Raw genomic sequence first — 68633 nt, forward strand, 5'->3', positions numbered from 1 at the left:
CCAATAGTTAGGCAGGAGAGGATAAGTGGGACTTAAGAGAGAGAGAGGGAGAGGTGAAGGAATCTAGGCTTGTGCACTGAGATCACACCAACGAGACTTGGAGCATGTCAGACATATGGTACAGAGAAGAGGTATCTGGGCCACGTGGCAAAACGTAGATTAATAAACGCTGGTTAATTAAGTTGTAATTAGGATAAAAGCCTAAGCTAAAGGCAAAGCTTTCATAATTAATATCAAGACTCTGTGTTGTTATTTGTGAGTTGTCGCTCCAAAGACAAGTCTGACTACATGAAGGGCTCCAAACACAGGAGCAGTGATGCTTGTAACTGTAATGCATAGTATAATTAATTATAGTATAGTTAATTAGAGTATAGTTAATTGTATTTGGTCTTACTCTCCTGTTATTGCTATTTTGTTTTTTTGTTTTTGTTTTTTTCCCCCTAAATTACACGTGTGTATCTGTGTGTGTGTATGGACAAATGAGTGTGGGTATCCTCCTTCTGGGGCCACGAGGTTGTGAGGCATCCAGTGTGTATGATGGGACTTGAACGCAGGTCGTTCAAAAGCAGTGTACGATCATAACTACTGAACCATCTCTCCAGTCCCTTGCTTACTTAGTTAAAAAGAAACATATACGTTACCATAGCATTTATCCCACAAAACAACATTTTATACAGGTGGAGGGGTTACTACGCTACAGATTTCAGGCATCCGCTCAGGTCTGGGAATGGCAAAGCATAGCTCCAGAGACTGCACTGCTCTAGAGAGCAAAACCTGCCAGTCCGCTTCAACAGCAGCACGTGAAACTGGAGTCTATCAGAAGAAATTTGTCAGAATGTTCTGTCAATTCTGAGCTCTGAAGCACTGAACTACCTCAGGACTTCCTGTGTGACAAGGAAGTACTCTGCCCTTGAACTAGGTCCCCTTCCCTAGGTTGTCTGAGACAGGGTTATACTAGCCGCTCCTGCTAGCCTGGAACTAGAAACCGAATTCTGACTCTGAACTCACCAACCTCTCCCTTGGTTCCTACTCCTGGTGGGTCTATCATTTTTTAAAGGTCACCTTATCCTGGCTACACTAAAGACGTAATGGTTATGACGGTAATCAACCGGAGTCTTCTAATTATCTGATAGCGACACTGATGTCTGTCCGGGTAGCACCCAAGGGTAAGGAACACACTTGGAAGCAGAAGTCGGAGACCATCAATGTAAGTTGGAGGACAGTCTGGTGTACAAAATGAATTTCAGGTCAAGGCAGCTACTTAATGAGGCAGTGTTTCAAAGAGCCAGAAATAGGTCAGGAGAGATAGTTGGTGGATAAAAGCACTTGCCATCAATCCTGATGGTCCTAAGAGCCACAGTTTGGAGGGAAAGAACTGATGTCCTCTGACCTCCACATACATCCAAGTGGTGTTCACACACACACACACACACACACACACACACGCACTTCAAGCAATAAAATGAGATGAATAAAATATGATCATTTTTAAATTTTGATTTACTTCTTCATAGTTAAAGTTCCAGATTCACTCCTGGCTGATGCTATCAATATAAATTCCATATCTAACTACCAGGAAGTTTCAAAGTTCCACTGGTCAAAGCATAAAACAGACATCATTTGAAACTTAAAAAAAAAAAAAGTTTGTTCCATGTGCCTGTATGTTTCTCTCCCACAAAAATGGGTGGAGATGACATTTTCATAATTAAACGCTTAACTGTTAAATATTTCTGATTCTCTAAGTGTCCTTAAAGTCCTCTGCCGCAATACCACTATTTAAAAAAATATTGCCCGCCGGGCGGTGGTGGTTCACGCGTTTAATCCCAGCACTCGGGAGGCAGAGGCAGGCGGATCTCTGTGAGTTCTAGGCCAGCCTGGTCTACAAGAGCTAGTTCCAGGCCAGGCTCCAAAACCACAGAGAAACCTTGTCTCTAAAAAAAAAAAAAAAACCAAAAAAAAAATATTGCCTTAGTACGTGCCCTAATCGTTCCATTTCTTGTCACACTGGTAGTGATTATATATTTAAGTGACCACCTTTCCCACCACATTCAAGAAGGTGCTGGGTCTGGGTACTCCCGAGCAAGAACGCGGGGACTTCCAGTGAATGACTCATTACAAGACGCACGTTTCCCTTGGTGTCCTTCACCTCAAACTGACCACGAGCCCCCTCGGCGGTGGCTGGATGATATCTAGCAACCTTGGGTAGTCATTTTGCAGCCTCCACGTTGCTCCCTTGCAAAATGAGAATAATTCGTACCTGCCTCCAAGGGCTGCAAGGAGGAGCCAGACGTTGAGTGGGAAAGTATCGCAGCAGACATTAGTTAATCCACTCAAAATGTAACGGTCCATTAAGCTACTGGGCCCGCTATCACAGTGCCACAAGTGTTTCTCCCGCAAGTCGTAGCCTAGGACGTGTGCCCAGGGCAGGATCTCGCCCCTGGGCTGGTCTTCGACGGAACGCCGGGTAGTGGCCTTATTAAAAATGGCGCAGGAGGCTTCAGTGGCGAGTGCGGCGGCGCGGACTCGGCGTGCCCTCTGACCTGCTGGCAGCGGGCGGGGAGGGGTACCGGGTGCCGCCATATTGGCTGTTGTCCTGTGAGGGGAGCGGCGGCGGTGAAGGCGGCGGCGGCGCGAGGGGAGCCAGCGAGCGGCGGAGCGGCGCGGAAGGCGGCATGACGCGGAGGCGGAGCAGGCCGAGCGGCGGCGCGGGCCGGCGGGAGCGGGCGCGGGCCGCGGGGCTGCAGAAGCCCCAGGCGCCCGAGCCGCAGCCGCCGCCGAGCCTGGAAGCGGGAGCGGGTGCAGGGCCCCCGGAGGCGCCTGCCGAGCGGGATCGCGACAGCCCCAGGGAGGAGGACGAGCCCAAGCTGGCTCCAGGCCCTCAGGTAGGAACGAGCAAGAGGACTCCGACTGCTCGGTTGCTTTCACCTCCCCGGAGCGGGAGCGGGGAGTGGGGCGGGATTGGGCATGGACACACTATCGGGCTGGGGCCAGATCCCAAGTCCGGAGCAGACGCTTTCAGTCCCCTTGCCGGGAATGGAGGCTGGACCCCTCTCCAGAATCAAAGCTCAGCCAACCCTCTTGTGACCCGTGTTCAGCCCCTACTCCGGAGCTAAACGTTCTGGCCATCCGGGCCGCTGGGACTGGCGTAGGTCCTGAGACCACAGCCCGATTGTCTGCCCCCCACTTCCCTTCGGACCCATCCGATTCCCCCGGCCCCTAAGAGATCACCTCAGGGCGCTGGAACCTCGGGGCTGCAGCCTGGGTGCGCCCCCACTCCCGCCCCCGCCCCCAGCAGCTTCGTTCCTCTCCCAGCACTGTCTGCAGCCACTACCCTCAACAGCTGTACCTCGGCATCTGCCTTCTGGGACCTCCCCCCTTTCCCCACCCAGCAGAACAGTTGGAGCAGACAGGCAGGCTGCCCCAAAGACTGTTAGAACAACTCCGCCAAGGAGAAAACCCTTGTTCTCCTCCCTACCTCCTGTCCCGTAGGGTGTCCCCCCACTGTCCGCCCCCGCCCCTCGCCAGGCCCCTAGTTTGGTGAATCCTGTGAGAGTTAAGAGTACACCGGAGGATTCTCAAGCTTCCAGCTTGCACCTGGAAGGTCACTTTCTTCTGAGCGAAAGAGAGAACAGGAGAGGCGGGGGTTGCGTGGGCCACAGTTGCTCAGGGAGGGTTGTGGCACCCGGGGCTGGGTGGCTTGCCCTAAGCTTGCTCTGACAAAAGAGTTTTGAGTTGGTTTTTTGGCTGAGCCTGCCGAGGAAGGCAGGCCCCTGCAGGAGTCTTGGAGGGTCGGATGCAGCGCCCGGATGAGGATGAGGCGTGGCGGAAGATGCGTTTGGCTCTGCAGACACTGCATCGGGCAGCAGGGGACTCTGGGAGGCTGGTGCAGCCTGAAGGCATGGCTCTTGACAGCCTTCTAGTAGAATCTCTGGAATTGTGCATGTGAGTGGGGATGCCATTTGGGGTACCATTCCTGGAAAGCTTTCCCTGACCTCCCCAGTTACACCAAGTGCCCTCTGTGTCCACAGCCCTCTTTGCTCCCCTCTGGTGGCACCACTCCTTCTGGGATGAAACTTGTTGGTGTGTCTGTCCCACGCACTGAAATGTAAACACAAGGGCCTCGAGGATGCCATGTTTGTGATCCTCGGTCCCTATCCCAGGCTTTGCCTTTACGCAGTAGCACTCAGTAGATGACTAGAAGGAGAATCAGCCCAGAGTCTGTGCCTAGTGCAACCCAGTTTTGGTGCTGGCCTCCTTTGTGTCTCGTATCACGGTGAGAAGATTTTTAATTAATGAAAATGCCACAGCTTCTTGAATGTCAGAGCCTCCCCATCATCCTGCCTTGTAGCCTAGTCAAATAAGACTAAGAAGATAGACTCTGCCTCTGCTGGGTCTAGCTTTCAGCCAAAGGTTACTTCCCCTTCTAACCTATTGTGACCACCCCTACCAAAAGTGCTGTTAGCTAGAAGAGAGGGCTGTGAAGCTGTCTGTTGTCCTCTTTCGTTCCCAACAGATAGAGAATACTTCAGGCTACTGCCCCATAGAGAGACCAGAAAGTTGGGATAGTGTCTTAACATTCAGTTTTATTGAAATACAGCTTTCCCTAAAATTACAGCCTTTATTAATTCTTCGGATCCAGGTTTTTATAGATTCTTATCTACTCATTCCTTTATTCCTGCCAGGCTGTTGACCCACCTTCCTTCTAACCTTCCCAGCTCTCTTGTTTCTCCTCAGCATCTAGCACTAATACGATGTGATAACCTCTAATACAGTTCTTTGTCTGCTTCCCTTTGTAACTTGTAGAATGCAAGAGCCTTGTCAATCACTATCAGATCCCTGTTCCTAGTGATTAACAAACATTAGTAAACAAACTAGAGGTATGACTACAGTTACTGTGTTTTTCAGACGGAGAAACAGAAACCCACAGCAATTAAATATTTACATAAATGATTCCCACTTAGAGATAGAAGGCAAAAATCCAACAAAAAATTCAATCTTACAGTTTCAAGGGAACTGGAGCATCAGCAGATTGCTTTGATTTTGCCCCACTTTTTCCTGGAGTAGAGATGAGATTCAAGAAACAGTCTTTTGTGCCCTCTTCAAAAGTATCTGGTGTCAGGGTAGGGGGTTGGTCATTGCTTCTTTGTTCGCTGACATGACTTTCTTAAGGATCTTGGCTCCTGACCCCACTCAGCTCTGTCTGGATGTAGTGGATAAGGAGTGAAATTCAGTGTTAATATTACCTGCTGAACCAAATCCATGGGTGACAAATGAGACCACTTCCAGTCCATAGACTTATTCGAAGTCCCAAACTCATACACTGTTTTATTTTTGTTTGTAATCTTAATGTGAGCTGATATTCTGAAGCAAATGTGTGGCAAGGTGTGGTGATTTGTACCTGGAATTCTAGCACTTGGGAGGCCGAGATAGGAGGATAGCTTTGACTCAAAGCTAGCCTGAGCTACACAGGAAGTTGCAGGCCAGCCTAGGCTACATCTCCTGTGTCAGTAGCAATAAGGAAAAGATTTTTCATACTTGCACTTGTTCCTCTTCAAACCCTAGAGTCTTAGTGAGCTGAACCCACGTCTCTCCAAGCAGTCATCTGTAGTGTCTAAGTGATACATGCTTCCCTCAGATAGCCTGTGCTCCAGCCTCTAGGCTCTTCCCATGCCTCTTTATTCATTTTCATAACCTGTACACTTTTCGATACAAGCCCTTAAGTTATTTGGGATCCCAAAAGTCCTTTCAGTTGTTCTAGCTCACTAAATCTGGCCTGTTCACCCAAATTCCCCGACCCTTTTACTTCAAGATATAAAGCTTAAACAGGGAAAAAAAAAAAAGCTTAAACAGGTGCTGCCTTACCGGCAAAGCATGGTAGTAAGGTAGAGGCGGGTCACCTCTGAAAATCTAGAAGCAGTCCAAGGTGGCAGTGAGAGCTAGTTTACTGACTTGAGTTCAACCCCACTTTTGCCCCTGCTTCGTGTCTTATAGCTGGTTTCTTCCCTGTTTGAGCCTCATCAACAACAGAATGTGAAGCACCTCTTGTGCAGTCTCTTCTGGGTGACAGGAGCTGCACCGAGTAGCCAAAGCCAGCTTTAGCATTCCTTCTACCTGCTGATTGTAGTCTCACGCCATTCATCTGGTAGCCTGTTTGTGTGTTAGCACCCAGGAGGCTTGCTCAGGAGATGGGGTGGGCGGTAGTGAGCTCATTCTATCTATCCTCTCCCCCTTGGCTCTCTGCAGCACCCTGGGACAGTCAGTTTAGTGGAAAGGGCCTCCAGAGACCTGGTTCTTCCACTGCTCAGAGTAAATCTGTTCCCTTGAGAAACTGGCCGGGTGATCAGTCAGTATCTTTATTGAAACCATTTCTTTGTGTTTAATTCACTCAGCAAGCTTCAAAATGATCTCTGTACCAGGGCCTTTGTTTGAGGCTCACAGAAGGCCAAGGTAGTTCCTATCCTCAGAACCTTCCCCTGGTGGCTCAGGTCTATACCACGTCCGTAGCCAGTGGGAGGAAGTGATATGAGGGCTAACCCTGCTATCTAGGTCTTTGTAAGCCAGAAGAGACTCTCAGTGCAAAAATGTCAATGACCTTTGAAGATAAAGGCTTGCCCATTCAGTTTTTTAAAAAAGTAATTTCCTTAAACTGTCTCAGAGTCATTAGTTTAGTGTCTGCTAATAGATGGATGATTAAGGTCATAACACCTTCACTTCTTGTTTCTAAAGTTCTTTACAGCAGGGACCATTTTAATTAAATCATGTTAGGGTATGTGTTATATCAGTGTGATCTTTATTGCTCAAAATGTGATTGTTACAACCTTACCATGCCATTTAGTCTGCCAACACTGAGTGACCCCACAATGCCAGACTCTGGACTAATTGCAAAATCAGAAGTGAGTGAAACCTGGTTCCTGTCTTCAAGGAGCTTATATTGTATAGTAACTGCTGTGGTACCAGAGAAGGCTTTGAATAAAGGCTCAAGTCCTACATCCCCTTAAGTGGCCTTTGGAAGCATTTCAGCCCTCGTGGTTTGTTTATCCCTTCATAAAAATGACAGTAGCCGGGCGATGGTGGCGCACGCCTTTAATCCCAGCACTCGGGAGGCAGAGGCAGGCGGATGTCTGTGAGTTCGAGACCAGCCTGGTCTACAGAGCTAGTTCCAGGCTCCAAAACCACAGAGAAACCCTGTCTCGAAAAACCAAATAAATAAATAAATAAATAAAAATGACAGTAAATCCAGGTTTACTGGGTTAATGTTAGGAACCAACAATTCCTTATCTGTCAAGCACTTAGCACAATTGTAGCTATAATTGTAGGTGCTTGCTATCTGGGATCCCAAAACATGGTAACCCAGGGAAAGCTGAAGCAGAGAAGCTCTTCAGAGCCTGTCTTCATGGTCGAATATTTCCAGAAAGTAAGGTGGGGAAACGAGGTTGCGTCTACAACAGTGGTTCTCAACCTTCCTAATACTGCAGCCCTTTAATACAGGTCCTCATGTTGAAGTGACTCCCAACCATAAAAATATTTTTGTTGCTATTTTATAACTAATTTTGCTAGTTACGAATCATAATGTAAATATCTGCTATGCAGGATATCTGATATTCACACCCTATGAAAGGGGTTCTCCCCAAAGGAGTCACAATCCATGGGTTGAGAATCACATTTGGAGAGCAGGAAGAGTCAGGCTGATGCTCCCTCCACTCAAGTGGTTTGGGCATCGAGGAGTCAATGAAGTGTATTAAGCAGGAGGGCAGACTTGATGTGGTAAACCCTCTGTGATACTGCGTGACAAAGTGATTCTCTAGTCCATGTCTCCCTCAGGCTAGCCCTAACTAATGTCCAGATCCTGTGTTCTTTGTTCATCCCCATCCCAGACCTCCCCAGCTAGGGCTGGAGCCCACCCAGGATCCATTTTTGGATTATTCTAGGAAATGCTGAGTATGGCTGGATCTGGGAGGTGCTAACTTGAGGAAGCCTAGCATTGTGGGGTTTTTTGTTTTATTTTTTAAAGGGCTGGAGGCTTGAGGATATAGCTTAATAGTAGAAAACTTGCCTAAGTTTAAGGCCTTGTGTTTGGTCCTTAACATCACTTAAAAAAACTAAAACAGGGACTGGAGACTTGGCTTGGGGGTTAAAAACAAACACTGCTCTTCCAGAGAACCTGGATTCAATTCTCAGCATTCACATGGTGGCTCACAACCATCTGTAACACCAGTTCCAGGGATCCAGCACTTTCTTTTGGCTTCCGTGGTCACCGGACACACATCTAGGCAAAACATATGTTGCAAGGAGAGCGGGGGTCCCTTTGTTTGTCCCGGCTGCCCGTCTAGCTCTGTCGGTAGAGCATAAGACTCTTAATCTCAGGGTCGTGGGTTCGAGCCTCACGTTGGGCACCAGGTGTGCTGGGAGTTATGGCGGTCAGATGCTTAAAAGAAATCCCACACTAGCTCAGAAATAAGAAATAGGCATTTATTAAGGGGTAAACTCACAAATCAGAATTCTCCGCTTGACTGGTTGAATCATGCGACCCAAAGGAGCAGCCGACCGGCACGGCACGGAGCAAGGGGAATGAGTGAGAAGGGGTGTGAGAAGTGGTTCACATGCTCGGCTTCCCTGTGAATAGTAAGAGAGGCCATGCCCCAGTAGGCGGGCTAATACAAGCTATAATGTTTCCTGCAACATTCATATGCTCATATATACACAGAAAGAAACTGCCTTCCTCCAATTCTTCAGTTGTTGACTTATTAATAATATTCAGCTGCTAGTTTCCTATTGTGTATTAGCCTACTGTGTGCCTCTGCTGAATAATTGGAATACAATGATTCTTGAAACACTTTGTCTGTCCTTGGAAATCCCGTGGTGTTGTAGAGATGACAGGTATTGTGAGCTACAGCCATGCATGGTGGTTCATGCCTGTAATCCCAGCACTTGAGGCAGAGGCAGGTGGATTTCTGTGAGCTTGAGGCCAGCCAGGGCTACATAATAAGACCCCGATTTTTTGTTTTGTTTGTTTGTTTAAGATAAGAGATCACCTCTGTTTTAAAGAAATACGAAAGAGCATAGGGCAGTCCAGAACAGAGCCCCGTTCATTCTGACCATGTACTTGGAGGATTTGAGGGAAAAAGAGACGGTGCATTGTGTAACTGGGGAGGGGAGTATTTAATGGTCCTTCACAGGCAGGTAAGAACTAAGGAAAGGCAAGCTTGTGTACTAGGAAGGGTTGAAGTTGTCACTTCTATATCATTCTTATCGTTTACAGTAGGTGGCTGTTAGCTGAGTAGCAAGAGGGACATGCTGCAGTTTCATAAGCCGTCTATCTCCCTTTCCTCCAGCCAAAGCTCTTGGCTCCCTTTTTGACCACCTTAGAATGAAAGTAGGTATTTCTATTCTGAAAAGGGGTGTGGGGAAACTAAGGCAGGAAAAAGGGCCAGAGGAACTGCAAACACTAAAGGTCTTTATTAGGAAATGAGGGCCATGTTGTATAACATGGGGGTTCAAAATGCCTTGAAGGTAACTGTTTAGTCCTCTGTCCTGTGCTTCAAGTAATCCATTTGGTTTGGGCAAGTCTCACTTAGTAAGTTTCCCTGTCATTTCTTCCAGGGCAGAAGAGGAAAGAAACTAACGGGTATTGAGCACCTACTGTGTGCCAGACCCAGGCCAGGTACTTTACATAATTTATTTCCTTCTGTCCTCACAACTCTGTGAAGTGTGGTGTTATTCCCATTTCATAAATCGAGAAACCTGAGACTCAGAGAATTTGAATTGTGCTCCGAAATACTGAAAATGGCGAAACAGCGATTTGAACTTAGAACCATGTCTCCAAAGTTCATGCTCTTCCCTGTGAGAGACCTGTCCTGGAGTTAAGGGTAGTAAAGTAGCATTGACCCAAGGATTCAGTTGGGCCTTCTCTTGGCTACTTGTTTTGAAGCAGCTCTAGTAGATTGGATAGGCTTCTAGGGTCGCTAGGGTCGCAGACGCAGCCCCACTGCTGTCCTTACTCAGCTTGTACAACCAAGGAAGGTTTTCTACCAGTTGACCGCACAGCATGAAGCTGTTTTCTGTCTCCTGGAAGGGCCACACCTGAGTAAGAATTGCAGTAAAAGTTCCAGACCACTGAGGTGGGGGTTGCTCAGCCTCCAGAGCATGAACTGCAGCTCTGATTTCTAGAATTCTGAGTCTTAGCTCTGGCTGCCATCTTATCAGAGCCATGCCTTCAGTATAACATTTCAGCAAAGGAACTAGGTTGCCGTTTTAAATTCCATTCTTGATCTTAAGTAGTTGAGACATTGAGCTGAAAGGGCATTAAAATTCCATTTATTTAATACCTGCTATGTACCAGGCAGCAAGTCATATGTGGTTTCTGAACATATGTAAATGGTCAATAGCAGTCCGTACCGCAGGAATATGGCACATTGTGACAGGTACCATCCTAGAATTCCCTTAACTTAGCTTAGTACACAGTTCCCTTGACCTTTGACTTGGGTCTTACAGGATGCTAGGAATTTACCAAGGGCTTTTCCAGTGTGTAGCACAGTGGTTGACATAGAAATTTCAGCTGCTATTGTCATCTACTTTGCCTGGGTGTCAGGGAAGCTCTTAGAGTTTGGTATCTTGAGAGGAGAGTACTCTCATGGGCTATTTCAGAATAGAATTTGGAAGCTGTTGCAGAGCAGCTGGATAGATACAGCTGTATCTTGGGAAATCTGGTGCAAACATATATGAACTCTTGGGACTGGGAGGAACTCTTAGGAGAGTGAGACTAGGCTAATGTTGAAAATCAGTCTAGCTTCATAACAGATTATGGCACCTGCTGGTCTGTTGATCAGGGTTATTTTCTGACACTTGCCAAACTGTGGACAGAAAGGCCAACGTGAAAAACTGAGTCATGCCCCAAAAGCTGTCCGGATACACCACAAGCCATATAATTGTTGACAAGGATTATTACCTAGTACATAGTAGGTCCTGGGTTTGATCTCCAGTACTGGAAAAAATAATAATAATTTAAGTTACCACATTAAAATGAATTGCAGTTTTTATTAAAAATAATTATTTGGGGCACAGTGAGATGGCCCAGCAAGTAAAGGCATTTACTGCTAAGCCTGAGGACCTGAGCTCAATTCCTGGGACCTATATGGTAGAAGGAGAGGGGAGACGTGGAAGTTATCCTCTGATGTCCACAGACATGGTACAGTGTATGTGCCCCTGTGCATGTATACTCATATATACAATAATAAGTGTGCTATTTTTAAAAATAATATATATTTAGTTTTTTGAGACAGGGTTTCTCTGTAGCTTTGGAGCCTATCCTGACACTAGCTCTTGTAGACCAGGCTGGCCTAGAACTCACAGAGATCTGCCTGCCTTTGCCTCCCGAGTGCTGGGATTAAAGGCGTGAGCCACCACCGCCCGTTATATATTTATTTTTATACATTGAATAGAAAATGTTCCTGTTCTAATTTTTGCAAACTTTATTTTAATAAAGTAAACTTGAGGAAGGAGGCTTGCTGTGTAAGTGTGAGAATCAGAATTTGAATCCTCAGCACTTGAATGAAAAGCTACTATAGTCATATGTACTTGTAACCCCAACCAGAGCTGGAGGTGGCAATATGTGAAGACAAGAGGATTGCCGAAGCTTCCTGGCCCACCAGCCAGTTTAGCCAAAAATGACTAGCTTCAGGTTCAGTAAGAGAACCAAGTTCAAGGATATAGGCAGAGAGTGGTAGTGGGTAGTGGTTACAAACATCCACACTCTCCCCCCCACCACACACAGAGAATAAAGCTGGATTCTCAGGTTGGAGATGTAGTTCAGATGGGAGAGTGCTTGCTTAGCCTGCACAAAGCCGTGAGTTGGTTTTTGTATTCATTTTACAGTAAAAATTTTATTGTCTGGGGCTGGAGAGATGGCTCAAAGGTTAAGAGCACTGACTGTTCTTCCAGAGGTCCTGAGTTCAATTCCCAGCAACTACATGCTGGCTCACACCTGTTTGTAATGAGATCTGGTGTTCTCTTCTGGCAGGCATGCATGCAGAACACTGTATACATAATAAATAAATCTTTAAAAAAAAAAATCCATGGGGGCTGGAGAAATGGCTCAGCGGTTAAGAGCATTGCCTGCTCTTCCAAAGGTTCTGAGTTCAATTCCCAGCAACCACATGGTGGCTCACAACCATCTGTAATGAGATCTGGTGCCCTCTTCTGGCCTGCAGACATACACACAGACAGAATATTGTATACATAATAAATAAATATTTTTAAAAAAAATCCATGGTTGTACATAACTTTAATTGAAGAGGGAGGTGAATCTTTGATTTTGAGGACAGCTTGGTCTACATAGTGAGTCCCAGACCAGCCGAAGCTGCATGGTAAAACCCTGTCTCCAAACAAAAGTAAAAAAATAATATGAGCTGGGTGATGATGGTGTATACCTTTAGTTCCAGCAGTCAGGAAGCAGAGGCAGATGGATCTCTGTGAGTTCTAGGTCAGCCTGGTCTACAGAGTGAGTTCCAGGACAGCCAGGGTTGTTACACAGAGAAACCTTACCTTGTCTCAGAAAAAAGAAAAAGAATAAAATAATATCTGTTGTGCATCTACATTTCAGATAGATCCTTTCCAGTAATAATTCAGTGAAATCATGCCTTAGTCATTTGGAAAGTGAATTTCATTTATCGTGCCAAAAAAGTAACATTTATTAATGACACACTGATTTCCTCAGACAAGTATTGAAACACTCAAACTCATGGTAAGTGATACAAGTTTTCCAGAATTCCAAGTTGTTTTGTTTCTTGTTCTTGAGATAGATTCTCACTCTGTAGCCCAGGCTGGCCACAAATTCATGGTGATCCTCCTGCCTCACCTTTCTGAAGTGCTGGAACTAGATGTATGAGCCACCATGCCTAACTTTCAAACTTGAATTTTCGCTTGAAAGCTTGAATTTTTATTATTGGCCACAAATACTTGACTGTATTTATTGAAGTAATAGACTTGTTTTGTTTATATATTTATTTTTTGAGAACAATATTTGCTAATACTCATGTCTGAATAACAAGGACATTCTTTCAAGTTAAAACTGGTATTACATGAAGAAAAACAACTTTCCCTTTGATCTGCTTATCCAGGAAATGCTGGTTGCCTTAGCTTACTGCTTCTTGAACGAAGCTGGTAAGGGAGCAGAGACACTGGTTCCAGTGGTTCCACATCCCAGCTTCCTCTGCTGTGCTCTGGGGATGTGCGCACTATAGCAGGATTCCCTGTGAGCAGCCCCACTCTACGGAGACTCTGGCTTCACTTGAAGAGTGAGACCATTACCCTGAAGTCTTTTGACAAGACATAAAACCAACAGAACCACTAGAATTTTTCCTTCTTCATGTTTTGCTTAAGACTAAACAAACCTATACCCCAGAGACTCTGAAATTTAATCTAAGGTGAGTGGGAACAATTAGTTTCTGCTCGGGGATTCTGGGTCTAAGACTTAGTTCCATAAGCCTTTGTGAAGAAAAAAATGCTGAGTGTTTTCGTCCACTTGATGACCATGTTTTGTTCAGGGATAACAATAGAAGCTTTAAGAATAGCAAGTTGAAAGCCTAGGTTCACTGATTCAAGGCATAAGGGGCCATGTTTGCTAAAATTTAAAAAAAATAACAGATTGCTGTCAGAAGAACCCCTAACCAAAAGCTTTTCTCAGCCATAGCATTGATTAGAAGGACCTGTAGCATTTCTAGGTCTTGGGATTCTTAGAGCAGAGTTGTGGGGCCAGCAAGAGGGCTTAGCGGAAAAGATTTGTGGATTCCTGGACCCACATAGTAGAAAGAGAGTCTGACCCTGAAAGTTGGTCTCCAGCCTTCAGCCATGTGCACACACACACACACACACACACACACTCTGAATGTAATTTAAAATTTAAAGTTGGAAAGATGGCATGGTGGTTAAGAGTGTGTACTGTTCTTGCAGAGGACCTGTGTTTGATTTCCAGCTCCCACATTAGGGTGACTCACAACTGCCTATAATTATCTCCAGTACCTCTGGCTTCCAAAAGCACTTGTAAACATACATATAATTAAAGATAGTAAAATAAATATTTAAAAAATAAATAAAAATTAAAGCAGAGATGAAAATATCAGAGACAGTCAGGTATGGTGGCTCACACCTGTAGTTGTAGCACTCAGGAAGCTGAGACAAGAAGATTGTGAATTCCATGGCAGCCTGGACTATATAATGAGACACCCACCTTGGGTTTTTCTAGACAAGAATTTCTCTGTGTAGCCCTGGCTGTCTTGAAACTTGCTTTGTAGACCATCCAGGCCTCAAATTCAGAGATCTAGCTACCTTGGCCTCCCAAGTGCTGGGATTAAAGGTGTGTGCCACCACACCAGGCTGAGATCTTTTCTTAAAACAAGAAAAGAAACATAAAATCTCCTCACCCCATAGCACATTGGGGCTTTGGGGGCAGCCACTCCAAACTGCATGGTCCTGAAAAGTATACTAAACTTAAGAGAGCACCGTGGATAGCCAGTCCCTAGTGTAGACTCGTTAGGAACAAAACATCCAAAGAGCCTAGTTTATAAATTAAGTACTTACTGTCTTGATCCCTTTAGCTGAATGTTTTTTTCTATTGTCGCTTAGCCCTCTGGGCAACTCTGGGCAATGCAGATGGTGTCCCTGCTTCAGTTAAAGCTTAATTAGCTTTCCATGTCCGCTTCTTCCTTTACTAGGAAAGACAGCCTGCCCTATAGAGTGACTTTCATTAATGGCTAGTTCATTTATTTTGTGGCTTAATTTAGCGCTACAAGGAGTCATACTGTTTCCTTTGCTGGGAGCACACTGTAATCATTGAAGACTGCAGGCTCCCATTTTTTTCCCTGTTTGAAATTGGAACCACAGGTAGAAGGGGTGGGATAGAGAGGTGAGGACCTACCTGCTCTGTAGCAAGCAGTTCTCAGGGATGGTCTCACCAAGGCAAGCTATGATGCCATGAGGATACTTCACAGATCTGCCGTACTCTGCTGTGCTGTCTGCACCCAAAATGAAGCTGGGCATGGTGGCACAAGCTTTTAATCCCAGCACTTGGGAAGGCAGGAGGATCTGTGACTTTGAGGGCAGCCTGGTCTGCATAGTGAGCTACATAGAGAGACCCTGTCTCCAAATGGGAAAAAAAAAAAAAAAAAAAGACAGGAAAATAAATGAAATAAATAGCACAGTGTCCTGGATGGGCATAGGGCAGAGAGGTGGTTATAAGAGAACTCTCTTAGATTGTCTAGAGTGTGTGGATTTGTGTGGGGCCTTTAAGGAAAATGGGTATAAAAGGCTCTTAAGTAGAAGACTCTTTAGCAAAGGGAGAGGTAGGTAAGTGCAGAGTATTTCGGGGACTTAAGCATTTGATATTGTGGAGTTAAAAGCAGAAGTTAAGATGTTTAACAGACACCAGGCATAGAAGTTTATGACTAATCCTAGCACTTAGACAGCTGAAGCAGGAGGTTTGTTACAAGGGCAGCCTTGACTACAGTGTCAGTCATATCTGTCGGTCCCCAACCCTCCTCCCACACACAAAAGCAATACCAAACAAGTCATCTTGCATTCATTGTATATGACAAGTTCTTATTCGTGTAAAATTGAGTGACTACATACTGTTTCCACATAGGAAATATCCCTAACAGTCCCTGTCATGGAGCTCGTGCTACCTGTTCAGCACTGGTGGCGGCTCTTTATCACATTCCGTTCTCAAAACTGACCCTGTAAGTTAGGACTTAATCCCAAGTTAGATGAGCAGAGGAGTAGGTAGGACCGGCCAGTATCATCCAGCTTTAAGTGATGGAGTGATGGTAGCTCAGGATGACTAGCAAAGCCAGTGTCCCCTGCACCACAGCACACTCACAGTTACTCTGGCAACAGTCACATTTGTCACATGCTCAGATTAAAGAATTCCATGTTTGGTTTTGAAAGAATATAGAAAACATTTTTTAAAAATGTATGTGTATGAATGTTTTACCTGCATGTATGACTGTGCACCATGTGCATGCCTGGTGAGAGCAGAGGCCAGAAGAGGACATTGGGCACCCTGGAAATGGAATTAAGAGATGATTGTGAGCGTCCATGTTGGTGCTGGGAATCAATCCCAAGTGCCCCGGAAGAGCAGCCAGTGCTCTTAGCCGTTGCCATCTGTCCAGCCCTGAGAGATCTCTGAGAAGGCAGTCTTTGTACTGTGGGGTATTCATTATGCAATTCAATTATTGTTCAAAACCATTAATTAGCCAGCATGATAACACATGCGTTCAGTCTCAGCATTTGGAAAGAAGAGGCATGTGGATCTCTGAGTTCAAGACCAGTCTGACCTACATAGTGACTTCCAGACCACGCTTGGGCTACATAGACCCTATCTCCAAAAAAGAAAAAGAAAAGAAAGCCTCACAAAAACCCAACATTTTTAAAAACCCTGTTTGTTCTACTTTATAGACTGTAAAGAGATTTAAATACATAGGACCTGGTTTTGATCTCTAGCACTAAGAGAGAAAAGATTTATTTAAAGAAGATTTTCATTCTTTTCAAAGTATTTCTCATGGCCAGACATGCTGGCTCATGCCCATAATCCCAGCACTTAGGAATAGATGCAGGAAGATGAAGACTTCAAAATCACCCTTTGATACATGATGAGTTCAAAGCCAGCCTGAGCTTCATGAGACCCTGTCTCTAAAACTAAAACAAAGAAGAAAACCCAGCAACAACAACCCATGTAATGATTTTAGGATGCTCATGCCCAGGTGAGACAAGAGCTGTTGTGAAGCTCCCCCATCCTGCTGCTGCCTGTGACACTCTTGCTGTTCACTGGGAACAAAGTCCCGCTTCTACCTGCACAGACTACAACTCACCTGACAGCTTTGAGAAATGCCCTAGGTACTGTTCTCAGAAAGTGCCCCTTTGGGGCCTGTGAGACGGCTTAACAACTACAGGAGCCTACTGCCAAGCTTGACAGCCAACCCCCAGGATTCACATGGTGGAAGGAGAGCAACTTCAGCAACTTGTTCTCTGAACTCTACACAGGTGCCCAAATGTGCACACACATACACACCACATATAAATATTTGCATTAAAAGTCCTCCTTTGCCTTAATTTCTCAAATCATTTTCCTCCATCATCTTTCCATGCTTGTGGGATGGCAGATGAGTTAACATTAAGAAGCTGCCTTGTACACCAAGACAGCCTCTTGGCAAAGTGTTTCGGCTTTGTCTTTTATAGATTCTACTGTAAAATGTCTTCTCTGGCACTCTTTTCCATATCCCTTGCACTTCCCTAGTGTTTCATTATGCTCCTGGTGTCACTTCTGGTTCCTTTCTTTTTTGAGAAACCAGGGACTCAGGTTAGTGTGATGGCAGCATGGCAGACTTAAGGATCTTCTGATGCCAACTCCTTGTGATGTCATATGAAACAGCAGTGGCACCCCTTACAAATGCATTACCTAGTGGAGGGTAAATCTGAAAGTTATGCAGAGTTGTGGAGCAAACCACCATGCAACCTAGTGGCTTAAAACAGTACCATTTACTATCCTGAGTCTACTGCTTGGTGGGTATTGCTGCTGCTCTTAGCAGACCTGTTTGCAGCTGGGCTCACTCACAGATCTCATCAGCTGACTTTTTCCAAGTCCTTCCTATGGGACAGGAGTCTGGCCATTCCCTCATGGTATGACAGAGGCACAAACAAGATCATGGCAGGCCTTCCATGCAAAGATACAAGTACATAGACTATTCAGATTGGTGCTGTCAGTATAGCTGCAGGAAGTGACGGGGTCATGTGCAGTATCAGTGGAAGGAGACTAGAGTTGGAAAATGGAGGAAAACCATTAATTGGGGCTATAAATATAGTTAGGTTCCCAGTTAGGACCCCAATATGAAAAGAAACTTTCAAACTTAGATGACTGAATCACATTTGTGTAGGGGAAGAAATAGACCAAGTAATGATCTGAGCTATGGCCTGTAGCATTCTACATAGCTCTGCAAGGTGGGTAGGAAGCAGAGCTCAGAGAAGTTAAATAACTTGCTCAAGGTCATCGGCTAATCCAGGGTGAGGCTGAGATGTGCGTGTGTCTGGCCTGGAGTCTCGGTTCTTCTCAGCACCCTTACTAAGAAGAGAAGAGCACCAGGGTCTGTCTTCCTGCTCGTTTACTATGTCTACAAGCCCATCTCTAAAATTCCACTGCAGTCCAGAAACCACGTCTGTTGTCCTTCCCGGTGAGGACTAGTCTATAGCCTGCATAGACCTGTGGCCCTTCCTAGGTAATTCAGAGAAGGAGAAGCCACTTCTCTTTATTCTTTGATATTGAGGACATCTGAGCATGAGTTTTGGAGTCAGATTTACTGGGATTCAACCATGCACCAGCTCTGTAACCTTGGGCAACTCATTTAACTTCTTGAAATCTGTTTCTTCATCTTAAAAAAATGGGAATAAGAACACCTTGTTTGCAGAGCTGTTACAAGGACTAAAGCTAAATTATGTTTATAAAGTGCCTATCCCAGTGCCTGGCACGTAATAAGTGGTGTTATGAATAATGTTAGCATCATTTCTAAGGACAGCCTTTCCCCCTCCTGGGAACCCCTGTGTCTGTGTGTTGGACAGGTTCCCCCCACCTCCAGTCAGTCTGTGCAGACTTGTTGCCTGCTGTGTCACCGCGAGCGCAAAGGCTGGGAAGAAGGCCCTTCACAAAATGGACTGGTGTTGCAGGGTGAGAAGCTGCCCCCTGACTTCATGCCAAAGCTCGTGAAGAACCTCCTAGGCGAGATGCCTCTATGGGTCTGCCAGAGTTGCCGAAAAAGCATGGAGGAAGATGAAAGGCAGACAGGTCGAGAACATGCAGTGGCGGTAGGTAACAGCTGACAGGTGACCCCTGAATGCAGGGCTGCTTCCTTTCAGGAAGTCAGGCTGTTTCCCCTGACCTCAGGAAGCTCTGACCAAGCTGCTGTGAGAAACCATCCGGCTGCACTTAGCATTTGCAAGTTGGTTTAGACCTGAGGAAGAAGACTTGTGCCTGTTAGTGATGTAGGTAGATCTTGATCCCATGCTGTCACCTGATGCTGATACCATCAGCCCTGAGGCTGTTTGGAAGGCCACCACTATGCAAAGATGAGTCAGAGGGTCTGAGACGTGCCTCAGTCCGAAGCCATCAGTAATAGCTAGGAGCTGTAGAAGACTGGCGTTTGTGAGCCATGTCAGCCAGACTTCTTGCTTTCCTTCCCTGTAGACTTTCATTTACTCTGAATCAATTCATTTTCAAGGCTCCTTGCTTGTGGCTGGAAATGTAGCTCAGTGGTAGAATGTTTGTCTTGTGTATGCAAAGCTCTGGACTCACTCCTTAGTGCTGGGAATAAAAAAGAAAGGAGGGTCAGGAGGATGTCGATGGAGCAGGGCCAGGGAGATGTCAGTGCTAATGCATCAAACACCTGCCACACAAGCTTGAGGACCTGAGTGTGAGTCCTCAGAACCCAGAGAAGGTCACATGTGGTAGTGCATGTCTTTAATCCCCATGCTCCTGCAGTAAAGTCGGAAGTGGAGACAGAATACTCTTTGGAAGTTGTTTGCCCAGCTTCTTGCTTATACAATGACAAACCAACAAGGAGACCCTGTTTGAAACAAGGTGGAAGGTGAGGACCTGCATCCAAGGTTGCCCTCTAACCTCTACTTGTTCACTGTGCCACATGTGCACGTGCACTTACACCTGTATGAACACACATCATACACATACACAGGTATTCATCATAAACAGAAGAAAGGGCTGGGTGTGGTGGCACTCACCTTTAGTTCTTGCCCTTGGAAGGCAGGGGCAGGCAGATCCCTACATAGTGGGTTCCAGGACAACCAGGGCTACCTAGAGACTAGAAATAGAAATAAAAAATAAATGAAAGACTCAGGCTAAAGATTGTTAAGTGCTCTGGGGTTTTGATTTTCAGCACCCAGATGGTGGCTCATAAACTGCTATAATTCCAGTCCTAGGGGATCAGATGCCTTCTGGCCTCTGTCTACATATGGTGCACAGACATAACATTCAGGCAAACACATAAAATAAAAATAAAGTCTCAAAACTTTTAAAAATAAATGGAAGGAAGGAGAAGGTGCTAAACCACACTTGTGATTCATGACCTTTCGTCTTGTTGGCAGCCCTCATACTCACAAGCGGCCCATGTTCATAGACAGGCTTTGCCCCACGAGAAGCTCTTTACCCGCTATCCACACAGCCATGGAACTGAGAACACGGTAGTCCCTTCCAAGTACTTGCTTGGCCCTTGATTATAACCCAGTGTGACTTGTGCTTATTGGTTCAGTCATAACCTGAGGGCCTTAAGGAGCAGGTCAGTTCCACGGTTTGACCATGAGCCTTTTTCTTTCTCCTTTCCAGATTTCCTTGTCACATACACCCTGCAAATCACAGTCTTGTGGGGGTGACTCTCATTCATCCTCGTCCTCTTCTTCATCATCCTCATCTTCCTCCTCTTCCTGCCATGGCAACTCAGGGGACTGGGATCCCAGCTCGTTCCTGTCAGCACATAAGCTCTCAGGCCTCTGGAATTCCCCACACTCCAGCGGGGCTGTGCCAGGTGGCTCACTTGGTAGCCCTCCTGCCATCCCTGGTGAGTCTTTAAGCTTCGGAAAGTACTGGGCCCCCTCTGTAAATAGCCATTTGCCTCTCTACTTTGACCCAGTCAGTAAGTAAACATGGACCTGTTCTAATGGCAGCAGGGACAACCTAGACCTTGACTATCTCTGGAAGATCTGCAAGACTGTGGAGTTATAAAATGCTGCGCACAGGGGGAAAAATGCCCTCATTGCTGTCATTGGCTTAACATTGGGTCCAGGAGAAGTCCTCATACTGTCTGAGGAGCAAGTGGTCTAGGAAAGCCCTAGGAAGTAAGATTTAGATCATCTACACCTGCCCTCTATACCATTGACAACCTGAGCCACCCTTGCTTCCTTGGCTTTCCACACCTTGTCTACCTTAGGAATAGCTGTAGAGCACTGTATTTAACCACAGGAGACTGGCAGGTGGCATGCAGGCTACAGGAGTCTTATAAACTGAAATCTAATGCTCAGAGACCCAGAGGGAAAATTTGGATTGTTACTGTCATAATTCTTAATGGAGGATGGAGTTCCTCAAAATGGTGCTGTTCTAAAGTTATGTAACTTGAATGCATAACTCCAGTTATCTTGGTCCATGATGGAGTCACCAGAGCTTTTTCCTACATCAGTCAGAGATCTGTAGCCTCCCATACCTTGTCTGCTCTGGTCCATGTGGCCCAGAGGCAGATCCCAAGGTTGCTGTAGCTTTCTTTCTTAGGCCTAAAGAATGCCTAAGAGGAGGTAGCTCCTAGAGGAACCCAGAGAAACAGCAGAGATATCCTCTGTTCACTCCACAGCTGAGCCACAGCCTCCTTGGCTTCGGATTCTCAAACTTGTCCAACAGACCTGCTATCCATGTCCTCTTCAGGGGCCTTATGCTGAGAGACTATGACCTCTGGTCATAGTAAGCAGGATGATGTGGCAGTGAGCCTATTGGCTTTCCTTCCCAGGTCTGACCCCTTTTTCTCCCCTCCACCTACAGGTGAGGCTTTCCCTGTCTCGGAGCACCACCAGCACTCAGACCTCACTGCTCCCCCTAACAGCCCTACCGGCCATCCCCCACATCCAGCATCTCTGATTCCTTCTAACCCCGGCTCCTTCAGCTCACCGTCCCACCCACATGTGTTGCCCTCCACCCCGGAAGCACCTTTCCCTGCCCAGGCTTCAGAGTGCCCTGTGGCTACTGCCACTGCCACCCACCCCCCAGGGCCTTGTCAGAGCCCCCATCTGCCCTCCACCAGCATGCCACTCCTGAAGATGCCTCCACCATTCTCTGGGTGCAACCACCCCTGCAGCGGGCACTGCGGTGGGCACTGCGGTGGGTCTCTCCTCCCACCACCGAGCTCGCAGCCACTCCCTAGCACTCACAGGTAAGTGAGTGTCGTGAAAGGCACCACTCTGTACTCACTGGAGCCAGGAGCTGTGCAACTTGCTAAGAACACTGTTAGGATGGAAATCCGAGTACAGATTGGGCTGGAAGAAGTAGCTCAGCACTAGAGCACACTCTTAGTGTGCATGATGTCCTGTGCTCAACCTTGGCGCCAAATTCCATAAATTCTAAATTAAGGGTTTTTTCATTATAATTTAAGTTTTGAACAATTCAGGTGTGAAAAAGAGAAGGGTCTTCACAACCTAAAGAGAAACTTCTATAACTGGCCTGTTTTCTTGAAAATACTTTGGTATATAAATGACATAATTAGTTCTATATTTGATAAATACTTTAGCAATTTTTTATTTTCTTCATTTTGAGACAGGTTCTTTCTCCCCCCCCCCCCCCCACACCCGACAGGTTTCTCTGTCCTAGTTGTCCTGGAACTTGATTTGTAGACCAAGCTGGCCTCAAACTAGAGATCTGCCTGCTTCTGCCTCCAGAGTGTTGGGATTAAAGGTGTGTGCCACCACCACCTGGCCGTGAGACAGTTACTTGCTGTGCAGCCCAAGATAGCCTCTAACTTGTGATTCTCCTGCCCTAGCCTTCTGCTGCTGGGATTACAGGTGTTTCTTACCACCGCTGGCCTGCATAGCAACACTTCTTAAATATCATGGTTATTTCCCTAAGACTTAAGTATCTATGGTTTTGGGGTTTTGTTTGTGGGTTTTTTGTTTATTTCTTTGTTGTTTTGGGGGATGTTTTGTTTTGGTTTTGGGGGTTTTCTTGTTATATTTTTTTAGTGTTTTAAGACAGGGTTTCTCTATAAACCTGGCTATCCAGGAATTACTCCATAGATCAGACTGGCCTTGAACTCAGAGCTCCACCTGCCTCTGCCTCCTGAGTGCTGGGATTAAAGGTGTGTGCCGCCACCACCTGGCTTTCATTTCCAAATTTTTTTTTTTTTTTTGATTTTTCGAGACAGGGTTTCTCTGTAGCTTTTGGTTCCTGTCCTAGAACTAGCTCTTGTAGACCAGGCTGGCCTCGAACTCACAGAGATCCGCCTGCCTCTGCCTCCCGAGTGCTGGGATTAAAGGCGTGCGCCACCACCGCCCGGCTCATTTCCAAATTTTTAACCAAGAAAAATACTGTTGTGATAAGCGTCCTAAGCCTGTGTTTGAATAGTTTTGGGCCCTGTAGAGCCCTTGGAGCTCTGTGATTCTGTTGTCTGTATCTGGATGTGAATATACTGAAGGCAGATGATTTTTAGGTTGACACTGTCTATTATATATCTGTATTCCCAGTCTGGGGTTTCGCTGCCCCACTGCCACCACTCTTGGCTTTGTCATCTCACATGTCTGTCTCATGCTGTTGATGATGTCAGTATTGACTTGGATCTTGTAGTTTTCACTTAGTACTTCTGGGTTCCTGTGTTTTGTTCTTAATGCTCAGTATTTGGGGCTGGAGAATATTAACTGTAGTTAATTTTGCTGGTCTCCAGTTGCAGAACATTTAGGTAATTCTATCATTTTAACATAACCAACATCTAAAGATATCCTGGCCTAAAGCTTTTTCCTCTTTTAAACTTTTTCGTTGCTGTTTCTTGGGAGGGGTCTTAACACACATTGGCAAACTGCTTTCTGCCATGCACACCTATAAGCCTAGCAACTGGAAAGCAGAGGCAGGAGGATCTAGAGTTCGAGGCCAGCCTCAATTGTATATAGAGACCTAGAGTGAAGTGGGAGGGAGGAGAGAGCACACAGGAGCCTGTGAGTGCTGAGGGTAGGTGCACCAGGCCCTGAGTTTAATCCCTAGCAGAAAAGAGAATAGGTAGGGGAACTGCTTTTTATAGGATTCTCTGAATCCATGTAACCACCAATAAAGAGTAGTGGTCTGTCTGTATCTTCAGAAACACTGGATATTTTAATTTTCCTAAACGGCATTTTGCTTACTGTAATAGAATTGTGAACTTGGAATAAACTATAGGCACCATTGGCAACAACTTCTGCTGCCTTTTTCTAACCTCTACCGTGTGTTTGCTGACCTTTCTGACAGCAGACTTGGGCTACACTGGCCTGTCCTAGACTGTCACCTAATTCTTATTTCCTCTGAAACATGGGACCAGCTTCTGCAGTGCTCCAGCTGCTGCTGACCCATCATAGGGCTCTGTTTCTTCCCAGCTCTGATTCTGGGACCTCTCAGCCTGTCTCATCTTTACCCTAGGAAAATGTTGTTTGTAAGTTGCCCCAACTTATTGCCAGAGTCCAGAGACAGAATGTAAGTGGCGAAAGCATGGACTCTGTACACAGGGAAATATAGGTTTGTGTTTTACTACCTGTTGGGCTGTGCTCTGAGCCTCAGTCTCCACAGCTGTTAAATGGGGAGTGGCACTGATTTTTGCAGGTCTTCAAGGATGGCTAGATGACGTGCTGAGTACGTTTCTGGGTCCAGGCAGTGGTTCTTGTAGTCTGTAGTCCCCAGGAGGCACATCTGCTCTTTCTCATCGCAGAGCTCTTGGTTCAGGAGACTCTCTAACGGCTGACGCATATGCCAGATGCAAATGTGTTGTGAGGACCCTGGGAAAGTAGGAGTAAAACTGTTTTCATTGATCATTTGGGGCTGTACCAGAGCCGTCTGCCCATGAGTCTGTTCAGATTCCTGTTCCCTAAGCCCTTGGGATGTAGATTGCCCTGCTGTGTGATGGAACTCCTTCAGAATTTTAAGTAGCATACTGTCTATCTACCTATTTGAAAGAAATGATGAATAGCCTATTATCACAAGGCTTGATAAAACAGCAAGCTAGAGGTATCCACACAGTGCTCTCAAAGAGGTGTCTGCAGGAAGCTTACACAGAGTCAGTCTTTGTACTGTGATGGCTCTGTAGAGACTCTTCTCAGGCTCTGTTCTTTGCAAGAGGCCCTGATATGGCTAGTGAAGGGCAGTGGAATGGTGGCTGGGGATTGGGACACTTTTCTAGGCTCCTGCTGTATTCTGTGCCTGCACCACTTACTCTCACCTCTGGGCCCTTCTCCATTGCAGCAGGGACCCTGGGTGCAAGGGGCACAAATTTGCACACAGTGGCCTGGCCTGTGAGGCAGATGAGGGTCTGGGCGAGGAAGAGGATAGCAGCTCTGAGCGCAGCTCTTGCACCTCGTCCTCCACCCACCCACGCGATGGGAAGTTCTGTGACTGCTGCTACTGTGAGTTCTTCGGCCACAATGCGGTGAGTGAGCCTGCCTGGGCAGAGAGGGCTGGGCAGCCAGGGGCAGCGGAGAGACCCCTTGCTCATGGTAGTGACTACTGCACTGGGACTGAGAGTCCTTGCACCTACAGCTGCTTGCTTCCGCCTCGAGGCACACTTGTGAGGTCGGGTTTGCTTAACGTTTTGTTGGCTGTGTTCTTCTCGTGGTTTCTCTTAAGATTGACTTTTTTTCTTTAGGCAAAAGGAAAGGAAGTGGCAGAGAGAAAGCTATGATTCTGATGAGTATGTATACGTGTATAATCCCAGAGAAGTGAACGCTTGTACATGATGAAGGCAGAGTGGAAGCAAAAAGTTCCCCAAGTGTGACAGCCAGTCGAGGTATAGGCCGTGAGCATAGATGGCGCCAAGAAAGAGGCTCAGATCAGGGTACATGCTGTCTCTAGACAGGGGAGCGATTCAGAAGTCTCAGAAGATGAAAAGGCTGCTGGCTAGGGAAGAGCAGTCGAGGATAAGAGAGGTGGAAATAATTCAAAATTACTAGTCACCTTTGAGCTAGGCATTGTTATCTTCATTTTAGAGGTGACAAAATTGAGGTTCACAAAAACTCAGTGATTTACCCAAGGTCATACAGCTTCCTAGTGATAAAGCCTGGGCTCAAACCTGCTTCCCTGGCTCCCCAGTCCTTGGTCACCGAGCTCTGCCCTCGTCTTCCTACATACCACTGCTTCAGCTCAGAGCCTATTGAGGATGAAGTCATTTGGTGGCTGATGCTAGAGAGAATAACGGTCTGGCTTCTCACCACATACTTGGTGCCAGCGGGTGGGAGTGCTATGGGCCTCCCAGGCCTAGGGTGTAATGTCAGCAACTCCCCTCCCCCAGCCACCCGCTGCCCCGACGAGTCGGAATTATACTGAGATCCGGGAGAAACTCCGCTCGAGGCTGACCAGGCGGAAAGAGGAGCTGCCCATGAAGGGGGGCGCCCTGGGCGGGATCCCTGGGGAGCCTGCGGTGGACCACCGAGATGTGGATGAGCTGCTGGAATTCATCAACAGCACGGAGCCCAAAGTCCCCAACAGCGCCAGGGCTGCCAAGCGGGCCCGGCACAAGCTGAAAAAGAAGGTGGGTGTGGGGGGGAGCTCAACTCTACTGCTTCTCCTCCCCAAGGAATCTCTCACCCAAGCCCTAAGACCTCTAGGGCATGATTGGTGCTGGCTGCCAAAAAAAAAAAAAAAAAGTTGGTATGATTCAATTGCTATGGGAAGGTCTGGATGAATCCGGGAGGCATCAGGGTCAAAACTTGGGACAAGTAATTAGAGAAGGAAATGTCTCATATACAAGCTGCTTTCTCGAGTCCTCCAAGCTGAGGACTTGCTACAGTTGGTCATTTATTCATTCATCAAGTACGTCCACAAATACTGGGAGCCAAAATGTAACACTTAAGTTCTTACCTGAGAGCTTAGTCCAGTGAGGAGACAAAACGGGACAAGCACAATAGAGTGTGACAAGTACCAAGAGTGAGGGACATACCCTCTCTTGCCCATAAGTGGCTGTACAAGAGGTTGACTGACCCTCTGAGTCCCAGGAAGTAAGGACAGATATATCAGGAGGGCCTTTCTCCTGGCAGCAGGCACAGCACATCTCACAGGCAGGGTGGTAAAGCCGAAGCTGAAATAGCAGAGAAGTGGGGCAGGTAGTGGAAGTAGAAGATAGCCTCAGTGGCCCTATTGAAGAGCAGCTTTGACTTTAGCCTCCAGATGAGCGGCTGTCACCTGACGGTTGACATCAAATAGAGCACTTGTCAGGTCTGTATTTTGGTTTCAGTGTGGTAGTACAGAAGGCATGTGGGAAGATGAGGGCAAGAAAACTAGGTTTGATACCCCAGGTGAGGAAACACAAGACCAAGGGGGATATGACTGAGAGTAGGACTGCAGAGAGATGTGAGGACAGCAGGAGCTACAGGCTTGGGTATTCTAATGACAGCACGATGGCACAGTTGGGTGTCTCAGCCAGTATGCTGATGGTACCTGTGATGGAGCCAACATGGCAGTTGCGGAAGACTGGATGCAGTAGGGGCACTTTGACTCAGAGGTTCCTGTGAGCCATTCAAGTGCAAGTGGGGCCATAACACTAGGCGTTGCGAGCGCAGGGATGTAATTGAAGCCATGGGAATGAAGCAGTCCTCTGTGGAGGATTAAACCCAGGGAGCAATTCCTGGACAGCCCTGCTGCTAGATGAGCCCTGGGGTTGATGGCTTGTCACCTGCGGCTTCATTACTTCTTCGCCTGCCTATTCCCAGCTGTGTCTGCACAGTGCCTCATGCAGGAGCCACCATCTGAAGAGATTTGGTTTGACAGCCAGCTAGTTTTATTTCTTGGGTGGTCAAACAACCCTAGAGCTCTGGAAGGCAGAAGTGATACTCCGTTTTTCCAGCCCAAGGACAACCAAGATCCTTCTGCAGCCTGAAGTAGTGAACCTGTTGTTACTGTCATAGAATGTTCAACCTTCCATTGCTCCCGCCCACTTGCTCTGCAGAGGTGTTCAGTAGGTTACAGTGGTCTTTGGCCTCATTAAACATGTCCCCAGAGGGCATGCTCAGTAGTTCCCAGGTCTGGTGCCTTTTATAAACCTATACACCTTTCCTGAATGATGTCTCTCCAGGGCTCAGTTCAGATGTTCCCCGCTTTGCAACCACCCTGGGGGAGTCTGCTGTTCTACTTCTCCTGCAACTTATATATCTCTCTAGGCTGCGGTTCATCACACCCTTCTGATCTTAAGCTCCCTGCACAGTCACTGTCTACTAGACCTAGCCTGTAGGTAAGGACAAACATACATAGGTGGTCTCAGTGCCAGATTAGCTTCCCCTGCTGGTTTTAACTAGTTTGGCTGCCATCAAAAAAATCCAACTTCCCCATAGGTATTTAGTGATGACTGCTTGCTCTACCACCTCGGGAGATGGGTCAAAGCATCTGTTCACTTTCAGACATTACTTTCTTTCCTTGCCTTTAGGGACTAGTCCCTGATCTTCTGAAGCTGCACTCTTTTCTGTGCCATCTGCAACCTCACAGCCATTCTTCTTTATCCACTTAATGTCATCTGACGCTTTCGTTTCTTCCGAGGCCAATCTAGCACTCTCTCGCCTGAGCTGAGTATTGGTAAAGAGAAAGTGATCTGACCCATCACTCAGTCGCTCTCTTTCTTACCAGTTCTCGTTACTTCCTTGCCTGTTGCCCATCTGTCGCATCTGCTCAGAAAAACTGCATCCCATCCTATCTATCCTCTCTCCCCTTCTACACCCAGAGGTAGCATGTGACAGTGTTGATGTGACACTCAGCTGACCTGTAGTCCCCAGTCCTGTTCCTTGTCATGCACATTCATTCACATGGCCCTTTGTCAGACTGTTTCTCCAGCTCTAGGCTCTCAACTGCCTTCCCTTGTTTTTTTTTTTTTTTTTTTAGTAAGTACGTTCACATCTGTTTTCATCAAGAAAAAGACCATTGGACACACCTCCTCATCGAAAGGAAGTGTTGTCCTTCTCCCACCCCAAGCCCAATAGGCTTTTTTGGTTTTTGTTTGTTTTTTTGGTTTTTTGTTTTTGTTTTTTGCCCACCTTAGGCTGCTGCTCTATTTTCAAAGCTTTTGATTGGTAAATGTCCGGCTCCATCCAACCCAGACTCTACCAAAGAGATCTGTAGTCTCTCCTCTGGTCTGGCTCCCATCCCATGTCTTTGTGCCCATTGTTGCGTATCAAAGGCAGACAGTTCCTGAAATTTGGAGCCTTTCCTGCTCTCTCCCTGTTTGCTTCCTTCATCATAGTGGTAATTTTTGAAAGCCGTACATCCATGTTCATTGTTCTCACTCCCCACTTGTCACCTAACCAAAGACTGTTATCCACACCCTTGCCAAGTCCAAGTTATGTCTTGGTTATGTGCCTGTCATAGTTGTTCACTAAGTGACCTTTGCCCTTTTGTTCGTGCGCCCCTTTAAACCTTGTCTTTGACTCCTTGGCTTTCAGGCAAGCAGGGCCTAGAAAGGAGCAGTGGGGTCACCATCTTCTCCATATTTCTCACCTACCTCTCCGACCTCTTTCTCATTTGTGAGTTCTTGTCCCTTGCCTAGACTTTGCAGAGCACATTTCTCTGGGAAAGAGAAGCCATCTAATTAGTATTATTACCCTGTACTTGACATTGGCATCTCTGCTAACTAGTGGTCCTCTTTGGGAACATCCTGCAGGTACCTCAAACTCAGTATGTCACAAAAGAGGCCTGCCTTTTCTTCTCCATTATCTGTTCAGTAAAGGGGGCCACTTCACCCTGTAGCCTGACCTTGAACACTGGCCACTGTCATGGGAAAGTGCATTGTGACTAAAAGCAGTGAGCCTTGGAATTGAACTTCAGTTTGTAGCTCAGCTTGATCGCACTTGCTGTATGACCTTGGGCAAATCACTTAATCTCTAAGCCTCAGTTTTTCCATCTATAAAATGAGAATGACAAGAACCTAGGTCATAGATGGCTGTGAGGATGTAATGAAATGATGCACGGAAAGTTGGGCAGAAGCCTGGCACGTGGGTGCTTGGTTTATGGGGGCCTCTGTAGCAACTGTAGCAGTGGGTAATGTTTTCTGGACATGTGTCATTTTACCCTCCTGCCTAACCACAAAAATCCTTCTCCATGATAATTGCTCACCCCCAGCTCAAACCAGTCCACTTTTCTCCACCCACAGCGTCTGCTTTTAGAGCCTTTAGTTGGTAAGCACCGACTGCCTCAGACTCAGACCCAGACTTCTGTACAACCTGCAGAGCTCCTTAGGATCCAGCTGCTGCTTAGCGTACCAGCTTCATCTTCCAGCCTTACTTTCTAACCTACCTTCCTTTCTCCTAAGGTCTCTAGGCACCACACTTCCTCTGGTAAAAACAAAACTGTACCTCTGCATAGTTTTTGCTTCCTGTTGATGTGCTTTTCCATTTTCCCTGATTTTACTAGTTCCTTCCACCTAGAACGCATTTATCGCATTTTTTTCCAGGATAATTGCACACACCCTTCAGTAGCGATCCAGGAACTCTCGGATGACCCGGGCTGAGTTAACAGCACCTTGTACTCTCTGCCCTGTAGCATCTGACACTGTCACTCTGAATTAAACAGTCCATTTATGATTCTTTTCCTTGGCTGACTGAAGCTGGGAAGCAGAGACCATGTATGTGTCTTGTATCCAGCTGCACCCGCAGAACTTAGCCCACTGACGTACAGTCAATGAGCAAATGAAACTAAAAAGTCTGGAACTTCTCAGTCATCCCTGTTGCCCTATCCTGATTTTGCCTCTTACTAGCCACCTAACCTTGAACTAATTTTGTATTCTTGCCCAAGGTTAGGTTCACATCTGTAAATTTGGCAATATGATGCAACAAGGGCAATGGTGGGGGTTAAAAACAACTTGCTGCACAGAGCCAGGGTTGTGCATTTCCGTGCTTTCTCCTTTCGATGCCAGTGTTTGTAATGAGGAGGCGCTGCTCACACCAGTACTTTCCAGACTTTCTGGACATAATAGCAAACATTCTGGAGTGAGTAAAATCTTCCATATCCATAACAACCAGAAGCCAGGCTGTGCTGACTCAGGAGACAGGGAGAGCCCATCCCTACAGTCTCCAGTACACTGCTCCAGGCCATGTCTGCTCACCTGAGTAGGCAGAGTTCTGGCACATGGGAAGGAGACTTGGCACCAACCCTTATAGCCATCCTCAGAGCAACTTTTTCTCCTAAATTACAAACTTGGAAGGTAGGGTTCAGAGAGAGGAAGTGATTAGTCCAAGGAACACTAAGGAAAGCTGAGTTTAGGTATTTAGTCAGAGTTCAGAAGAGTTAAGAATATACGCTTGCCCGCTGGGCCGAGGATCACAATGTTTACCTTGATTCTGAGATGATGGGAAGTTTTCTCTCCAGTTCATTTCCCTCTGTCTCCCCCTCAGTTTGCAAGGCAGTTGGAAATACGTGAGGTGGTGCCCTGCCACAGCCCTCCCATCCGACTCCTAGCTCCCTGTAGAGGCCTTCTTAGCCTCTGGTTTCTTGGGTTTAGGCAGACAAATTTGGATAACTAAGCCCACAGACCGATTTCCGTTCTGATTCAAGTCTGCCAAAGATGATTTACAGGACCCAACTTCTTGGGACTGAGGCCTCCCAGTCTTCACCCAAGCTCTTTAATCTTGTGAGGGCCCTGTCACTGATCATGGTATGCTCTAAGACTCTTTAGATGTGAACTTGGACATATGGAACTGACTGAGCAGTGAGAGACTTTTTTTAAGACTTATTTATTTTATGTATATGAGTGCTCTATCTGCATATACACCTTTATGACAGAAGAGGACATCAGACTCTACTACAGATGGTTGTGAGCCACCATGTGGTTGTTGGGAATTGAACTTAGGACCTCTGGAAGAATAGCCAGTGTTCTTATCCACTGAGCCATCTCTCAAGCCCAGTGAGAGACCTTTTTAAGAGATGTCCCTCTTCATTAATACAGCACTAGTCAACCACTCAGAGCCTTTCAGTTCCTACATCTTATTTCCTTTAAGACTGCATAATAATATTTCCCCTGCTACCTACAGAATTGAAGAGACTGCCTGTCCATAGTCATGTATCCTCACTTTGTTCTTTTTTCCAGAATTATTGTCTCATGTAACACAAATGGGGCCTACTTGTTGGGGTTTCTGACCCTCCCGGTACCCCACAGCCGGCAAGCCCCAAAGAAAATCACACAGAGAACTCTATAAGTTATAAAGCTGATTGGCCCATTAGCTCAGGCTACTTATTAGCTCTTGTAGCTTATATTAACCAATTATTCTGATCTAGTTTTGCCATATGGCTCGGTACCTTTTTCAGCTGGCAGGTCACATGCTGCTTCTTCGGTGGTCTGTGCAGGACTGGTAGGAATCAACTTCCTCCTTTCTAGAATTCTCCTGTTCTCGTATCATTTCTACTTCCTGTCTGGTTTTTCCGCCTATACTTCCTGCCTGGCCAATCAGCGTTTATTTAAAACACGATTGACAGGTTACAGATAATTCTCCCGCACCAGTCTCAACTTTGCAGATGAGTCCACTGGGCCTAACTGGGGAGTGAGTGAATTACTCCAGCTCATGCTCACTCTTGCCTAGGTAGCAGATCCTATCCTTTTCAGGCCCAGAACTGACACAGGCTCATGATGAATAAACTGTCAAAACCCTATCCTCGGGAGCTTATTTGTACTTCACCCTCAAACTTGATATTGTCTGGTTTCATTGCCCCTCATTCCTGCAGGGTTGGGGACCATGTGGAGATCACAAGTCTCTGCCTTCAGCAAGTGATTGGCAAAGCTAGGTTCCAGGCTGATGTGTCAGGTGTCACATTGTACCTGATCACCTGCAGACCTCTGTTGAAACTGCCTCTTCTATTGGCAGGAAAAAGAGAAGGCCCGGTTGGCAACAGAAGCTCTGAAGCAGGTGAATCGTGTTTCTGGAAGCCAGGAGCTAAGACCTGCCAGGGAGAGGCTCCTAGAGTGGCCTGACCAGGAACTGGACCGGGTCAATAACTTCTTGAGTAGCCGCTTACAGGAGATCAAGAGCACCGTCAAAGACTCCCTCTGTGCCAGTTTCAGCATGTGTGAGCTCAACCTGGATAGCGGTGGCTTTAAGGAGGGGACTGTGGAACCTCAGTCCCAGACTCTACCCCCCTCAGACCTCAATGGCTCCTCTGAGCAACAGCCTGATATCAACCTTGACCTGTCCCCTTTGACTTTAGGCTCCCTTCAGAGCCACACATTACAAGCTCCAAGTGAGCCAGTCATACCATGGGCAGAAAGAAGAGCCCCTCACCCAGCATGGACAGAGGTACGGGGTCCCCCTCCTGGTACCCCTGAGAATGGGCTCGTGAGACGACTCAACACTGTGCCCAACTTGTCCCGGGTGATCTGGGTCAAGACACCCAAGCCAGGCAACCTAAGCTCTGAGGAAAGTTCGAAGGAAGTTCCCAGTTGCAAGCAGGAACTGGCTGAGCCTGTGACCACAGTTGGGAAGCAAAGAAAGAGCAAGAAACAGGGAAATCAAGCAAAGAAGAGTGAGGCTGGTCCGGCCCCAGGCAACCTAGAGTCGCCCAGTGCCAAGAGCCAGACATCTAACTCCAAGCAGCCAGGCAAGGGCCCAGAGCCTGCCAAAGTGGGTAATTGCGCAGAACCTGGAGAGGGCAGCCAGGGGAGCCGGCCAGGACCAAGTTGGGCTGACAACCCCAAAATTGAGAAGAAGGGTAGTTCCTGGCAGAACTGGCCAGGTGAGGCCAAGGCACGGACTCTGGAGCAGGAATCTGTGCAGACCCCAGGCCCAGCAAGGCCACAGAGCTTGTCCCAGGGCAAAGGTCGCAGCCGCCGGAGCCGCAAACAGGAGAAGTCAGCCTCCTCCTTGGGTGAGTGCACCAGGAACCAAGTGGCTGAACCCCCACCCCAACCAAGCCACGGGGTGGAGGGCAGTCCCCGTGTATGGGCAGCACTGCCCCCAGCATGACCCCAGAGGCCTGGCCATGGGCACTGAGCCCTCCTGGCTGTGTCTTCCTAGACGATGTGTTCCTGCCCAAGGACATGGATGGGGTGGAGATGGATGAGACAGACCGCGAGGTGGAGTACTTCAAGAGGTAGGTATATGCTGCCTGCTTCTCCTCATGTCCATTCCTGAGCCCCATGTTGTGTCTCAGGCCTGAGAAAGTCCATGGGGATCCTCACTGCCCTTCCAGGCCTTCCATGTAGCCTGAACCCAGGTAGCCACTTGGCAAGATCTAGCATCTGAGAAGGTGCAAGGCATAAGGAGAAGGAGCCATGTTGGGATGGGAAACTAGGACTTTTTCCAACTTTATATATTTTTATTTCTTGCTCATTTCAGACAGGGTTTTAGTGTAGCCCTAGCTGCCCTAGAACTCATTATGTAAACTAGGCAGGCTTCAAACTCCCAGAGATTCCATTCTCTGATTCCCAAGTGCTGGGGTTTTATTTGTACTTCTCTTCTAGTGGGTCAGAATCTAGGAACAGTCTAGACAAGGAGAGATTCAGAAATACAAAGCTCACTGATTGGTACTGGTGGAGGCATAAAGGCATGATGGGAACACTGTTGTGGGGGGTGCAGTACCTTCACACCAACCTGGAAATTGAGGAGGCCTTTCTGGGAAAGGTGAATAAGACTGAGCTGAGCTCACCAAGTAAAATGACAGCCACAGGGCAATGTGTACAAAAGTCTGAGGGTAAGTCTCAGTCCAGCAAGGGTAAGGTAGAGATGATGGACAGTTTGTGTCTCACAGCAGCTCAGTCCAGTGAGGGTAAGGTAGAGATGATGGACAGTTTGTGTCTCACAGCAGCTCAGTCCAGCGAGGGTAAGGTAGAGATGATGGACAAGTTGTGTCTCACAGCAGTTGTCATGCATTGTCCTCTTGCCTTGTGCGCAGTTCTCAAGCCAATGAGGTTCTCGTGCCTGTCAAACCCAAACACCTGGAAACAGCTGTGCCTGTTTAGAGCTAGGCCTCAAATTCATGGCAGTCCCGAGTGCTGGGATTATAGTATACATTAACATTCTGGACTTGCAGCTGGTTTCTTAGTGAATGGGACATATTTTGTGTAGTGGCAGGATCCAGTGAGAACAGGAGAGAACTTCTTACTATGTTTTATCCATATTTCCTAAACCCAATAGGTTCTGTTTGGATTCTGCAAAGCAAACTCGTCAGAAAGTTGCTGTGAACTGGACCAACTTCAGCCTCAAGAAAACCACTCCTAGCACAGCTCAGTGAGGCAGAGACTTCAGCTGGTACTTGCACCCTGTTTTTCCCATGACCCGCCACTTTCTGTGCCCCTCTAAGTCATTCTTTTTTTTTTTTTTTTTTTTTTTTTTTGGTTTTTCGAGACAGGGTTTCTCTGTGGTTTTGGAGCTTGTCCTGGAACTAGCTCTTGTAGACCAGGCTGGTCTCGAACTCACAGAGATCCGCCTGCCTCTGCCTCCCGAGTGCTGGGATTAAAGGCGTGCGCTACCACCGCCCGGCCCTCTAAGTCATTCTTATTTCTGTGTCTGGGGAGGAAGATTTGAGGCTTGCTGTCCCACTTTCTTCACCCCTGTAGCAACCATATATCCAAGCTCAGTGACTGATGATCTGCACCCTGTCTTTTTCTGTGTGTCTACGCACCCAAGGCCTCTGTTCTCCATCACACCTCCCTGGTCAGGCCCTCCCTGAATCTTGCTGCTGCTTCTCCTGAAGGTCTGCTTCTTAGGATGGCATCACTGGGGCTCAGCCTCCCTCCCAGTAGACTTAACAGAGTTGCACTGTGCTTGGGCATTGCGCTTCAGTCCCATTTGCTTCCTCAGTGCAGTAAGCAGTAGAAGAGACCATCCCCAAGGGAACAGTGAGGGCAGGTGAGCTAGAGCAAGACCTTCTAGGTCACTGCTGATCATGGAGGTGTTAGGGAGGGTTCTTCCCCAGTAGGACATGTTCCCTGAGGAACTAGTAACTAAGCTGCTTTTGGGAAGAAACTGGCCTTCCCTCCAGATACCTGGACAAATCCATTTATCTGAACTGTTGATATATTGGATAATGTTTTCGGGCTATGTGCCCAAAACTGGAACTTTACTGCAGAAGATCTAGGCAGTTTGCACACTGTATTGAGGCCCAAGGCTATTCGTGTCCATGTCTTTTTTTTTTCTTAAAGATTTGTTTATTTATTTATTATGTGTAGTGTTCTGCTGCATGTATGCCTGCATGACAGAAGAGGGCACCAGATCTCATTACAGATGGTTGTGAGCCACCATGTGGTTGCTGGGAATCAAATTCAGGACCTCTAGAAAAGCAGCTAGTGCTCTTAATCTCTCTAAGTCATCTCTCTAGCTTGCCTTTTTTTTTTTAAATAATTTATTTTTATGTGCGTTGGTGTTTTGCCTTTATGTATGTCTATGAGGTGTCAAATCCCAGTTACAGATAGTTACAAGCTTCCATGTGGGTGTTAGGAATTGAACACGGTTCCTTTGGGAGAGCAGCCTGCTTTTTATGTCTGAGCCCCACAGTTACATGTATTAATCTTGTGCTGTGTACTTGTATCATGTCTTTTTGTCTGAAAACTACATAACTACCCTGACTACAGTGGGAGGCTTGGACAGGTGGCCTGATTCCTATATGGGGACTCTTGAGCTTTAAAACTTCTTGGGGGCGGGGGGGGGGGGGGTGAAGTGGTGAGCTTCCTGGACCCTGAACAGCTCCCCAGGGCAGTACAGGGGCCTGAAGTCTACAGAGTTGAGGCCCCTGTGTCATGCACAGGCTGCCTCCTAGTTACACTGTTCTCTTCAGAGTCACCTCAGGCTCCCTGGGCCACACCAGGATTACCACACCCCAAGGGCATCTTGTAAGGCTAAAGCACCCTCTTAGCTTTCTTCCCCACCACCACAAGAACAAGGAATAGCAAAGACCCCAGGCATTTATCTGTTGCCCCTATGGAAAGAAAAAGGTCACACCTCCTCACTAAACCCACATTTCACTGGTTTTCTAGGAAACCTAATCTAGCCATCTTCTGCCTTGGCTGATCTCTTCCAAGATAGGAAGGCCATGGCCCTCCTCCCTCATGAGTGCACTTCCTTGAGTCTCCCCATTATCTTCAGGCAGTATAGGAGCCTGCAGGGCTGGCAGGCTCAGGGCCCAGCCCAGGCTGTCTCCTTGGAACCTCAGGAGTCTGAACTCGCCTCCACCAGTTATCTGTTAGTGAGAAAACCAGCAACCAAGCTCTCACACAGCCCTGACCTGGACAGATGTGCTGTAGGTTTGGTTTCTCAAAGATTGTCCCATATGTTGACAGAACCTCTGGACAGTTTTAAATTTCATTTTGCACTGGAAATTTTCAGATCTCCATTCGGGAAGTCTATTGTTTGTTTTCAGTCCAAGAAACAAAAGTAAAACTTACTACCACCTCCACAGGAGCCCAGAGCCAGCAGGGGTCTGGCCCTAGGCTGGTGCCGTGATCCACTCCCAACCCAGAGCCAGCAGGGCAGGCTGGGGCCAGGGTGGGGAGAGGTGGGGCTGGAGCTGGTTCTCACTGTGATTCTGCCATTTTTTCCCCCTCAGCCCTGCCAGGTCGACTTCAGGTCATCTCAAGGCCCCAACTCAAGCTGCAGATGTAGTTTCTCCTCCTTCCACCTGAGTTGACCCTCCCTGCTCCCACCACCCTGACCAACCAAAAGCGGAACGGATGCCATGCTGTGCGGGGCCTTTCAGGACCTCAGCAGAGCCGCTTCCTGGTGCTAAGCAGCCTTGACACTCAGAGCCCAGGGATGGGCTGGCCTGTGAGCCAAGGGCTGATGGGACTGCTGGCCCAACACTGCTCTCTTTGTGTTTGATTTTGTTGTTTTGTTTTGTTTGTTTTGTTTTTTTAATTCTTTACTTTTGATACTGTGAATATCTTCCATGTGGAAAGATAAAGCAACATTTGGACACAGAATTTAGTGTGATGGTGATTTGCTGGTCTGAATGGGGAGTGGTGGGATGTGTGTACTCAGACACAGAGGGTCTGTCTTGGCCACCATTATGGAGCAGTCCTCTGTAGAAACAGTCAGTCGTATTTTCACTTAACCCTTAAGAGTCCTCCAAACATCCTCAATGGGACTGATAGTCCAATTTAAAGAGGAGGAAACTAAGGCTAAGGCAGTAAAGTAACTACTGAACAGTCTAGTCAAGTGTGCTAAGTACAAGGCTGTGGCTCCCATGTCCCGGCCCTTCCAGGTACGTGAGCCTGGAACACTGTATGGGCTGAATAGTTCAACAATGGCTGCCTCTCTGGACATTAGAGAGGCTGAGAACCCAGTACCTGTTCAGTCCATGAAGCAATTCCAGTCTAGTGCTGAAGGCCTGGAGGAATCCTGGAGAGCCACTGATCTTTAATTCTTTTTACTAATTTTTATTTATGTGTATGGGTGTTTTGTCCACATGTATGTTTGTGTGCCACATGCATACAGTGCCTGTGGAGGTCAGAGGAAGGTACTGAATCCCCTGGGACTAAAGTTACAGTTGGTTGTGAGCTGCCATGTGGACACTGGGTATTGAACCTGGGTCCTCTGAAGAGTAGACAGTGCTTTTAACTGCTGAGTCATCTCTGCAGCCCCCAGGAGAGACCTGATCTTTAGTCCACGTTGGAAGACAGAAGCTAGGCTTTGACTAGCCTATGAGGTGAAAACCAACAGGCAGAAAGCTTTTCCCTTGGATCTCCTTATGTCCAGACTCTCACCTAGGAAATGGAGGAGGGTCTTCACCCCTCAGTAAATCCTTCCTGGAAATGCCCTTACAGACCCACCCAGAGGTATGTCTGTTAGTTGATTCCAATATTAAGCCTTACACTTAGTTTTCCCCTTTCAAGATGGTCATGTGGATGCAGGTTGGATATGGTCTTCCTACTTTAACAGATAATGAACATCTATAAAGTCAAGGAATCCACGTCTATCTTCCCAATTTATATTTAAACATAATAGGTTTGATTAAAAAAATACCTCACATATGCTATGTCCAAACTGCTCTAGAGTAGTTATTTTCTATTAAATGCAATTCTTTTTTGGTTTTGTAGCCCCAGCTGTCCTGGAACTTGCTATGTAGGCAGCTGGCTTCAAACTCGGAGAGATCCTCCTGTCTCTGCTTCTGGAGAGCTGTAACTAAGGTGTGTTCCACCACACCAGGCCTAAATGTCTTTTTTTTTTTCTCCTTTAAGATTTATGTGTAATCTTGAGTGTTTTTCTTGCACCATGAGCCTAGTGGCCAAGGTCAGTAGAGGACATTTTTATTCCATGGGACTGGAGGTGTAAATGTGTGAGATGCTATGTGGGTGCTGAAAATAAAACCTGGGCTCTCTGCAAGAATAAATGCTCTTAACCCCTGAGCCACCCCTCCCTAAATGCCATTCTTCTTCTTCTTCTTTTTTTTTTTTTTTTTTTTGGTTTTTCGAGACAGGATTTCTCTGTGGTTTTGGAGCCTGTCCTGGAACTAGCTCTTATAGACCAGGCTGGTCTCGAACTCACAGAGATCCGCCTGCCTCTGCCTCCCGAGTGCTGGGATTAAAGGCGTGCGCCACCACCGCCCGGCTTTAAATGCCATTCTTAACTGAGCTTCTGTGGATAGCTTGAGGTGTACTCTGCAGGCAAAGAGCCCTTCATAGATGGGCCCTTCCTCGTCCTCCAGGCCCCATCATGGGACTGGGTGTCAGTTTCCTTCTAAAGAAAGAGAACAGGACACAGACCACAGGCTCACAAATCTGCCTCTTGGCCAGTACAAGGAAGGGAAAGCAGGTGAAGCCTTTCTCTGTATTTGTTAGCTATGTTTCTCACACTTCCAACGGCTACACACCTTTAGTCCCAGAGGCAGGTGGAGCTCAGAAAGTGTGGTCTACAAAGCAAGTTCCAGGACAGTCAGGATTGTTTACACAGAGAAACCCTGTCTTGAAACAGAAAGGGGGGGGGGATTCACTGTGTTGTCCCAGCTGGCCTCATATTTAGAAATCTGGCTTGCCAAGAGTGTTGGAATTAAAGGCATGTGCCACCACATCTGGCTTTTTTCTCTTAATCCCTGCTCATCCTTTACCTCCTACAAGAGAAGCCTTGAATATCTTGAAGACTGATTTGCATTGCCTTTGTGGGATTCCATGCTAGGTATTGTGGCACACACAACCCAGCACTCCTGAGTTGAGGCAGGAAGACCACAAGTTTGAGGGCAGCCTTCACTAGAAAAACAAATCCTGATAGTCTTCACACCGTGTCCTGTCCCTCTGTTCCCTCTCTGGCCCTACTGTACGGTGATCAATGCATCCATTGCAGATACAGGCTTAGGAAGGGGCGGCCAGCTCTAACTATCCTTCCTCCTTAGAGTTAAGTTGGACTCATGACATCCTGAGCCCAGTCTCCTTTCCCCCTACCTCACTCCAGCCTTGGATATCTCTGTGCCCTGAAGAATTTGTGTACTTCCTCTATATGCTCAGCCCCTTCCTGCTCTCTGGGTGGCGATTCCTTCACTTCCCGGGAAGCCCTGAGCCAGTCACTCTGAGATTTATGTCACTGACAATAGGGTTTCGGTAACACTGACTGCCAGGTCTTTAACCCCTGCACTCAGGAGGCAGAGGCAGGTGGATCTGTGAGTTCCACGACAGCCAGGGCTTCACAGAGGAAGCCCTATCTCAAAAACAAACAAACTCACCGTGACCATTATTTTATTTCTGACCCCTAGGGTGAGGAGTTTCATCTACTTTGGCAGCCCCGGGAACCCCTCTAGCTGGGCTGGGACTCCTGGCCACCGGAGGGAGCAGCATTCTCCCCGGGCGCATGCGGGGGAAGAACGCCTTGCTCCGCTGTTCAGCGGGTTATTTCACGACACAACTTGAGTCTTCTGCGCATGCCTCAAGTCCTCCCGTTACCCATAAAGCTTTGTCAGACACATTGAATAGACTCTTGCGCCCGCCCACAGAAGCGCAGGAGGAAGTTTGTCCCTGTATGCGATCCGTCGCTCATGAAGTTGCTAGGCGACAGCTACAGTTTTTTCCCGTCTGATTGGAGCTCACATTAGACGTGTTCCCCCCCCCCTCCCGGCATTGCGCATGTGTGCGACCAACGATGGAGGAGTCGGAACCCGAGCGGAAGGTGGGGATGAGGCTGGGTCCACGCGAGGGGGATCGGGCAGGGGGAGGGGCCGCGGGCTGACTCGGGTCTCTGCAGCGGGCTCGCGCGGACGACGCGGCCGCGGGAGGGAGCCGCTCCGAGGATGAGGATGAAGACGACGAGGACTACGTACCCTACGTGCCGTTGCGGCAGCGCCGGCAGTTACTGGTGAGGGGCCGCATTCCAGGGGCAACGGGGGTGGGGGGGCGTGTCAGCGGGAGGGGTAGACCTTGGGACGCGACAGACGAGGGACTGGGGAACCTGTCTGAGTTCCGGACAGATGTGCGCTTCCGTGCACACGATTCCCTTCCTGGAAAGAGCCAGGGACCTGGCACCCACCCTCCCTGTGCTATGTTCCCCACCTACCGAGTCTGGGGCTTGACTCTGAGGGACACTGGTGGGACCTCAGCTCCAGAAGCTGCTACAGCGAAGACGCAAGGGAGCTGCGGAAGAAGAGCAGCAGGACAGTGGCAGTGAGCCCCGAGGAGATGAGGACGACATCCCGTTGGGCCCTCAGTCCAACGTCAGCCTCCTGGATCAGCACCAGCACCTCAAAGAGAAGGCTGAAGGTGGGCTGAGCAGGAAGGAGAGGGACTGAGCCTGAGGCGCAGTGCTTCTGACTCTCTGACATCTTTGCCTTCTTTTGTCAGCGCGCAAGGAGTCGGCAAAGGAAAAGCAACTGAAGGAAGAAGAAAAGATTCTGGAGAGCGTGGCTGAAGGCCGAGGTAAGATTATAGCTGGTGCAAAGAGGAGGTAGGCTGAGCCACCTCCTCCCAACCTCAAGGGGTCCAGCCTTTGGGAAGCAGTCACCCCATTGAGCTTTGTTTGTCTCCCCAGCTTTGATGTCAGTGAAGGAAATGGCCAAGGGCATCACATACGATGATCCAATCAAAACCAGGTATGTCTTTGTGGCTGAAGACTGGCAGCGATACCCCGAGGCCCAGCTATACTAACAGCCCTTGCTGACCTCTCCTGTGCGCTGGCTACCTATAGTTGGACACCCCCACGATACGTCCTGAGCATGTCGGAAGAGCGGCATGAGCGTGTTCGGAAGAAGTACCACATCCTGGTAGAGGGAGATGGTATCCCACCACCCATCAAGAGTTTTAAGGAGATGAAGTTTCCTGCCGGTACGGGGGGAGAGGGAGTTGCCATGCTTTTACAGTAATGCCCCTGAGATTGTGTAGCCCCACCCGCCCCAGCTTAGCTCAGCAGTGGGAATTTCCCTTGGTGGTTGGTGGTGGTGCATTTTCAGGGGAGAAGTGCTTTTGTGACAGCATCTCACTCTGCAGCCCAGACTGACCTCAGATTCAAAGCCGTCCCCCTACTTCATCCCTACCGAATGCTAGCGCTCACATTGTAGGCATGACCTATCACACCCTGTGTGGAGGTGGCGAGGTGGATCGGTTTGAAGCCAGGTGTCATCATGGAGTCCTAGTTGTCTCAGAACTTGGTCCAAGCAGGCTCTCTTGAGAGACCCACTTTGGTGTGCTTCCTGCCTTCAAGGTTACAGGTGTGGACTCCGCTCCTGGCTAGAGAAAGGGTTTCTTTAGGCTTGTGTGCAAAGGCCTTGGCTGTATGTGTTCACTGTCTTCTGCTTAGACAGAGCCCTAGTGAGAATGCTGTTAGGCTCAGGTAGATGCGGCTCTGGGAAGCCAGTGAGCATTGTATCCGCTGTTTCATGATCTTAAGCCTCTGTTCCATGACTTGCAACTTAGAGGAAGAGCTAATTTTACAGGATTCGGGACTCTAGTAAAACACGCATTATTTTTACAGCCATCCTTCGAGGCCTGAAAAAAAAAGGCATCCTCCACCCAACACCGATTCAGATCCAGGGCATCCCTACCATGTGAGTATGGGCTGTAGGCGTGTGGTCCTTGGGGCCTACAGCAGAGAAGCAGTGCCCGTTTGTCCATTGTCTTCACTGGGCCCAATCCTGAAGCTGTTCTCTCCTAACAGTCTGTCCGGCCGGGACATGATTGGCATTGCCTTCACGGGGTCAGGCAAGACACTAGTGTTCACATTGCCCGTCATCATGTTCTGCCTGGAACAAGAGAAGCGGTTGCCTTTCTCCAAGCGTGAAGGGCCTTATGGACTCATCATCTGCCCCTCGGTAAGCTAGGCTAGCCTGGGGGCCAGGAGAAGGACTAGGGCTGACTTCTGGTACCAGCTTTGTTCCTGCATCTTTAGCGAGAGCTGGCCCGGCAGACCCATGGCATCCTGGAGTATTATTGTCGTCTGCTGCAGGAGGACAGCTCACCCCTGCTGCGCTGTGCTCTCTGCATTGGGGGAATGTCAGTGAAAGAGCAGATGGAGACCATCCGACAGTATGTACAGACACCCTGTCCCACAGGCATCCCCAAAGTGCCCAGAGATGCAAAAGAACCCTTTAGTTTAACTACCGTATGATCCTCACAGAGTCCTGTGAGTCCAGCCCTTGAGGGAAAACGGGTTGGGGTGGGATGGAAGGATGTGGCTGGGTATTGTGGGAATGTGGTAGATGGGATGTCCCATTCTCTGGGATATAAGAAGCCGAAGACAACTTTGCAGGGAAGGTGCTATTTGAATTTCTCAGAGGGTAGTTCATGTAGAAGCTCAGATACTGAAACATAGGGCGTCCAGAAAAATCGGAGCTATTCACTATGATTAACCAAGGAGACTAAGGTACCGATAGGGACCAAACCTCAACAGCACTTCTGTTCCATTCAGGTAGTGCAATCTCCATCAGATATCTCCAGCATTCTGTACTGTACAAGGCCCTGAGATCATAGTCATACCAGAACCCATCCCTGTGTCTGAGGTATCCACAGGCTCAGGGAAGATGCAGGCACAGAAAAGATAGCGTCAACTTACCAGGAAAACGATCCCAGCGAGGCCAACAAATAGATGCAGGAATCAGGAGTCTTGGAGGCTCAGGGCAGCCCTCTTGGGAAAGGTGTTTCAGGATAGGTGCAGGCCAGAAAAGTGCAGCCCCTACCAAATCAGTTCACAAGCACGTGTTGAGAGGCAGGGAAGGAAACAGCACTGTGCATAGGCTAGCACGGGGGATGTGCTGAGAGGCAGGGAAAGAAACAGCATCAGCAGAAGGCAAAGTGGGCCTCTTAGCAGGTGATGTCTCGGAGAGCCAGGCAGCCCGAACTGCAGGGTTTCTCCATTTTCAGTGGTGTCCACATGATGGTAGCCACGCCTGGACGCCTCATGGATTTGCTCCAGAAGAAAATGGTCAGCCTGGACATCTGTCGCTACCTGGCCCTGGATGAGGCTGACCGCATGATCGACATGGGCTTTGAGGGTGACATCCGTACCATCTTCTCATACTTCAAGGTACCTGACCCCTGCCTCACCCAGGCACTCCTGCAGAGACATGTGCATACTTGACCTGCAGAGGGTCTCTGCTTTTTGGGGTCTATGTTTCAGCTGTCCAGCATCCTCAGACCCCATCCCCTGTGTGCCCTCCATCTACCCCTGCATGCCCTTAGCTCAGTGGTTCTCGACCTTCCTAACGCTGCAGCCCCTTAATACAGTTCCTCATGTCACAGTGATGCCCAACCATTAAATTATTTTTTTAAAGATTTTATTTAATTTTATTTTATGTGCATTGGTGTTTTGTCTTCATTCATATCTGTGTGAGGGTGTTAGATCCCCTGGAACTGTAGTTACAGATGGTTGTGAGCTGTCATGTGGGTGTTGGGAATTGAACCTCAGCCCCCAATAAAATTATTTTTGTTGTTATTCATAGCTGTAATTTTGCTACTGTAATGACTTGTAAATATCTGATATGTAGGATGTCTGATACAAACCCCCAAAAGGGTCATGTCCCACAGGTTGAGAACCACTGCCTTAGTCCCTGTCCCCACACTCCCTCAGGGCCAGCGGCAGACCCTGCTCTTTAGTGCCACCATGCCAAAGAAGATTCAGAACTTTGCCAAGAGTGCCCTGGTAAAGCCTGTCACCATCAATGTGGGACGTGCTGGAGCAGCCAGCTTGGATGTCATCCAGGTAGGCAGGCACTCCCAAGGAGCAGAGTCTTAACAGTACAGACTGAAGCTAGCCACTCTCCCCTGATGTTAACTGAAGAGTCCACCTTCTGACCTTTAGCCAAGGCCATTCTTAGGCTGCCCAGCCCTTCAATGGCAAGAGGCTTCTGGTCACCTGGACTAGACTGGGGACCCAGCTGCAGTGTCAGGGCCATGACTGGTGAGCCTAACCTTGGGATCATCTGACCTGGCCCCTATGGTGGCAGGAGGTGGAATACGTGAAGGAGGAAGCCAAGATGGTATACCTGCTCGAGTGTTTGCAGAAGACACCCCCACCTGTGAGTACAGCTGGACTAGGCTGGTCCCTGGTTCCCAGAGTTCCCAGGATGAGAGATGATGGTAGGGATCTATGCTGGGGGACTCGGGGTGATGCCCTCTGACTAGAGCTGGCCTTTCTGGGCAGGATCTATGCTGGGGGATTCGGGGTGATGCCCTCTGACTAGAGCTGGCCTTTCTGGGCAGGATCTATGCTGGGGGACTCAGGGTGATACCCTCTGACTAGAGCTGGCCTTTTTGGGCAGGTGCTCATTTTTGCAGAGAAGAAAGCGGATGTGGATGCCATTCACGAATACCTCCTGCTCAAGGGGGTTGAAGCGGTGGCCATTCATGGGGGCAAAGGTCAGGATGGTTACTTCACTGGCATAGACCTGCTGTCATGACGGCTCTGTGCCTTCCCATTCCCTGCCCCTGCCTAGCCAGCCTTTGCTACTCCCAACATTGCTACTATAGTTCTGACACATAGCTCACCCACCCTAGACCAGGAAGAGCGGACCAAGGCCATTGAGGCATTCCGGGAAGGCAAGAAGGATGTCTTAGTGGCCACAGATGTGGCCTCCAAAGGCCTCGACTTTCCTGCCATCCAGCACGTCATCAATTATGACATGCCTGAAGAAATCGAGAACTATGGTAGGAGCCCAGGATATTGGTGGGCTGACCAGGATGAGGGCCAGGCGTCCAGATAGTGGGCTCGAGGCTGTTCCTTTCATTGCAGTACACCGGATTGGCCGCACCGGGCGTTCAGGAAACACAGGCATTGCTACCACCTTCATCAACAAGGCCTGTGGTGAGTCTATCTGCACAGCTACTGTGGTTCTACTTTGGGTCCTCCATATGTAGCTATCTGGGTTCTAGTTCCAGTTTGGAACCTGATGGTGCCTGTTATCCCTTTTCCTTAGACGAGTCAGTGCTCATGGACCTCAAAGCCTTGTTGCTGGAGGCCAAGCAGAAGGTGCCGCCTGTCTTACAAGTGCTGCACTGTGGGGATGAGTCCATGTTGGACATTGGAGGTAAGTGAGGAGCCCCTCTCCAGTGTGCGGCTGGGTAGCCTGGGGCTGGGAACCAGGAAACCAGTCCAGGCCGGTAGGGTCAGTCTGGGGTCAAGATCAAGATCCTGTGACCTTGCTAACCCTTCTCTCCATTCCCAGGAGAACGGGGCTGTGCCTTCTGTGGAGGCCTTGGCCATCGGATCACTGACTGCCCCAAGCTTGAAGCTATGCAGACCAAGCAGGTCAGCAATATTGGCCGCAAGGACTACCTGGCCCACAGTTCTATGGACTTCTGAGCTGTCTCTTCCCTCCTCTCCCCAAGAGGCATCAGTCCCAGGACTCCAGCCAGGCATACACCAGCTCCCTTGGCCCAGCTGGCCTGGGCCACCCCAGTGCCCCCAGAATTACTATTTTTGTTCTCCTTTCCCGACTGCCATTAAAGCACAATCCCTTCTATCTCAGACCAGTGCTTCCTCTTTCTCACCCATTGCCCCCCATTCCTGGACAAGCCTCACCCTCTGCTCCAGTACCATCCTGAGACAAGACATCAACATTTTCCAGAGTTGCCAGACTCATAGAAATGACTGCCTGGCTGCTGTCCCGGTCTGGGGGCTCATGATAATTGGCCAGGAATGCCCAAAAACTCAGAGGAACCACAGCTGGGGCTCATGGGGAAATGGTGGTGTCCTTGGTCTCTCTGCCATCTGACACTGCTACTGTGTCTCCTGTGATGGCTCCAGAGCCTCTGAAGCCTCTGGCTACCCCTCCCTGCCGTGCAGGCTCCCAGCCAGAAATCCTCTGTTCCATCTGCAGAGGAAGTGGTAGATGCCACAGAACTGCCGTTCTGGTCACAGACACCCCCTGCCTCTGTTCTGCCCCATTCTTTACTGGGCTATAAGGACAGAAATGAACCAGGTAGGTGCTGCCATAACTGGGGAGCCTCCGGTAAGCCTCAGACATGCAGATGCCTGTTGCAAGACTAGCCTACCAACCCCGACTTTAGACTTGCCGCAAGAGGGGGCAAAGAAACGGCACAGCAGTAGCCAGGTACCTCAGTTCCTCTGCGCCAGGAACATTATGCCGATTCAGCAAAGATGGCAGTTGCTCAACCCATGTTTGTCACTTAGTGTGTGGCCTCTGGCAAGTTACTTAACCTATCTGAGCCTTAATTTCCTCATTGTTGAAATGTCGATGAGAATGCAAAGGCTAAGACAGGCCGTGTGAGCTTAGCCACCCAGATCATTGTGGGCAAGGAGCCAGGAGCCCACGGCTCCTTGAATGTATTTCCATGTCTGCTGTGTGATCCCGAAAGAGCATTTCTCAGTCTGGTCACAGCGTCCTTTCCCAAGGTGACATTGCATGAGTGACAAGACACTTCCATAATTCATATTCATGCACAGCCCCAACAGAGGGCTCCAGCAAGGCAAGTGGGGAGGTGTGGGGGAAAGACTGGGCAGGAAGCAAAGCTTTGAGGAACATGTGACCTCCCTGGGGAGCACACTGGGGGCCTGCCACCCACAGTCAACATGACAAGCAGTGACCCTGGATGTAGAGCCTTGTGGACTGCTGCCTGGTGCGCTGTGGGGGTGCTTCGCTCTCCAACCTTAGAAAGTGGTCAGGGAAGGCCTCTGGGAAGAAGCAGCCACCTCTGGCAGGAAGAGCAGTGGTAAGGGGCGCACAGAAGGGACTGGTGTGAAAAAATACAACTCAGGAAGTAAAGGCAAGAACATGGGATGGAGTGGCCCAGACTAGGCTGAAAGGGAATCGGAGGGTTGGTGGACGCAGCCAAGGTGGGCCAAGGTCGGGTGAGGATGAAGAGGAGAAACTGAATTTCAGAAATGTTTATGATTGGGCAGGGAATGTCACTCGGTGATAGAGCAATGGCCTTAGTGTACCCAAGGTCCTGGATCACGCCAATACTGCTAGAGAGGCTTGTAGACCTCGGAATGGCAGACAGGAGTTCAGCAGTCTGGAGAGAGGGGGGTCCAAGGATGGGCCAGGGCTGTGTAGTTCCCATACTCGGGGTGCACAGCTTCCTGGGGATGGGGGAGGGCTCAGAACTTGTGACTCAGGGCATCCATCCTGTGGTCAGACACTCACGGCCAGCTGATGCAGGTGCATGCGCAAGAGGCCATAGCCCCCAGTGGCCTCATGCTCCCGTAGGCAGGTGTGGTCTCAGAACACGAGAACCCCAAGGGAGAGATTGGTTCTGACAGCTACCCCTTCAGTGAAGACCAGGCTCCCCTCCCCCTGTCCCTGCAGCTGTCACTGGACAGAGTGAGGGGGAAGTGGCCAGAAGGGGAAGTAAGAGGGTTCCCGTCCAGCCAGTCACCAATCTCCTCGGGTCTTCAGAGCAGCCGTGGCCATGGAGTCTGTGGAGACCCCTGTCAAGGATGGCGTCCTTTACCAGCAGCACATGAAGTTTGGCAAGGTGGGAGCCCCAGGCTGCCTGACAGCCGTGGGCAGAGGAAGAAACTTCTGCCTACCTAGACAGCCTGTCTAGACATGCGAGAACTGGGAAGGGAATCTGGGTGGGCTGAAACCTGGGAATTTGGGAGTGGAGGTTCTTGGCCTGAGATTAGGGCTGGAGCTTCCTTTCTAAGATGGCCTCAGAGATGCCAAGACCATGGTCCTAAGAACAGAAACCTATGTGTATGATAGCTCCAGAGCTCCTGGAGAAGGTCAAGGTCTGAGGGGCAGGAGTCTCCCAAGGATGGAGCAGCACCCTGCAGACCAAGACGGGGTCTCCAGATACTGGGGAGGAGAGGGGTTGGAGATTCATTGTGCTCCTTGAGCATCAGACTCTACACCGACAGTTCAGCTGCAACTGCTCCCTGGGTAGAAAAACTGTTTTCTTTGCTAGGTATCATTTGCATGTTTCCTTCCTTAGCAGCCCGAAGCTGAGGCCTCCTTCCCACCACACCCAGCCCATGGCCTAAGTGCCCTTTTCGGTTGGGGCTGGCAATAGATAGCTTAACGGCGGTGTCAGCTGACCCGCCCCAACCACTAGATACTTTACAGACAGTCCAGGAGAAGTCCAGGCTTATATTCTCATGACCTTGATAGGCGAGCTATGAAAGTCATTCAGAAAAGGGCAGGGAGGGTGGGATTTGAACTCGAGCTTGACCAACCCTAAATACAGACTTCTTCCTGCTTACCTTTGCCGGAGCAAGACCTCCTTCCTTTGTACCCTAAAGTCTTACGGAGGCAGAAGCAAGGCGGCCAGTTGCTCAGCAGCTTGTACACAACCAAGTAGAAGGGAAGCCTTCTTCCCAACGGTGTCTCTCTTTACAGAAATACTGGCGGAAAGTGTGGGCTCTACTGTATGCAGGAGGCCCATCAGGTGTAGCTCGGCTGGAAAGCTGGGATGTTCGTGATTGTGGCCTGGGGCCAGCAGGCGACAGATCTGTAGGGCCTGGCCGTCGAGGCGAACGTCGGGTCATACGTTTGGCTGACTGTGTGTCTGTTCTGCCGGCCGATGGAGAGAATTGTCCCAGGGACACCGGTGCCTTCCTGATTACTACCACTGAGCGAAGCCACCTGCTGGCTGCACAGCACCGCCAATCATGGATTGGCCCCATTTGCCAGCTGGCTTTCCCGGTGAGTGTAAAGTGATCTGGCCTGCGGGGACCACCTCACCCCTCCTACTCATGTGCTTGCTTAGCCAGATTCTGCCACTTGGTAAGCAGTGCCAAAGTCTAGCAAATCTGAGCAACAGTTCAGAAACCCACAGAATGATCTCAGATCCCCATGTATGCTATAGGAAAACCAAACATTAGATCAGGAGACCTCTCTAAGGAGGAGACAGTGGGCGGAGCCTGCATGACAGGTGAGAACTCACCCAGGCAGAGGTTTGAGAAAGGTGTCTAAGACACAATGACAAATATTGTAATGCTGGTGTCGTGGGCAAAAGCCCTGGGGCAGGGAAACATGGCATGTTTGAGGAGCAGAAAGTAGGCCAGCCAGTAGCTGAGGCACACAAGAGTCAGTACATTTGGGAAGTTCAGTGAGCGCCTGTTGAAACCACCTTGGGCCATGTGTGGGTTGGAGGTTTTATACTGAATCAGAGCAATGGCTTTGGAGTATTAAAACCAGAGGCTAGTGGTTCTGAAGATTCAGGGTTCATGATAGAAAGACAAACAAGCCTGGCAGTTCCTCAGAAAGCTAATCTTAGAGCAGCTGGGGAGATGGCTCAGCGGTTAAAGCACTGGCCCCTCTTGCAGAGGGCCTGGGTTCAATTCCTAGCACCCATATGGCAGCTCATAACTGTTAAGTCTCAAGGGATCAGACCCCTTCTTCTAGCCTCCATGGCTACTGTACACTTGTAGTCAACAGACACATATGTAAGCAAAAAACCCATACACTTAGCAATAAGTAATAAACGTTTTTTAAAACCAGTCATGGATTACCATATGGCTGCAGTTCCAGATTCATGCATCACCAAGAGAATGAAAGGAGATGTCCAGGCAAAGTGTGCCCACCAGTGCTCATGGCAACACTAGTCACCATTGCCAAGAGATGAGACCACACAGGGCCATCCCCTGATGAAGACTTAAACAGAACCATAAGCTAGGCAAGGTGGTCCAGGCCTGTGACCCCAGCGTTTAGAAGGTGGAAGTAGAAGGTTCAGCAATGCAAGATTATCCTTGGCTATGTGGCCAGTTCCAGGCCAGCCTGGGCTACTTGAGACCCTGCCTCAAAAACAAGACCAAAAAAAAAAAAAAACAAACCAGCCTGGGAACAATATGACAGGAAAGAAGCTAAACACAAAGGGTAGCACGTAAGAGCTTTAAAAACATCCCTATGATATGTCCACAACAACCAAATCCATACAGACAGTGCAGGTGCACGGTTGCCAGGCGCTGGGGGGCGGGGGGTGGGTAGTGACGGCTGATGGGCACTGGATCGTCATTTGCCATGATGATGAGCTCTGGAATTTGGTGCTGCTATGGCTACACAACCTTGTGACTATACTAAAAACCACTGAATTGTTCCTTAAAATAGTGATGTTGATTTGTACCAATTGTTTCTAAATTAAGAAATGCACAGGATGAAAGGAGGTGGGGTTTGGCTTTGGCTGTGCTCATGGATCAAGATAGCTATGGTGGTGGACAATTAGAACCTGAAAGAACTGTGAGTCCGGTCCTGTAATGGAAGTCAGGGAAGGTCAGGGGTGACCTGCAGATGGCGATAGTGAGATGATTGGCCAAGGCTGGACTATTACTTGAGGCTGCCTGCCCCCCACTTCCTCGCCTCTTCACTGAAGCATGCTGTCAAAGCCATAAGGAAGCCAGCCCAGCCCCTGGCCACACATAGGGGCTGTAGAAATATCCCCTTGGTACGTTAGAGCACTAGGAACACCCTTGCACTACAGAGATGGCTGTGCTCCAAGATCAGCACCCTCAGGGGAGCCCAGTGGGGATTGTTGCCCCATGATGCAGATGGGAAATGACGCAGGAGAGCCCAGAGCCCTGCAGAGTGTGAGGCAGAGTGCACGGGAGCTGTTGCCTGATGACCCCGACCCCGTGGGAGAGGTGGCGGGGAGGAACAGGTCGGGCTCTAACTGACAACGCAAATCTGTTCCTCAGGGCACCGGAGAATGTTCTGGATCAGGACAGGCTGAGACTCCAAAAAGAGGCTTTGTTCCCATGGAGGAAAACTCTATCTACTCCTCCTGGCAAGAAGGTGACTCAGGGAAGACCCCAGGGCAGCCTTACACACACCCCAGCCGTGGTCTCTAAGAACTGATGAAATGTCCTTGCTTCCTGAGTACAGTGGCCGAGTTTCCAGTGGTCGTACAGAGGACGGAAGCCACCACCCGCTGCCAGCTGAAAGGCTCCTACCTCCTGGTGCTGGGCCAAGATGACATTCAGCTTCGGGAGACTTCTAACCCCCAGGCCTGCTACAGCTGGCCCTACCGTTTCCTGCGCAAGTTCGGCTCCGACAAGGTGAGGTGCTGGCCAACCTGACGGGTCCCTGTAGGGAAAGGTGGTCAGTGTCCTGGCTCCTCAGCCACTGACCCCTGCCTGTGTCTCTCGCATGCAGGGCGTGTTCTCTTTTGAGGCCGGTCGCCGCTGTGACTCGGGCGAGGGCCTTTTTGCCTTCAGTAGTCCACGTGCCCCAGACATATGTGGAGCTGTGGCTGCAGCCATTGCCCGCCAGCGGGAACGTATTCCAGAGGCAGCCACATCCCCACCCTGCCCCCTGCCTCGGGCCCTCTCCCTGCCCTCCCTAGAGCCCCCTGGAGAGCTTCGGGAAGTGGCCCCAGGGTTTGAGCTGGCCACTTCCAGAAAGCTGCCTGTGGCCGATCATGGGCCTCAAAGCCTGCCACTGCTGCTCAGTCCTACACAAGAAGAAACAGTATCCGGTCTCTATGCGTCTGTGTGTAAGCGGACCAGCAAGCCCACAGCCACTAGAGAGCACCTTTATGAGAACCTGTGTATGCTGGAGGCCAGTCCTGGGCTGTCCAATGGGGGTCCTAAGTCCCAAGAGGGCCCTCCTGGCCACAGCCCCCTATCCAGCCCCATCTATCACAACAGTGAGGACCTGAGTTGGCCTGGCTCTGCCCAGGACAGCAGCTTGGAAGCCCAGTACCGGAGGCTGCTAGAACTGGAACTAGATGAGGCTGGAGGAGCTAGCCGCTCCGGTGTACAGGCAGGCATCAAGGCCAAACTGGTGACCCTGCTGACCCGTGAACGGAAGAAGGGCCTTGCTCCCTGTGACCGGCCCTGAAGGCCTGTGCAGTGACCACAAGACAGAGGTGATCTAGGAGCCCAAGGGAGCAACTTTAAACATAGCCTCTGTCTGCTCCGACCTGCAGGGAGAAGCCAGGCAGTGGGGAGGAGCCACTTGCTGCCCCACCCACTCCCAGTGGACAGTGTACAGATTGATGAATAATAAAGCTTGCCTACCAACTTCCCTCCCTTCTGCCTATGGCCCACAATCCACGCTACCTTGCTTTCGCCTGGGTCCCCAACGAAACACCGTATGCTAGTGTTCATTATAGCAAACTCCAGGCCCTTATGCTGGGCCCAGAGACTGAGCGTCCTGAGCTGACTTCAGCCACCACTGAGCTAAAGTCTACTTGAGCAGATGGACAAGAGGTGGTTTGGGCTCTGTGTGGTTCTGTGTAGCAGGAACAACAGCCAAACAGAGGGAGACATGGGCTCTGTTAACAGAAGCGCCCCTAAACTGAGTCAGAAGGGTAAGCATGGCCCATCCGGGCAAGCTGTGGGGCCGGCATTTCCAGGTTCAGGGGAGTCATTTATGGAGCAGAGTCACTACTTGGTTGCTGTCCTCAGTAAACTGGGTGTCAGCAGTCAACTATGACAATCTTGGAAAAGATAACAGTTAGGCTTGTCGAGGAACAGTAAGAAGACTGGGCCTGGGGGATAGAGGACCGCAAGGCAGCTAAGCTGTGGAGAGGGTGGCGGGTACGGGGAGGAGTGGTGTGGTGAGGAAAGACAGGAAGAAGGACTGTAGATTGTACACACCTAAGACACTCGTGCCCAATAGAACTCAAGTAGTGTGCAGGCACATCTGGAGAACCTCTGGCTTGCTTCATCAACTGTAAATAATAAAAATTAAAAAAATAAAATGGGACTAGAGGCAGAGCTCAGTGGTACAGGACATACCTAGGATGAGGTAGACCCTGGGTTCAATCTTCAACACATGCATGCACACACGCACGCACACAAGTAAAACAAAAAGACTACATTATCCAGGAAGCAGAGACGAAGATCTCTGTGAGCTTGAGGCCAGCCTCATCTCCATAGTAAGTTCCAAGACAGCCAAAGCTACAAACGAGAGTATACCAAAAACAAACCAAATGAACACACACACAAAACCCCACCACCAAGAGCAACAACATTAAAAGATTAAATCATATATTAGATTATATATTATACTTAAGATTTCTACTTGGGGTGGGCAGGGGCACTAGAGGGGTGGCTCAGCAGTTAAGAGCACCGGCTGTTTGCTCTTCCAGAGGATCCAAGCTCATAACCACTCTCTAACTCCAGTTCTAGAGAACCCAATGCCCTCTTCAGCTTCCACAGGCAATGCATGCATGCATGCCCTGCACAAACATACACGTAGTTAAAGCATCCAACACACACACACACACACACACACCAATCTTTTTTTTTAAAAAGAGTTCTATTGAAATTGTGGGTAGGGAGATAACTCGCCACTGGAGTTGGGATTCCCAGAACCCACGTAAAAGCTGAGGTGTGTTGCTACCTGTAATCTCAGCTCCAGGGAGGCAGAGACAAGATTCCAGTGGCAAACGGACTGGGTAGACTAGCCAGAGTCAACAAGCTCCAGCTTCAGTAAGACTCTGTAGGCAAAGTGGGGGGCAATGGGGAAAGACACTCAGCATCAACTTCTGGCTTACACACACACAACACACACAGACAGACATATATGCATGTGAAACCCACAACACATGCACACATACTACACACACAGACACACACACACACAAGCAAACCCTAGTGCCTACACTGTTCCCAGATACCAGGGAGCATTCTGTGTCCAAGACAGCTTCAGCTGTGCTCGCAAGGAGCCAGCATTCCACAGCAAAATGAGCAAATTAATTTTAAGACTCCAGTGCCCATTTTCCCCTTGCCTTCATTTCCAGGCTCTCTGCTTGTGCATAAAGCAGCGCTGTGCCTGCTTCCCAGTTCTGGCTTCTCAATCTCTGGACTTGCTGCGTTAGCTGCCCACACGTTATAGACAAGGTCTACAGAGCCTATGCTTGCCTTAAACCCATGCCTCAGTCTCTCACTACTGAGATTCTAGACATCCATGCTCAAGTTGTCTACACCGTTGACACTCCCAAGCCTCCTCCTCATGACAGTGACAACCAGTCTTGTTTCCTAGAATCTCTGGTCACCTCTTCCCTTACACTCTCCTCTCCCACACCTCACTCTTGGAGTCTCCCCCCCCCCCTCCTCTCTGGTTTGACTGTCAAAGCGCTCAGCTTCTGGTGAATTCACTGGCAGCTGTCCACCTGGAGAAATCCACTTAGGAAAGCTTGAAGGTGTTCTTTCACACAGGCAGGCTCCCTTCTGTGCTGGTTTGAATGAGAATGGCCCCTGTAGGCGCATATGTTTGAATTCTGGTCCCCAGTTAGTAGCACTCTTTAGTAAGGATTGGGGGGTGTGGCCATGTAGGTGTGGGAATGATCTTGTTGGAGGAGGTATATGCAGTGGGCTTAAAGGTTTCAAAAGTCCATGCCAGGCAGAGTCTTTCTCTTTGTCTCCTGCTTGTGGATCAGATGTAAGCTCTCAGCTACTGTTTCAATACCATGCCTTCCTGCCACCCTGCCATGCTTCTCATTATGATGAACATAGAGTAACCAGCTCTGAAACTATAAGCAAGTCCCCAAGTAAATGCTTTCTTTTATAAGCTGCCCTGGACATGGTGTCTCATTAAAGCAAGAGAATAGTAACTAAGACATCTTCAAACCTTTCCGTTTCTACCCACTCACCTCCTAGACACTGTCGGAAATTGGCAGTCAGCAGACGTGGCCCTTCCGCCTCCCTCTGCTGTGCTGACAAAGGAGCCAGCATCCTAATCTTCCAGTCTCTAGAAGGAGCTCCCACCTGAGACATCCAGTGAGTTTCTCTTTTGGGCTTTTTTCATTCATTCACTCCGTCCCCAGCATCAGCATCTTGCTGTTCCCATGTCCAGCCATACAGGAGCTGATTGATGCTCTCTGATTTTACATCGGCAAAGAGACCTTCCTTTCACCCCACGCTCTCCTTCAGCCACCTCCCCATTTCTCTGTTCTGCTCCCCAGCGAAACTCCTCAAAAGAGTTGAATTACTCTCATTTCCAGTTTCCCACCCCCACTCTCTCCCTGACTTGTTTCCTCTTTATCTACTGCCTGATTACATAACTTTCAAAGTCAACAACTATCTACCAGACCAGGCTGCATATGGGGACACTGGAACCCCTCTGCTTCTTGGCAGCATTCCTCGCCCCTGTCTGAATGCTTCACGGAGCTTTCTTGCCCTTTTCCAGTGCCTCCTTCACAGCGAGTCACTTTTCCTTAGTGCTCAGGATTGAGCCAATGCCTTTTGTCCATGTTAGCCGTCTTCTCCCACTGAGCTGCGGAACGGGCCCCCAGCCTCTTTTGCTTCTTGTCTCTGATCCTCTCAGAGTTCTTTCAGATAAAAGTGAGTTCAGCCTGGCTTTGTGTGAGATCACGTGGAGGCCTTTGAAGAAAGCCCGTGGTTAGGCTCACACACAGCTTGATTTTTATCTGTTGAATACATGGAACCTAGGCATCAGTGTTTCATTTTTCAAATTCTGGCACTATCCTAACATACAACCTGAGCTGAACCACTGGCATAAGCGAGTTAGTTAGTTAATCACCTGGTTGGTTCATTTTATTAAGATTTATATTTATTGTGAGCCGGGCAGTGGTGGCACACATCTTCAATCCTAGCACTCAGGAGGCAGAGGCAGGCAGATCTCTGTGAGTTCGAGACCAGCCTGGTCTGCAAGAGCTAGTTCCAGGACAGGGTCCAAAGCTACAGAGAAACCCTGTCTCAAGAAACCAAAGGAAAAAATTATAATTATTTTATACATCTGTGTGCTTTGTGTGTATGTGTGCACCAACTGTATGCAGTGCCCATGGCAGCAGAAGAGGTGAAGGGTGTGGATACTCTAGAACCAGAGTTATAGACTCCAGTTCTGTTAGTCATTGTGTGGATGCCAGGAACCAAACCTGGGTCCTCTGTAAGACCAAAAAGTGTTCTTAAGTGCTGAGTCATCACTCCAGCCCCATACATCACTAAAATTTAAAGGCCATCTAAATGTTGATAACTTCCAAAGGCGTGTTCACCTTCAACATAGACTTTCTGGGCTTAAATGGCTAAAATTTAATTTAATGGCTTTAATTTAACACTTAATGGCTAAAAGTACTTACTGCCCTTCCAGAGGACCAGTGTATGTATGACAGTAGCCACGTGAGGTGTCTCACAAACGCCTGCAACACCAAGGAATAATACAACTTCTGGTCTCTAATAAATCTCTACACACACAGCACATACCCACACCCATACACCCTACACACACCACATACCCACACCACACACCATCATGCACACACATGACACACTCATACACACATCCCACACACACATCCCACACACCACACTCACACCACACACCCACATGACACACCCCACACTCACACCACAACCCATATGACACACACCACAACACACAGCACCCACACCTCAATGGTGTCTACTTCCTCTCTCTGCCCTCAAGTCCCGCCTATCTCTCCTGCCTAGCTATTGGTCATTCAGCTCCTTATTAAACCAATCACAGCATTACATCTTCACACACTGTACAAATATCCCACAACACATCTCTATAATCTTTATGCCTCCCGAGGCTTGTTTACCTTGTTTACATACTATTTATCCTGCTTTCCTGCTTCCCCTAAGTCTGGCTCTCTACCTGCAAGTTCTGCTTATTCTGCCTCTATTGGCTGTTGAGCTCTTTATTAGACCAACCGTGTACCTTAGGTAGAAAAGGTGAAACAGCAACACAGCTTTACCTAGTTAAACAAATGCAGCATAAACAAAAGTAACACACCTTTATATCGTTAAACAAAAGTAACACACCTTTACATAGTTAAACAAAAGTAACACACCTTTACATAGTTAAACAAAAGTAACACACCTTTACATAGTTAAACAAAAGTAACACACCTTTACATAGTTAAACAAAAGTAACACACCTTTACATAGTTAAACAAAAGTAACACACCTTTATATAGTTAAATAAAAGTAACACATCTTTACATAAACAAAAGTAACACACCTCTACATAGTTAAACAAAAGTAGTACATCTTTACATAAACAAAACACACCTTTACATAGTCAAACAAATGCAACACACCTTTACATAAACAAAAGTAACACACCTTTACATAGTTAAACAAATGCAACACATTTTTACATAGTTCAATATTCTATTCCACAATGCTCCAGATTTAAGAATCCAACAGTACCCTGTACATCTGTATATCTAAAAGTCATTTCTAGGTTTAGGGCTGTAGCTCAAGGGTACAACACTTATCTAATATTCTTGAGGCCCTCGATTCCCGACACTGCCAAAAGAAAAAGGTTCTCCGAGCTTAATGTGTGAAGATAAGTAAGAAAGTCAGGGCTCTGTGCAGTATTGTTTCAGGTGTGTTTCAGAGCAGAGAGAAAAGTCTAGAAGGACGTTAGAACCATGAGAGGCAGGGTTGCACGCCACTCACCAAACAACCAAACACTGACCAAGAACATCATCCCCGACTGATCAGAATGCCGTAGAGCAGACAAGGCCAAGAAACTCCTGTCAGGGGGCTGGAGAGATGGCTCAGAGGTTAAGAGCATTGCCTGCTCTTCCAAAGGTCCTGAGTTCAATTCCCAGCAACCACATGGTGGCTCACAACCATCTATAATGAGATCTGGTGCCCTCTTCTGGCATGCAGGCAGGCATGGAAGGAATGTTGTATACATAATAAATAAATAAATATTAAAAAAAAGAAACTCCTGTCAGATTAGCTGCAGGACATCTTCCCCCACAGTGGCTAGTCCTAGCCCTGGCTATCTCATTAAGTACTAGACACACGAGTCACGGTCACGACCAAAACTGGAATCCAGAACTCTTGAATCCTCAGTCTGGTGACCTTTTCCTTAACTGAAACTCCAAGTCTCAGGGCTGGGGATGTGGCTCAGTGGTAGAGATGTTCCAGGATGTTCAGGATCCTGCGATGGTCCCCCAACACTGCAAGAGGAGAAAAATCTAAACCTTAGTGGGGGTCATGGCCCACTGTAATTTCTGATCTAAAGGCTGAGCCATGTTAAAGAGTTCTGGGCCAGCCTGGATATTTCATCATGTTCCAACTTTGTTGGAAAAGATAGTCCTTGAACACTTTCAAGGCTAAGAGACCTGGTCTGCTGGCTGGTGGGTGGTGGTGCCTTTTAATCCCAGCACTGGGGAGGCAGAGACAGGTGGATCACTGAGTTCGTGGTGAACTTGGTTTACAGAGTGAGTTCCAGGACATCTGGGACTACACAGAGAAACCCTGTCTGGAAAAAAAAATATATTATAAATTATATATAGAGGTGGGGGCTGGCCACGAAGCTGCAGGAATTCAGGTCACCAGGGGGCGCTGTATCCTTTCAAATCCAGTGCCTGTTCCAACCCTGAGGCTGTGTGTTCACGGGAAGATCCCGACAGACTACCTAGTCCCAAGCCTTTGTGTGGATCAAGAAAGGGGCCTGGAGGTCTTTCCTGTTTGCTGTATAAGCAGGAGCCACCAGACTGCCAGTTCCTCTTTTGTTCATTTCTTGCAAACCCTCCTTCCTTCCTTCCGTTCACTTACCTCAACTCTGTGCAGGCACTGCAGACAGGAGAGAGGAGTCCTGGATCTCATGGGACAATAAAGACAGTGTGTCAGAGGGCGGAACGTGCTGTGGGAAAATAAAGTAGGTTAAGGGACTAGGTGCAATACAAGTGTCGTGTCAGGGGACAGCTGTTTTAATATTTTGGTGCCGTGTGTTGTGTCCTCCCCCTGCTGTTTTCCCTCTCCCCCTCCACCCCCACAGGGTTTCTATGTGTAGTCCTTGCTGGCCTGAACCAGGCTTGGAACTCAGATATCTGTTTGCTTCTGCCTCCCAAGTGCTGGGATTAAAGGCATGTGCCACCACCACCCGGCTAAATTTTTTAAATTTATATTTTTATTATTTTATATGTATAAGTGTTTGTCTGCATGTGTATCTGTGCACTGTGTACATACCTAATGCACATGAAGTTAAGATGCCCATGAGCCTCCTTGTGGGTGCTGGGAATCAAACATGGGTCCTTTGGAAGAGCAGTCAGTGCTGTTAACTACTGAGCCATTTCTCCGGCTGGGACTGAGGTTTTAGACAGGAAGATTAGAGAAGCCCCCATGGAGGAAGCAGTGTTCAAAGAGAGAAGATTTTTCTAAAAGTCTATTTTTTGATCTCCAGGAAAAAAAAGTGTTTTAAGCAAAAGGAATTGCAAGATGCGAAGGGACCCTGAGGCAAGAGTGTGCTTGGAGGTGTGGAGGGAAGGTCAGGAAGATGTAAATGGAATGTGCCGGCCTGGGAAGGAGGCTGACCCAGTTTCACTGCCTCTCTTTTTCCCAGTGTTAGAGATTCAGACCTCCTGTCTCCCGCAATTTCCTCCCCTCCTTTGTTTGTATTTTATTTATTTATTTTGAAGCAGGGTCTCCCTACATTGCCCAGGCTGGCCTTGAACATGCAACCCTCCCCCCAGGAGTTGGGACTACACAGGCCTGTGCCGCCAGGCTTAACACTTGACCCAGTTTCTTAGTCTTGCGTAGGTCTTGAGGATTTCAGTTTTATTTTAAAAGTATTGTGAGCCCACTGGATGCTAAAAGATGAGGTGTGATCTCTGCTTTAAGAATATCACATAGGCGACTCATGAAGCCTGCAGGGGTAAGGGGGAGAGGGGGCAATCAGCTCGGGGACTGAGACTGTTAGGTGTGGAAGCATAAGATGGCAGCGGAACAGTGGCAATGATTAGCTGTGAAGAATCTCAAAGGTGGAATTTGCAGATTTGGGGGATGATGGAGATGAGAAAAGACATGTAACTTCATAGGCCCTACTGAGCAGATTGGGTGAATGATGTCACTGACTCGGACCAGGAAGGAGTTAGAGGAATTTGGATTGGGACACAGAGTTTGAGATACTGGCCTAGCAGACATCTGGACAAGGTATTAATTATTGATGCCTGTAGTTCCTCAGGGAGAAGCATGGGTCAGTCATTGTCGGTGTTACTGAAAACCAAAGGACAATATGGGCTCTTACAATGTGAGAACAGTGATCAGATGGCGCAGGCAGGAGGCAGATGAGGAGCTAGTGGGGGAAGACAGCCTTAGAGCCAGGGAGAAAGGCCATTTTAGACGAGGAAGCTCTGGGCTTGGTGGTGTGATCTCAGCACTCAGGAGGTAGAGGTGAGAAGATCTGGAATCCACGCACGTTCAAGGACAGCCGGTCAACATCAGCAGACTTTATTTTATTTTACTTTTATTTTATGTGTATGGCTGTTCTGCCAACATGTAAGTGTGTGTGCTACGTGTGTGCCTGGTGACTGAAGAGGTCAGAAGAGGGCACTGGATCTTGAAAGAGAAAAAGTAAAAGGAAGTGGCTCAGTCTAGCCTTGACCAGCATTCCTCAGCAGGGCAGGATGAAACATGAAGGCTGCAGCTGACTTGATGGAGGCCGTGGAGACCTCGGGAAAGCGGCAGAGTTGGGAGACAAGGGATTACCAGAGGAAGAACAATTAGTAGCCTACCGAGGAGGATTTCTTCAAAGGTGACTACTCCCGGGAGGGAGTTTGAGTAGTCAGGACCATGACGGAGAAAGGGGATGTAACAGTGGTCCTGGGAGGAGCAAAGGGAGGTCAAACACTCAGCGGAACTCAGCTTTCCCTTCTGCCTTGGCTAACGCCAAAAGTAGGGGCTCTGAGAACACACCATGGCAGCCCCTTCCACCCCAACCCCATAGGAGGGATTGTGAACTCCGGTGGGGGTACAAAGGGGATATAATCCATGCCGATAGTGGTGCTGGCAGCATAGGTGGAAGTCGCAGGACTGTGGACTACTGGTTCTGTCTGGATGGACTCTCACTGCCAGGCCCCAAGTGGAGCAAGGGGCCCTCTCCAACTCTGTTGTTGGAACAACAGAGACTGTCGGCTCTTACTATTTACTTACTTACTCACTTCTTTATTGGCTTCCAGATTGTCCTGCGAGCCTCACTTTGGTTGATTGGTTTTGGGGATTGAACCAAGGGCCTCCAACAAGTTAAGCAGGCGCTCTACTACTGAGCTACATCCCTAACCCCCTAACCCCGGAAAGCTAACTTGAAACTACCCTGTCTCGCTCCATTCCCTGGAATTTAGGCAGTCCGAAATCTCTGACGGTGCCGTCCGTATTGACCTCTACATTATCCCTGACAGAAGGGTGTTATGAGGCCATTTTCCCCCACAAAGGGAGAATAAGGAGAGAGACCACTAAAACCTGGGTGTTTTAAAAGGCTGCTTTTTCTTCTCTTTCGCCAGTGGGAGGCGCAAGGGGATTGGGTGAAAGCCTGGAGCAGGGCGCAGGCTGGGCGGCGGTCGGGCTCGAGAGAGTAAGTGCCTGGGTAAATGCCCAATCTCTCCTTGCCTCTCCCGGAGACTCAGGGCTTACTGACTGGGCGCCGGAGACTCAGGGCTTACTGACTGGGCCCTCCCACCCCCCACCCACCCCGGGATGTCCACTCGCGTGGCCTGAGGAGGGCGTGGCCTAGGACTCCGCCCCCTTCCGCGGGCTCAAATTGCGTGGCGTCCGTGGAGGCGGGGTCAGAGCACAGCGGCGGATCTTAACGCGGCTCCGGGAGGCTGCGGAGCAGCGGCCCATCTGGGCACTCAGGTACGGGCGGCCGCGAGGGGACTTCGTGGGCTGCAGCCCGTAGGGTCCTGTGGCCTTCCGAGGTGCTGGTGAGGGCGTGGGCGTTCGTGGCCTGTGCCAGATTCCCTCGGTTAGCTTCGGCCGCAGCCTCCGCCCCCGCCTTCCTGCGGCGAAGTGGGGCTGATTGGCGCCTGCGCCACCGTGTGCGGTGGGGACGCGGCCAAGCGCCGGGCTGGGGCGGGAGACGAGGGGAAACAGAGTCACGTTGGAAAGGGAGGGAGCTTCGTGCGTAGGTGGCACTACTTTCTCTGGCTTCCAGAAAGAATCCCGTCCCTGGCCACGCGTTAGGGACTTGGCCCCGTCACTCTCCACATAGTCAGCACCCCTCTTCTTCCCCCCCCTTGCTTGTCCAAGGGTCCCACCCTGGCTGCCTGCAGCCTCGACCTGTCCCAAAATGGCTAGAACCCACCCCAGCGGTCTCCTTCCCACCCCTCCCCCTCACATCCCAAGCCCCTAAAGTGCTCCCTCCACGGGCTCTCTACAGTGTCAGCTTACAAGCCTTATATAGTCCGAGCAGGCTCCAGCGGCCTGCTGGGACCCGGGGAAGGAGGGGGAGTTGGCCCCTGACTCACCCTGCCGCCCTCCTGAGATTCCAGGTTAGCTTGGGCCAAGCAGTGCCAATTAGCCCCACAGCCCACCCCTGGAGGAGAAAAGAAGTCGAGCTTGATGAGGACTTTCCTCACCCTCCCGGTAGCAGGGGGCAGGGTGGAGAACTTGCCTGTTGCCTGTGAGGTCTGCCTGCCAGGAGCCCCGCCAAACCCGACGAGATACCTGTCTCCCAGTGCCTATGTGTGCTGAGCGGCCGCCTGTGCTTTCTGGTACCTGGGCAACGCTAGTGATGAGATCCTGGACCTGCCTGCCAGTTTGCAGTGTTGACCTCCCCTTTCCTCACAGGAACAGACACCATGGATTCCTTCAAGGTAGTGCTGGAGGGACCAGCACCTTGGGGCTTCCGGCTGCAAGGGGGCAAGGACTTCAATGTGCCCCTCTCCATCTCTCGGGTGAGCCTAGACTTTGGAACGTACTCCCCAAGGGTTCTTGGGTGCTCATGTTTCCAGGAAATGATGGTAATGGCAGGAGCATGCTGGGGCCAACGGGACAGGAGTATCCTAGTCCAAATAGACACTTATTCCAGGGAGTACCAACTAGGTAGCTTAGTAGAAGAGGAGCCCCTGTCCCCAGCTTTCCTGCTTTGACCTGGTACTCGGTGCTATTCCACCAAGCCCCCTTGGCGATCTGTGAGTGCCAAGGAGAAACCGATTCTGCAGTATGGGATCCCAGCTGATGTCTCCAAGAAGTGTCTTAGCTTGAAGAGCAGCGTGTGGAGCCAGGTCCCAAGCAGCACCTAGCTTTAATGTCACTGCTACCCAAGGATAGCAGTGGTCATCCTGCTTTGCCAAGGGACAGAACTTGAAGGGACGGAGGAGCTCACTCAGCAAGTCCCTGGCAGAGCAAGGATATGAATTAAGGCACAAAACGGCTTTTCCATTCTGTAAATTTAAGGAAGAGGATCTCTTCCCAAGCTGAGCGAGGACCCGAGTCTCAGTCTGTTGGTTCTAATCAGGCTATAGTGACCTTTGACCCTAAGCAAAGGTGTAGTGAGGCTGGCCTCTTGGATTCTTGTTCCCATTCCTCTGTCTGATGGGGAGGTGGGGCTGGAGCTGACTCCTCCCTGTGGCAGGGGGATTGCCTTATAAGCCCAAGAATGCAGCCCCAGCTGGGATGGCCAACAGTGGCTAGTTAACAGAACCCAAAAGGGTTGGCCTAGGTCTAGGCCCCTGAGTCCCCTTGGTGGGTCCCTCACCTGATCCATCCATCAGTCATTTGTGTCAGTAGGACTTAAAGCAAACTTTGTGCCAGAGGAGGTGAGGCAGCACACCAACTTGGTATCTCTGACTGACCTAGAGGGTCAAAAAGGGGGCAGGGACTTCCTGCCCTGATATCCGCCTGCCTAGGAAGGCCCACCCAGCCATGGAGTAGGCAGGCAGCTGTTGGCAGGAAACCCAGGGCAAGCCCAGCCCAGAAGGGCCTGAGAATTTCCCAGCACTGCTCAGCCTGAGAGGGATGTCAAAGCTGCATCTCTGTGGGAGTCAGACGTGGTGGCCAGGGCAGGCAGGCGTTCAGACTGCATTCTCCCCAGGATTCTTCAGGGTAGGCAGGCGAACAGGCAGTCTTCTTCCCAGGACCCTTCCCTGGGGCTGTCTTGGAATCCGCCCCAACCAGCAGGGTGACTAAGAGCAATGGACCCTTCCCCCACACATACATCCTATATCTTCTTCCTCCCCTCTGGGAAAGTGCTGGCCAGTGTGGTGTAGGTTTTGGTTTCTTCGTCGGTAATGATGGCCTCTGAGATGTTGCCTGTTGGGGGCACTCTGGTCCCTGGGCTCCTTTGTCAGCAGCCTTAACGTGTGGGTGGGGCCACCAGCTGAGCCCTGCCCTGGAATGGGGCCCTGATGGGTGGGGTGGGCTTTTCTAAATTGGGCCAGCCAGCTCGCTATCCCTCCCCTGACCCCAGAGTAGAGGGAGGTAGGAGGGGCTAGGGCTGGCTGTGGGCCCAGGCCTGGAAAATGAGGTAATGTCTGGGATTTGGGGGTTGGGTTGCTCAGTGGAGCTCCCAGGCTGACTCACCCCCATCTGTAACACTGTCCAGTCCCTTGCTTTCTCCCTCCTAATCTCACTAGCCACCTTTCCCAAAGGGCCCTCCCATGCTGCCTTCTCCCACTCTGCCTGCTGTCTGACCCCTCAAATGCTTCCTCCTGCCCCCTCACTCCTCCACTTCTTTAGGGGCCAATTGCTCCTCCTCAGAAGACCTCCCTACCTCGGTCTCACCCCGCACCTCTCAGGAAGCAGCCTGTATAGGAAGGAGTGGCTAAACCAGGTTTCCATCTATTGGTGAGGTGACTCACCGTGACCATGCGCAAGTCACTTCCCCTTTGGGGTGTCACTTCCCTGTCCCCATTATAAGACTCTGATGGGAGTGAAATAAAGGTGAGAGGGGCATTAAGACCCCAAATTAGCTAAGGCATGAAGGAGTCTCTTTTCAGACAATGTCTGGAATTGAACTGCCAGTGTGCCCGAGTGTTGGCATTGTGTGTGTACAGTGCTAGGCTTGGTACCTAAAGTCTTTTTTTTTTAATTTCTTAAAAAAAATAAATTATTTATTTTGAGACTGGGTCTCTTTATAGTCTTGGCTGTTGTGGAATTCAGTATGTAGACCAGACAAGCCTCTGCCTCCTGAGTGCTGGGATTAAAGGAGTGTGTCACCACCGCCCAGCTCCCCAGAGTCTTTTGCGACCTCCTGCACAGCCTAGCTGCCCTGTTCTGGTGGAGATCCAAACCCTGGCTGCAGCTCATGACTTGAGTTCAGGTGTTGGTGGTGGTCTGTCTTTTCTGAGTGTGAGCAGGGTGTGTCCCCAGACTCCTCTGCAAGCACGCTGGGAGATGCGGTGTCAATCCTAGGTGTTCTGGGAGTTGCTATTCTTACCGGTTGTTAGCAGGTAAAGAAAGGGCTGTGACTCACCCTCTCTCTCTTCTGCTCATCTCCCCTTCAGGCACAGAATAGAGCTGTCAAGTCCAGCTCCCCCTTCTGTCCTAGTGTCTGCAGTCTCTGAGTCAGAGACTGTCCTTAGCATCCCCAGAACCTCTCTGCCTTCCCTCTGCTTCAGTACACACTGCATCAGCTCACCTGAGGAGCCCGCTGGGCCTCTGATAGCCTGCACCCCACTTTTCCTACTACCCGTGAAGTGTAAACTCGGCCTGCCAGTTCACTTGCCAGATGGCCGAGTGGCCCTTGGTTTCAGACCTCTGGATGACTATCATGTCTCCGGTTCTTTTGGCTTTGAGTTGGGAATTTTCTAGTTTGGGTGGCAAATGAGGGAATGTAGTAGGCCTGGTGGAATGGTGGTCACCAGCACTGGCTGACAAAACAAACAAACAAAACAAAAGAGTATGCAGCAATGAGAGCAAGAGTACATGTATGAAGGCATTCAGTCCCTGGGGAAGGAGCCTCCAGAGCAGACCAACAGAGACCTCAAAGGCTGAGGTCCTAGCTTGCAAGTGTGTCCTTTAGCCTGAAGGTAGCTGTCTGCCAGCTGTGTCTGGACTGTGGGGGGGGGGGTCACAGAGGAGAACAGACAATCAAGCCATGGAATGGCCAGTTGTGCAGCTTGGTGTGCGTGTGCCCATGGGCCTCTGACCTTTCCTCCCCCAGCTTACTCCTGGGGGCAAAGCTGCACAGGCTGGCGTGGCCGTGGGAGACTGGGTGCTGAGCATCGATGGCGAGAACGCAGGGAACCTCACGCACATTGAGGCCCAGAACAAGATCCGTGCCTGTGGGGAGCGCCTCAGCCTGGGTCTTAGCAGGTATGGGGGGGGGGTGTGAGGAGTTGGGGATGAGCCAGGATGAAGGGGTGAGGGCATCTCTGGTCTGGCTCACCTGCCGTCATTCCTTTCTCTTCTTCTCCAGAGCCCAGCCTGTTCAGAGCAAACCACAGAAGGTAGGTTGTGCGGGCAATATCTAGGCTGAGAAAGGGAGGGGCTTGAACTAAAGGGCTGGCCTGCCCTCCCTGACCCAGCCTTGGTACCCTCTTCCTGGCTAAGGGCAGAGGGCAGATGCCAGTATGGGCAATATGTGGGAACTGAGAGTGGAGCTAGGAGCTGCCGCACGGTCTGGGCGCACACGTGCCTGCCTGTCTGTCTGCCTGCTTCTTCCCACGAGCCTGTGCTGTGTGCGCCTGCCCATCCTTGGTCTCCCTTGGCACAGAGTGGGTTGAGTTCATCACTTCCAAATGGGCTCCTTGAAATCGTAGTTACCCCTCCACCCTTAGCCTCTGGCCAGATGTGTAAATGGAGCTGGACCTGTCACTGTCCTTGGTGGTGGTGACTCTGCTCCCACCTCAGCCCCCACTCCCACCCACCCTGCCTGGCTCTGTCTCTGCCCAGGCCCTGACCCCTCCCGCCGACCCCCCGAGGTATACTTTTGCACCAAGCGCCTCCCTCAACAAGACGGCCCGGCCCTTTGGGGCACCCCCACCTACTGACAGCACCCCGCAGCAGAATGGGTATGTCAGCCCCGCCCACTCGCCCACTCACTCCTGTCTGTGGTCCACACTGTCTAGCCCTGTCACAAGCACACACAAGCTGCCCGCTACTGCTCAGTCTGTGCTGTACCCAAGCCCCTTAACCGTGTGGCAGCAGTCCCTGGCGGCTGGATAGGGCTGTGGGCATAGAGCCCCACCTAAGGCTGTTGCTCTTGCACAGGCTCCGCCCTCCTGGGCAGTCTGGGGTTGGGATGTGGTATTGGGCCTGCCGAGTCTCAGACATTCATGGCCACCTTGCCTCCCTCTCCACTGCTCTGATCTCCCCCACCTTTCTTCTCCCGTATTTGTCCCTTTATTTGTCTATCTGTCTTATTTCCTTCACAGGTGCAGACCCCTGACAAGTCAGTGAGCCCCCTTTTCCTCTCACTTTTTTCCTTCCTTTCAGCACCTTGGGTGGTAGCCCCTCCCTGCCCTGGCTACCCTCCTCCTACCTCTCCTTTCCCTACCTACCCACCTATCCAGCAGGGCCCTTTGCCCCACCCCCTCACCCTTCCCCTCTCTCACCTGTCACCATAACCCATGCACATCAGATCCTGGGAGGGGCTGCCCCTGGTGCTCACCCAGAACCAGAGGTTCTGAGCCACACCCTTCCCACAGACAGTTGCTCAGACAGCTGGTCCCCGATGCCAGCAAGCAGCGGCTGATGGAGGATACCGAAGACTGGCGGCCACGGCCGGGGACAGGCCAGTCCCGCTCCTTCCGCATCCTTGCCCACCTCACGGGCACAGAGTTCAGTAAGTGCTGGCCCAGGTCAGGGCAGACTCTCTGGGCCTTAGCCTAGGCCTGACTTTGCCAGGACTCGAGGCTGGGTGACCGTTGTTTCTCTTGGTCAATGCCTGCCTCTATCCTCTCAGTGCAAGACCCGGATGAGGAATACATGAAGAAGTCAAGGTAAAA

General features: G+C 49.3%; 4 protein-coding genes across 19 annotated transcripts in view; all 4 read left to right on the forward strand.

Annotated features, from left to right (window-relative positions):
- Window positions 1-2572: 2572 nt before the first annotated feature.
- On the forward strand, window positions 2573-37631 carry Fam193b (family with sequence similarity 193 member B). 10 transcript variants are annotated; one of them, XM_041660335.1, is made up of 11 exons: window positions 2851-2882; window positions 9601-9661; window positions 18601-18843; window positions 20375-20606; window positions 21575-21962; window positions 25001-25184; window positions 26043-26282; window positions 32587-33583; window positions 33733-33808; window positions 34852-34965; window positions 37259-37631. In XM_041660335.1, exons 3-10 carry the CDS (start codon window positions 18730-18732, stop codon window positions 34946-34948), a joined length of 2328 nt encoding a protein of 775 aa, XP_041516269.1. In that variant the 5' UTR covers window positions 2851-2882; window positions 9601-9661; window positions 18601-18729; the 3' UTR covers window positions 34949-34965; window positions 37259-37631. The 10 variants fall into 10 exon arrangements, with proteins under 10 accessions (XP_041516265.1, XP_041516266.1, XP_041516267.1 ...); XM_041660334.1 differs by lacking the exon at window positions 2851-2882 and adding an exon at window positions 3808-3942; XM_041660331.1 differs by lacking the exon at window positions 9601-9661 and having other exon boundaries at window positions 2573-2882.
- Window positions 37632-40713: 3082 nt separating this feature from the next.
- On the forward strand, window positions 40714-46584 carry Ddx41 (DEAD-box helicase 41). Its single transcript, XM_041660083.1, has 17 exons — window positions 40714-40803; window positions 40879-40989; window positions 41231-41390; window positions 41472-41546; window positions 41659-41719; window positions 41815-41951; window positions 42598-42670; window positions 42781-42934; window positions 43012-43148; window positions 43983-44145; window positions 44689-44820; window positions 45065-45136; window positions 45380-45476; window positions 45615-45764; window positions 45850-45921; window positions 46034-46144; window positions 46283-46584. The coding sequence occupies exons 1-17, from the start codon at window positions 40777-40779 to the stop codon at window positions 46417-46419; spliced, it is 1869 nt and encodes a 622-aa protein (XP_041516017.1). The 5' UTR covers window positions 40714-40776; the 3' UTR covers window positions 46420-46584.
- Window positions 46585-46932: 348 nt separating this feature from the next.
- On the forward strand, window positions 46933-53025 carry Dok3 (docking protein 3). Of its 2 annotated transcripts, none has more exons than XM_041660460.1 (5): window positions 46933-47038; window positions 49418-49723; window positions 51712-51808; window positions 51899-52071; window positions 52169-53025. In XM_041660460.1, the coding sequence occupies exons 1-5, from the start codon at window positions 46949-46951 to the stop codon at window positions 52853-52855; spliced, it is 1353 nt and encodes a 450-aa protein (XP_041516394.1). In that variant the 5' UTR covers window positions 46933-46948; the 3' UTR covers window positions 52856-53025. The 2 variants fall into 2 exon arrangements, with proteins under 2 accessions (XP_041516394.1, XP_041516395.1); XM_041660461.1 differs by lacking the exon at window positions 46933-47038 and adding an exon at window positions 48471-48554.
- Window positions 53026-62454: 9429 nt separating this feature from the next.
- Window positions 62455-68633, forward strand: part of Pdlim7 (PDZ and LIM domain 7) — a 15940-nt gene continuing 9761 nt past the window's right edge. For 2 of the 6 annotated variants that reach the window (XM_041660629.1, XM_041660632.1), the window contains exons 1-7: window positions 62455-62598; window positions 63532-63638; window positions 66848-66999; window positions 67103-67133; window positions 67579-67697; window positions 68334-68470; window positions 68591-68627. In XM_041660629.1, coding sequence (XP_041516563.1) covers window positions 63543-63638; window positions 66848-66999; window positions 67103-67133; window positions 67579-67697; window positions 68334-68470; window positions 68591-68627 — 572 coding nt within the window. In that variant the 5' untranslated portion in view covers window positions 62455-62598; window positions 63532-63542. Of the gene's footprint in view, window positions 62599-63531; window positions 63639-66847; window positions 67000-67102; window positions 67134-67578; window positions 67698-68060; window positions 68082-68333; window positions 68471-68590; window positions 68628-68633 lie in introns of those variants that run through there. The other 4 variants (XM_041660630.1, XM_041660633.1, XM_041660628.1 and 1 more) reach the window with 3 other exon arrangements.

This window comes from Microtus oregoni, unplaced genomic scaffold (genome assembly GCF_018167655.1).
Source record: "Microtus oregoni isolate MIOR12 unplaced genomic scaffold, Mior012 000011F_ref0000422, whole genome shotgun sequence".
Taxonomy (NCBI): domain Eukaryota; kingdom Metazoa; phylum Chordata; class Mammalia; order Rodentia; family Cricetidae; genus Microtus; species Microtus oregoni.

Coding starts and splice junctions, on each gene's coding strand:
- Fam193b (XM_041660331.1), top strand. CDS start 2,673: ATGACGCGGAGGCGGAGCAGGCCGAGCGGCGGCGCGGGCCGGCGGGAG. Junction 20,607..21,574: donor TAGCCCTCCTGCCATCCCTG/GTGAGTCTTTAA, acceptor CTCCACCTACAG/GTGAGGCTTTCCCTGTCTCG. Junction 25,185..26,042: donor AGTTCTTCGGCCACAATGCG/GTGAGTGAGCCT, acceptor CCCCTCCCCCAG/CCACCCGCTGCCCCGACGAG.
- Ddx41 (XM_041660083.1), top strand. CDS start 40,777: ATGGAGGAGTCGGAACCCGAGCGGAAG. Junction 40,990..41,230: donor GGCAGCGCCGGCAGTTACTG/GTGAGGGGCCGC, acceptor GTGGGACCTCAG/CTCCAGAAGCTGCTACAGCG. Junction 43,149..43,982: donor CAGATGGAGACCATCCGACA/GTATGTACAGAC, acceptor CTCCATTTTCAG/TGGTGTCCACATGATGGTAG.
- Dok3 (XM_041660460.1), top strand. CDS start 46,949: ATGCCACAGAACTGCCGTTCTGGTCACAGACACCCCCTGCCTCTGTTC. Junction 47,039..49,417: donor TAAGGACAGAAATGAACCAG/GTAGGTGCTGCC, acceptor CTCTCTTTACAG/AAATACTGGCGGAAAGTGTG. Junction 51,809..51,898: donor CTACTCCTCCTGGCAAGAAG/GTGACTCAGGGA, acceptor TCCTGAGTACAG/TGGCCGAGTTTCCAGTGGTC.